The sequence below is a fragment of the Leguminivora glycinivorella genome, chromosome 5 (assembly GCF_023078275.1).
Source record: "Leguminivora glycinivorella isolate SPB_JAAS2020 chromosome 5, LegGlyc_1.1, whole genome shotgun sequence".
Classification (NCBI taxonomy): domain Eukaryota; kingdom Metazoa; phylum Arthropoda; class Insecta; order Lepidoptera; family Tortricidae; genus Leguminivora; species Leguminivora glycinivorella.
Genome location: NC_062975.1, coordinates 14448716 through 14499887, shown reverse-complemented (window position 1 = coordinate 14499887; position 51172 = coordinate 14448716). Strand labels below are relative to the sequence as shown.

The window sequence follows — 51172 nt, the reverse complement described above, 5'->3', positions numbered from 1 at the left end:
CAGGTGGTTTTCCTACTGTTTAATACGGTTTTGTAATCATCCGGCCTAACCGAAGTGACAATTGTTGACGCTTTGTGGCGATCGAAAGGCAGTTTGACTCTGTCGCGCTAATAAAGAAGAGAGGGAGAGCTAGCTACGATACGCTTACGAAGCGTAATCGATTGTGATGTTGGCTAGGTATCCAGGTGAATCACCAATATATTTTGCGCACAGGCCAGGCCAGTTGCGCAAAATGGGCTGGGCGTATGTTGCAGATGACTCCTACAAAACCTCGCATTTAATGTTCTTGACACCGGCGGAATTCTGATTTGATCTCACCGTCGCAAATCTTTCGTAAGATGTTTATTACTTCATTGACAATGACAGTATTGAAAAATATTATTATTGATAAAGAAAGATAGAACTACTGTATGTAATATAAGTTTCAATTCTTAAATAATATATAATAAAACGAACTATGATGTCAGTTCGCGAAACCAATCCCATAAAATCTAAGAATGCTTAATTTGATAGCTATGTATGGGAAAACCTGTAGCCTTTGAGGTGTTTGAATCATGCCAGTAGGTAGAATTCACGTTTTATGTTCGTTGCCTAACTGACATTAAGAAGAAATTACACATGGTAAAAACACTATTAGGTCAATTGTTGAGTTAGATTTTGAGTTTCATGACTCCGATGAAGAAACTTGTTAGCTTGTATGTCACACATATTGACTTGTTATTCATCTCAAGTAATCCAACAAATACAACATTCAATAAAAACTATAAATTATAATTTGTAGATACTTCCCAGATAAGTGATGTATGATCAAGTAAGTGTACAGGTAGCGCCAATAGGTAATACGAGTAGCGACTAATAATGTTCGGTCGCATAGTTTGATCAAATATTGCTGACTGTACACAAATGATTATAATTTTGGGTGAATCTGCGTAAAAGTAACGTGAGTTACGACTTCGTTCAGTGTTTATTTGAACTACAGCTGCAAATGAAAAGATCTCATATTTGGAGATTGATTATCACTTAAACTTGCATTGCGAATAAATGGAACATGCCATATAATCGTGACTCATGTTACTCTTGCCGTAGATTGACCCTTTTACAGCAGTTTATTTTTAAAATGCTGTATAAACAAATAAACTGTGATCAGCTCGGCGTGATTTGAACTTTATCAGTATACGACATGGATCGGATATGTTAGTCAGTTTCCCAAGTAACGTTTTTGTTTGAAGAATTAATGTCAGTGCTTTTAAATACAAAACTAATATTAATAACATACAGCTAATAAGTTTACCTGTACTGGTAGGATCCATCAAAGTTGACCTCCTGGCTCTGCCTGACGATCGGGATCACCTGGCTCTGTTGGTACTGTTGCTGGAACTGGGGCGCTGCGCAGGCGACGGCGAGCAGGGCGGACAGGGCGACGAACTACAGTTCACAATGTGATTAGTAAGCGGTTCGATTAAATTGTCTCACAATATTTACGTCAAACTTTTTCAGGAAAAATAACAGGAATTATTCAGTCATAAAATACATTTTTGTCTTACGTGACGCAGATTGTTATATTTTTATTTGGTTTTATTTGATTTACATAAAGTAGTACATAGTACAACTGTGACTATTTTAATCAAACAGTTATTTATATGCATTCATTTGTTCCGATCTTCCCGTGGCGTAAATATGTATGTTCCTGGAACTTAAAATGTAGTAATGGCATATTAGCAAATTATGACCCAACAATAAACTTTACTTATAATTAAAATTTGAAAAAAGACGATAATGTTGTTACAGGTAAGGAAGTGATAAATAGGTATAACAATGAAAAGTGAAAATTATGAAAGGAAAAACTTCTTTGATTGGCATAACAATAATATTGCGTGTGTGGAGATAGCTTTTGTCGTTTTTACAACTGTCGCCTAGCTTGTAACCCTGCCCTTGTTTATTCAGATGATTGCAGAAGGTTCGAATATATTCATTTTTTAAAGTTTTATGTAATGTATTTCGTAGGTATTTAGAATATTTGAATACCTATTTGTTGCCCCAGATTCATGTATGGTCAGTTACGATTGCCTATATGAGCCTATGCAGATCGTTAAATCTACACTGTATTGCAGAAAGTGACGTTTTTGACCAAACATTTAAACTATGTTGCAAACTGTTTTTACATTTGCTGCCAATAAGTACCGGCTTAAATGGAGGGTGTTACAAATTTGTTACATCCATGTACCGAACAAAATTGCTATATACTGTAGGAGTAATAGCACTTTACTGATGTTAACGTAGTTGTATATTTTATTTTAATCAGATATGCATTGATAAATATGTTGTAGGTACTGTGCTAGTATTTGAACCAAAAATAGCTGAGCATAGCATTTTTACAAGGATTAACTTTTACCTACTGACTAAATGAGTTTGAAGGCAAATTCTTGATGAATTTTGACCCTAATACGAGTAATACCTCTTATTCTCGAATTGTTTAATGTAATTCTGGTTTACGACAACCAATTTTGCAACTTTATGCGATAAAAACAAAAAAAATATGGCGTCAGTACATCTCATAGCGAAAAATCAATGTGGTGGGAAAACTACAGCAAGATAGTATTGTAGTCCGTACAATGTTACAAAGGACACGGTATCGCGGCATCGGGCATTGTTCCGCGTAGTAAGAGGACGGGCCACGGGAACGGGAAACAAGGTGAAATACATATTAAATTATGTTTAAAGACTTTAAACTGACAAAAGAACAGTTTGAAAACTTTAAAAAAAAGGTAAAGTAACATGGGCCAATTTAAGGGCTTTTCTTGCCGGGTAATATAGAACGCTGCCCGTAGTGTTTCGGTAGACGGAACATTTTTCATATTGTCCCTCAAGCAAAACCCTTTAATTGTACACAATATTACCTATTGAAATTGTATTATATTTTCCATAAAAAAATACTATCTCTTAGAAAGATATGTAGTTAAAATGTAAGCCCTAAAATTGAAATATTACCAGCACTACATACCTCATTTGTATTACTTTTGATGAAATTATTGATTATATCGATTAACTATGTTATTAAGTTGTGTATTTCTTACAGATTCGTCCCATAACTATACATAATATGTATAGTTATGGGACGACCTTATATATTATATAAGGTCCTAATTTATTAGTTGCAGATATTTTAACACATGATACTTTACATTAAAATAATTAACTTTAAATATAAATTAAGAAATCTTTTCATGTAACTTTTTTGATTTCATTGTCCTAACAAAAAAATTAATTATAATTTCGTCTAAAAAAAATCATCATGTGCATTATCACATGTCACAATAACACTGTCTGTCATGTCAACAATTGTTTGTTGTAAATGTCGTAAAGGTTCGGCGGGAAAACTGCACATGTCATTGAAGTGGCCAGTTACAGTTAAGTGGTACGTAAAAGAGGTACTAGAATCTGTTCAATGAGTTTTCATTTAATAATCACATAAACAGGGTGTTTTTACGTAGCAAATTTGTTTTTCCGTTTTCTCCAAAAAAACATCGTAAAAGCTATAATGTTTCACGGTTTAATATACTCCAGAGACCGAGTACTATCAGCTGTAATAATATCTGCATCTAATAAATTAGGACCTTATATATACTTTCTAACAATGATTGTGATTTCTGTCAGTTTTTATAATTCCATAAACGTGTCTACTTTCATTAATGTTTACTTATAGTTACATATAAGTATAATATTTGTGTATATAATTAATATTAATTGTTGACCAATAAATGTAATCATAACAAATTTATGTTTATCTGTGTGATATTTTTTTCCAAATGGAATATTAGTTTGATCTAAATATTATAATCTCGAGGAAAATTGAAATTTTATTAATCCTGATCCTTCGATATAAATTGATAAAAGCAATCAATGTTTTCAATGAATCGACTCACCGATTTCATTTTTTATACAGCTTTTTCGGTGATCCTCGGAAGATGTGTGAGGCGGGAATGATTTTTCAGATCGGCAACCTCAGCTTTTATACGAGCGGTGTAGCTCGTGAAATTGGAGTATACTGTGCGCCGGCACTACGCCTCAAACTTGGCGCCCGCCCGATGCTCCAACGTTGCTAAGGACGAAAAGGCTTAAGTCACCAACAACTACTGACACAACTTGACATTTCGGAAATAGCTGAATAATAATCTGTTGTTTATTACTATACAGCGTTTAGTAACTTTTGAGCTTCTTGATATAGGTACCGGCGGAGTGCCAGTCGAAATTTTGTTGACGTTGAAGGAACATGCGACAATTGTAAAAAAAGTGATATTTAAAGTGTTTTAAAATCGTAAATTTTGGTTTCAGTAATATAGTTACATACATTAAATGTTAAAGCTTAGAAATAGTATAAAAAACGCTGCATAAATACAATTTTCTCCGTCATGTGTAAAGAAATTCGAAACGAGTGGCGATTAATTAAAATACAACCGAAGAGAGTGTTTTATTGACATGAGTGACAAAGTCCTTCTTTGCACGAGTATCGTAGGACGTTTTTCAGTACACAAAAATGACCTTTGATGTTTCGACCTGACGAGAAATGGAGTATGTAATTTGCGAACTAGTGTGGGAAAAAACACCATAATTATGAAAATGAAAAATGCTTTATTTAGGTATCAAAGTGTCAGCTTATTACATTTACATGAGATGTATGTTATTGCTAAAAGTACTTATGAATAATGGAGTTAATGTAAGATAGCCTTGGAATAGTGTCCTGAGCCCTAAACTAGGTTAACCTGTCATATAGGGATCAGGGAATAAACCACCGCAATTATTATCAATGTTACAAAGGTTGATTGTTTCTAAACATGTTCGAATCGCTTACTTAAGTATCATATAATTATTAGGACATCGCTTCGAATTTTATATACTTTGAATATTAAACAAAATAACAAACAGCTGCAGGAAGATATATGGACAGTTACATGAAATAGTAATTAACGAGTAAATTAAACATAATAGACGTTTGTTTTTATCAGTTAAGTCAATTATGTACTGAATAAATCCAAACGAATATTATAAATGGGAAAGTGTGTGTCTCTGTTTGTTTGTCCGTATTTTACGGCAAAACGGAGCGACGAATTGACGTGATTTTTTTACGTGGAGATAGTTGAAGGGATGGAGAGTAACATAGGCTACATTTTGTCTCTTTCTAACGCGAGCGAAGCCCCGGGTAAAAGCTAGTACTTTTTTAAATTAGGTCAGACAGCGGAATAATGATTCTAGGTGGTGTATTTTGTATTATATGGCGCTAATTATTGAACTAATAAAAACTCTTCGAAAGCAAATATGTATTTAGTTATAAAGGTCTTAACATTTAGCTGAACTTTACTCGTCCTGTCACTCATAATCGATATAGTACGGATCCATTGTCTTCATTTGTAAAACATCACATAGATATAACCGTTAAAATTTTCCTTAATATTGTTATTGATATTTTCATTTTCAACTAATGATATTATTTATTAAAGACTAACATTTGGGTGTCACTTTATCAGGTATAATCAAAACTATATTGTATACCTGTTATATATACAATTGCATTTATAAACATTAATATCATTCATTACAGCAGACGTTACAGAGCCACATTATTTTTACAACATTATTACTGCGTCGATGTAGATACTCTGTAAAGTATATCAATATTGATAAAAACTAGATACTCGTAAAATGTGTGACGTTTACTGCCACCTCATTGCTGCGAATATAACATTAATTTCTTCACATATTTTAATAAAAAAAAAAACACAAAAACCGCGGCAATATAAACGCCGCAGCAGTAATAATGCCGCTACAGTTGACATTTGAATATGGTCTACCATAAAGATTGGCGCCATGTCGTCTCCTTGTCACAAACCATTCACAAACCGCCTTGTCACAACGACTATATGTACAGCTGGAGACATGGAAAACTAAGGGCTGGTTGCATCAAACCACCTGTAAATGTAGGCTCTGTTATCGAGTAAGCATATTCTAGCTCAATATATTGTAATACTTACCTGTATAAAGCAGCATAAAACAGGATAAAGTCTTAGGTATAAAATACGCTGGGAAATACGAAAACCTGTGTGCGTAGCCGAATGCACAAACGCTCACGAAACGCTCCCGATAATATCTCTTTCGTAGCTATCTATCTCTATTGCTCTTGCATATTGGCGCGACAGAGCCAGGCTACCTTTCTGCGGCGTTTCGATTTTGTTTCGCGTCGCAGAAAATAAATGCCATTCGGCTACGGGGCCTGTATTCCGGAGATGAGATGGAAAATTATATCCTGGAATATATATTTTCAGAATATGTGTCTCGATTACAAAAGTAAGTAAAATTAATATAAGTATTATAAAACTTGACATTACCACTTTTAATAAATTTAAAAGTGGAAAATGTCTGCCTTGGGTGAGACTTGAACTCACGGCCTCTGGATCGATACTCCAGCGCTCTGCCAACTGAGCCACCAAGACTTCAACCAAGCCAGCGAAATTTTCCACTACTAAGGTCAATGGGACCCGTAGCGACATCTACCGTAAGAGTGTTAAACTTCTTAAACGGCAACCGGAGTTCCAAGTCATATTGGAAATTCACCAGTTACGATGCGCTAACCATGCTAAATTTTAACTTCTGACTAGCAGAAACGTCTGCAATCGATGCCACTAGGCTTAGAATAAATTTAAAAGTGGAAAATGTCTGCCTTGGGTGAGACTTGAACTCACGGCCTCTGGATCGATACTCCAGCGCTCTGCCAACTGAGCCACCAAGACTTCAACCAAGCCAGCGAAATTTTCCACTACTAAGGTCAATGGGACCCGTAGCGACATCTACCGTAAGAGTGTTAAACTTCTTAAACGGCAACCGGAGTTCCAAGTCATATTGGAAATTCACCAGTTACGATGCGCTAACCATGCTAAATTTTAACTTCTGACTAGCAGAAACGTCTGCAATCGATGCCACTAGGCTTAGAATAAATTTAAAAGTGGAAAATGTCTGCCTTGGGTGAGGCTTGAACTCACGGCCTCTGGATCGATACTCCAGCGCTCTGCCAACTGAGCCACCAAGACTTCAACCAAGCCAGCGAAATTTTCCACTACTAAGGTCAATGGGACCCGTAGCGACATCTACCGTAAGAGTGTTAAACTTCTTAAACGGCAACCGGAGTTCCAAGTCATATTGGAAATTCACCAGTTACGTGCGTTACGCTAAAAAATCCCGTATAAGCCTTAGATAAATATTTAACGCCCTAACGTACATCGGTGGGTCTCGGCCCTGTTTCTCGAAAGGTACAGTGTGTGTGTGGATTGAGTGAGCACCTTCCGAAAATAAAAAAAAATATGCTGATCATTTAGTAAAAGTTCTAAAACAATTGTAAAACGAATCTCTGAATTTGTAAAAAGATAAATCAAAAGATACAGCCATTAACATGTGCTCACTCAGTTCTCACAAACTACCAACGAAAACAGTGAATATATTCATTTAACATATAATATTTATATACTAACATTTAGTAAAAAATAGGCCAACCTACCTCTATAAATATTAGATCACCTAGTGACGTATTAAATTTTTTACAAATAGTTTCTTATGCTCACTCAATCCACACACTTTTGAAAAGCCGAATTTTGATGAAAAACATAAGATTTAGACCGCTATTATATGTGTATAGTTTAGTAAAAGTGAAATGGGAATTTGTAAAATACAAAACGAACCACTAACGTGTCAGGTTTTTTTATAATAAATTTTTGTAAGTGCTCACTCAGTCCACACGTTTTGAGAAAGTTAAAAATGTAAATATCTTACGATTTGTAGCACCTAAGACACTCGAAAGTACTTCAACATTTAGTAAAAATTTTTACTAAATATCCACCATCTAATATTTTATATTCGTTGTCTGGTTTTAAAGATAATCAGACATAACTTTTCTCATACAAATGTATCAAGTACGGTGACCACACTATGTCGGCTCCTGATTTTCCCCACCTTCCCATTGTCATATTGAGATTAGGGAGTTTCGTTCGTTCAATTTTGATAATATTAAACTAATACCATATTAATTCTCCATCTGCAAACTGTTTTTAGGTTATGTTCTTGGCCTAGTGATGATGTGTATTGTGTAATTTTTATCGACGTCAGGATAATAACCATATCGACATGCATGCATTAAAAAGGACATGAATAATAATTGGTAAGAAGACTAGTAAGAAACCAGAACCTGGTAATCTAATCGCGCTAACAGATGAGCGTACCGGATTTGTAAGTGGGAGCGAGAAATAGTTATTCTTTTCTCGCTCCCACTTACAAATCCGGTAAACTATTATCAAAATTGAACGAAACTCCCTAATCTCAATATGACAATGGGAAGGTGGGGAAAATCAGGAGCCGACATAGTGTGGTCACCGTACTTGATACATTTGTATGAGAAAAGTTATGTCTGATTATCTTTAAAACCAGACAACGAATATAAAATATTAGATGGTGGATATTTAGTAAAATTTTTTACTAAATGTTGAAGTACTTTCGAGTGTCTTAGGTGCTACAAATCGTAAGATATTTACATTTTTAACTTTCTCAAAACGTGTGGACTGAGTGAGCACTTACAAAAATTTATTATAAAAAAACCTGACACGTTAGTGGTTCGTTTTGTATTTTACAAATTCCCATTTCACTTTTACTAAACTATACACATATAATAGCGGTCTAAATCTTATGTTTTTCATCAAAATTCGGCTTTTCAAAAGTGTGTGGATTGAGTGAGCATAAGAAACTATTTGTAAAAAATTTAATACGTCACTAGGTGATCTAATATTTATAGAGGTAGGTTGGCCTATTTTTTACTAAATGTTAGTATATAAATATTATATGTTAAATGAATATATTCACTGTTTTCGTTGGTAGTTTGTGAGAACTGAGTGAGCACATGTTAATGGCTGTATCTTTTGATTTATCTTTTTACAAATTCAGAGATTCGTTTTACAATTGTTTTAGAACTTTTACTATTTAGTAAAAGTTCTAAAACAATTGTAAAATATCATTTGATCAGCATATTTTTTTTTATTTTCGGAAGGTGCTCACTCAATCCACACACACACAAGGTACAAGCCAAGCCATGTATTACAAGTGCGCGAACTGTCAAATCGTATGGGTTGTCATGGAAACACACTTGTAATACAAGGCTTGTACCTTTCGAGAAACGGGCCCCGTCGTACAGAAACTGCGCTGAAAATGCTGCTCGATCCATGCAGTGTGGGTGTTTAAGTATATTGTTTCATTACTTGATGTTTAGTGTTCAATTATTCCTCAAGTCTTTAGATGCATAAGATAAGTATGACTAGGTATATTGACTATTTAGACTGATGCCAATATACATCGCACCTAAAAAACATGGATAGTGATACCTTTTAGAAAACCAGTTAAGTGTCATTGTTGAATGATATTCCGCTTTGTGTGGTAGGGCACAGCACAGCGGATACCATCTCGCTCGAATCTAGAGCAGAGCTAAACTAGGGAAGTACCTCCGCCTTACAGAAGACCGCAGCCAAATAGCACTAGACCCTACTCATAGTGTTGTTTTCCTGCCGGTGAGTAAGCCCGCCAGAGCTCAACGAGGGAGCAGTGTGCTGGTGATGGAAGAACCTACGGAAATAATGTATTCCGTCTATTGTCCTTTGAGTCGTCGGTAACCCGAACCCTCCTTGGCACTTGTACACTCCTTTTTGATGTGTACTTGACACAGCAAAAGGGTGTGTACAAGTTTCTAATGGGTTAGCAACGCGCATGTGACACTCCTTGAGTTGCAGGCAGGGGGTTACGGTGACCGTTTTTCCATCAGCAATGTCTGCTTGTTTGCCACCGATGTAGTATAAAAAAAATTGTATGATCAAAAATGTTTAATTTCCAAGTCAACTTGCTTTCACTTCACCAAGGCACTTTAACAACACAAGGCACTTTAACAATAACAAACATTATTCAAAACATTTTGTTTAAAAAAAAAGATAATTTTCTGCATCAATCGCAATGAAAAACTGAACTGTGATCGACTCTGGCCAATATGTGACTCCCATTCGATCACTGTTCAATTTTTCATTGCAATTAGACAGATAATTTATAACTTTTATAAGTTTCCACTGCAAGAAGGATTCATGATAAATTAATTGCTATAACACAGAATAGAATCCTCCATGTTCGAAACCTTAACAATAATACAAAACGCTTATACTGATTGCCAATCATTCATAAAGGTTGGCATGCCTCCCGGCTATGAATCTAACTGATTTCAAGTAGATAGGTACTAATTTACATACCTATGCTGCAAATATGTGTAGAAATTAAATGTTATGAATTGGACAAATTTTATAAATACGTGAATTACGGACTCCATTTTTCGAATTGACGTAGCCATCGAAGTCTTTCGCTGCTTGCCTCTATCTACATAGAGGCAAATACCTGTCTTAAGTACTTACATTACCTTGCAGTACCTAAGGTGAATTCGATGACGGTGAACTTGGAAATAAAGGGTTTTTAGTAAAAACTTTTTACCCTCGTGAGCTTATATGTGGCTGACGTGATATTCAGGCAGCTTACGTTTAACTATTTTTATAAGCTGCCTATTCAATATCACAATCGCCTGAGCTTCGTACAATAACGAGACGCTTTTGTATCTCTATCACTCTTCCGTATTATCGCGATGTCAGTGCGTGTCAGGTGCGCTTCGCTATCAACGGAGTGTAAAGGATTGTGACCTACCCTACGCGTTACGCTGGCAGGTCAAGTTTGCAGTCACTAACTATAGTTGTGCACTATAACAGTGCATTATTGGGAGTGCTGTAAACCATTAATAAATAAATATTAATAAATAAATTAAGCACTATTCGGCAGCTATTAAATTTGACACTTCCTACAGCCGATTTTTTAAAAATATTGACACAAAACGAGCAGCAGAGATACTCACTACATTATTGTCTGTCTTGTGTCAAATACCTACAACATCAATGAAAGCGGAAATATTATTAATAGGTACTATTGAAGATCAGTCCACATTATTGAACTTTAAGTTTAACCTATGAATGCCCTTCCGCATTTAAACATCTTCATCAATTGTAGTAGGTGTTCTAGTTTGTTCTTAGAATGTTAATCAGGAAGTGTTCACCAAATATGAGATACTAGCTTTTGCCCGCTGCTTCGCTCGTGTTAGAAAGAGACAAAAAGTAGCCTATGGCACTCCATCCCTTCAAATATCTCCTCTTAAAAAATCACGTTTGTCGCTCCGTTTTGCCGTGAAAGACGGACAAACAAACGGACACACACCCTTTCCCATTTATAATATTAGTATGGATATTTGGTGTACTCGTATACTTCCTACTACCTTAGGTACTACTTGTTAAGACTGTTATACTTACCATTATTATTAAATGTAATAAAATGAAGACACGTGGAATCATGAATCACTTAATATTTTTGATATGAAATTCTTGGTTCAGCTGTAAAAGTCTATGATTAAGGCTAACGTCCACTTATCTAATTGGCAGTCCAAATATCAAAAACAATATTGTTATTGTTTTGATTTTTTGATAACAAGTTTTGTTTGAAGGGTTAAAAAATGTAACCCAAAATAAATAAATAAATAAATAAATAAATATTATAGGACATTCTTACACAGATTGACTGAGGCCCACGGTAAGCTTAAGAAGGCTTGTGTTGTGGGTACTCAGACAACGATATAAATAATATGTAATCATGAATTTCCGTGCAAGCTTTCATTTCGCTCATTGAAACGTATCTAAATTTATTAATTTTTTAAATTTTGGAATATGTGACGCTTATAATTTTTTTATTGTATTAACTTAAATTGACATTCAGGTCGCGTGTAAAGGGCATAGAGGCTTTTTATCCCACCTCCGTAACAACAGTGTGTTACCACCACCCAGGCATTTATTAAAACCAATAATAATACAGTCAATTAGCAATCTTTTGCACATATCAGCGAATCATAGTTATTTAAATTAACTGAAACATTAATTTTCCGAAATCCCAACATTCAATGTAATGCGTGCACTTCTTAATTGTCATTACTCGTCATATCGCTCATGAATACTTATGAGCTGTCATTGCCCTCACTTGACGAGTGTGTGTGCTGTACATTGCTGGCAGTATTTTTTTGTTAGTTTATAAAGTCACAATTTTTAATTATTAATTAAATGAAGGGCATGGTTAAGTTAAATAACTATGTATGATTACGTTCCTTTAAGAAAAGCCCACTTATTGGTATCACACTGTATAGACGTATCCTCAAACGTGTTAAAATGATGCTGGAATATGTACGGCAACCTTAATAAATCGATAAGCCATAGACGATATTAAAATCAATGCATACAACGCACGGTAAATATCACGATGAATCAATTTGTTCAGTCCTTATTACCATAATCGTATCATTATAACTTTATAGCGTACACAAATCATTTATACTCCAATAAATGAAGAATTCCCTTTATAATAAACTATTATACATTGAGGTTTGTAGTGCGTAGTATTATTGAAGAAAAGAAAGTAAGTTTTTTTTGTTATTTTTCCTAGGTCAATAATAGTGCAGGAATAACGGAAAACAAATAAAGTAACATAATAAAAAGAATAAAATTATACATGACGGCGCATCAAGAGAATTGGCTTGATGGCGCTAGTGTCGCCTGTTTGATTTCTGAACTGAATGGTAGAACTGTCAAACTGACGTAACACCGAGCGCTGGGGTGGCGGCCATGTTGAATGAACTGACAGTTGAGATTCGGTCGTCGCCATGATGCGCTCGCGCCTCACGTGCTACGGTGGAACGTTATAATAATCATAATCGTAAATTATCTGCATCAATCGTTGTGTTAAAAGTGTGATTCGATATCAGTCTCGAATAAACGTGTGTTAAGCTATTCGGAACAACTTTTATTTCGACAAACCTGGTCTCCTAGCCCGAAAACCCACCAAGATGGAGTCTTCGAATAAAGGTGTACAAAACGATCACGACTACGTGCCTTTATCAGAAGTGGGATGCCGAGGGCCTGATATTCAGGAGGCCAATAACGTCAGCACCGTCAACAGCGACTCTCCGAGGACGGACAACGGAAGTGCAAATTTTTTTGGCAATATGGAGGCACCCTATCCCGCCTACTTACTACAACACAAAATACGTCCTCGGGCCAAGCTCAGACAAAACTGGTCAAGTTTGACCCCGACGAAGCTGACGCAGACATACAAGGTTGGTGCAATGTTACCGAAATTGTAGTGAATAGCCGTAATCTGACGGGGCCCGAGCTATTGCTTGCTCTTACGCATGCTTTAAAGGGACGTGCCGCTAAATGCCTTACCTCGCTAAAATGTAATGACTTAACATGGCCCCGTATAAAACAAATATTGCTTGCTAAGTTTAATCGGCCGATGCTAATGCAGGACTATTTTGACGATATCCTTAAGTTTCAAATAGGAAGCAAAGAATCCGCCACGGAAGCGGCAGCACGTTTATGGAACATTATCGAACGTGTCCCAAAGGTGGAAATGAACGAGGAAGTTGTCACCGGATTTGCTATTTCGGTTCTCTCGCAGAAAGACCCCTTAATTCGCAGAGAATTAAACTCGCACGTGGTCTCGACAAGGGCCCAGCTCTGCAGGATCCTGAGCGGTATATCACTGAAGAGACGCCACGATGATCATGACACTAATGAAACGGACTCAAAGAAGATTCGTTTAACTAGCTCCTCGGACACGCGTTTCTCGGGCACCTGCCACTTCTGTGGTAACCGAGGACATAAAATTGAAGACTGCCGCAAGCGACGCGATTCCATAAAATCAAAGGATACCATAAAGCTACCGGAGAAAGAAAAGAGAAGATCTGCTTCACCTGTGGAAAAGCGGGACACATCAGCACCATCTGCCCTGACGGAAAGAAGAAACCATCCAACGAGATGATTCCGCGCAAGGAAGTCCACATCTGCGAGCGGCGATCAGCCAGAGGTATCCTGTCGACATCGTCTGGTGAGCTTATTTCATTCCTTTTTGACACAGGTGCTGCCTGCTCGTTGGTCGAAAGCAGTATTAAAGATAAACTAGCCGGTACGAAGCATAACGACCCTTGCTTTCTTGTGGGAATAGGTGATAATATTAGTTGTCGCGAACAAATCATGAGCACCGTGGTAGTTCAAGATATTAACTTGCCCCTCCTATTTCATGTCGTCCCCGACCATGTGTTGCCAGAGTCAATTGTGATAGGTAGAGACGTTTTGGCACTAGGTATTCACGCCGGTATTGACAGCGATTGCCTTAGGTTCTCAGTCCGTAAAGAAGCAAATCTATGTAGTAACACGAAACTATTTGACGTAGGCGAAATCGATACAGATCTTGTAGGCGCGGAAAAAGAAGCGTTATTAGACATCTTAAAAAAATACAGTGAGTACTTTATTGAAGGCATTCCAACACGTCGCGTAAAAACAGGCCGTTTAAAAATTGAACCGATTGATCCACAAAAGACTGTCCAACGTAGACCTTATAGATTATCCGTCGCGGAGAAGGACATAGTCAAGAGCAAAGTAGACGAACTCCTAAAAGCCGGCGTTATCCGCGAAAGCTCTTCTCCTTTCGCGAGTCCCATCCTGTTAGTGAAGAAGAAGGATGGCTCTGACAGGATGTGCGTCGATTACAGGGAGCTTAACGGAAACACGCGACCGGAGCACTACCCTCTCCCGAGGATTGACGACCAAATAGACCGCCTTGCTGGTGCGCATTACTTTTCCTCACTAGACATGGCATCTGGCCATCACCAGATACTGGTAGAGCCTGAATCGGTAGAGCGAACAGCTTTCGTGACACCGGAAGGTCAATACGAGTACCTGGCCATGCCATTTGGGCTAAGAAATTCGGCGTCCGTCTACCAGCGTTGCATTAACAAAGCCTTGAAATCTCTTAAAGATACTGTAGCCCTGGCATATATGGATGACGTACTTTGTTTTTCACCAGATGTTGCTGAAGGCTTACGTCGTTTAGATGCTGTTTTAGCAGCTCTTTCAGAAGCCGGTTTCTCTTTCAACATTAGGAAATGTAAATTCATGAAGACTGAAGTCCAATATCTTGGGTACGCGATTAAAGCTGGCGAGGTAAAACCCAATCCACGAAAAATTCAAGCGCTAGTTGACGCACCAGCTCCAGCCACAGCTACGCAGGTCCGGCAATTCTTGGGGTTAGCGTCTTATTTTAGGAGATTCATTCCCGGGTTTGCAACCCTTGCTGGTCCACTCTACCCGCTCACTAAGCTAAAGGGGCCCATAACTTGGACTGAACGTCACAAACAGGTACATAGCAAGATTGTCGAAATATTAACCTCTGAGCCGGTCTTGACAATATTCAATCCAGATGTTCCGATAGAGCTGCATACGGACGCGAGCTCAGAAGGCTATGGGGGAATTTTAATCCAGAGGGAAAATAACGTACCACACGTGGTTGCTTATTTCAGTCGCCGCACCACCGAGGTGGAATCCAGGTATCATTCGTATGAACTGGAAACATTGGCAGTGGTGCGAGCAGTCGAGAACTTCCGACATTATCTTTATGGACAGCATTTCACAGTCTTCACCGACTGCAATTCCTTAAAAGCTTCGAAAGCTAAAGTTGACTTGTCTCCCCGAGTACATCGCTGGTGGGCGTACCTACAAGCTTACGACTTCGATGTCGTGTACAAAGAAGGTCGTAATATGGAGCACGCTGACTACTTGTCGCGAAACCCCCTCCCCGATTCAATGACGACCGCTAACGACATTTGCGAGTCTGCTAAGACTGCAAGCACTCGCTGCAAAGCGGTTAACTTTGTCGAGCTTCATGACAGTTGGCTTCAAGTTGAACAAAAACGTGACTCTGAAATTCAGGACCTAATAAATAAGCATACGAATAATCAGCTTCCGGAAGGCTTAGCTCATACCTACGACGTACGTGATGGGATCCTTTATAGAAAGGTAGAACGTAATAAGTCAAGTTCTTGGTTGCCTATTGTCCCGCGATCACTTATTTGGACTCTTATCAATCACGTTCACGGTGAAATTAAACATCTAGGTTACGACAAAACTCTGGATAAAATCTATGAGCAATACTGGTTTCCACAAATGGCGAAAAATGTGCGCAAATTTGTCGATTCGTGTATAGTGTGCAAGGCCTCTAAAGGTCCATCAGGAGCCCAACAAGTAAGAATGCATCCCATCCCTAAGATATCAGTACCTTGGCACACCATACACATCGACCTCACGGGCAAACTTAGCGGCAAGAGTGACCGAAAAGAATACGCGTCGGTTATTATTGATGGTTTTACGAAGTACGTCTTACTCGAATATACTCAGTCCCTAGATGCCGCCTGCGCTGTAAGAGCGTTGCGGAAAGCAGTCTCGTTATTTGGAGCACCAAAAAGAATCATAGCTGATCAAGGGCGGTGCTACATTAGTTCGATCTTTAAAGAATTCTGTAACGAACACAATATTGAACTGCACCTGATAGCGACCGGCTCATCGCGGGCTAACGGACAGGTGGAGCGTGTCATGCGTACCTTGAAAAGTCTCCTCACGATTATAGAAAACGATTCCAATAAGGTATGGCGAGAAGAACTTGACAGCGTACAGTTAGCATTAAATAGTACACGATCAAGAACAACAGGGTTTACCCCAACTGAGCTCATGTTCGGCATTAGCGCCCAATCACTAGGCCTTTCTAAAACATGTCCCGGTATGAAGTCTCCCCAACGCGCAAATTTAGATGAAATTCGAAATAAAGCTGCGAGTAACATCCAAAAAGCAGCTCAGGTTGACGCCGAACGTTTCAATCGTGGTAGGGCACGTATTAAGCCATTCTCGAAGGGAGACTACGTCTTTATAAAATGTAGTGAGCGAAATCAGACTAAGCTATCAAGAAAATTCCGCGGCCCCTTTGTTATCACTAAAGTGCTCGAAAACGACAGGTATGAATTGAGGGCTATCACTGGGGGTAATCGAGTCTACAAATATTCGCACGAAAATCTGCGCTTAGTGCCAAACGGTCTCGAGGGGTTGGTTGAAGTTGCTACTAATTTGATAAACAGTGAGGAGGCCGAGACGGCGGTTAATAGGGAACAAGCAGACCATGACGATAGCGACAGCGATACACTCTCGGCATGTAGCGACCGCACCATGACCGCCGGCTCAGATACCCTTACCGATTCAGATAATGAAGAATCACACGCGCCAAACACGGAAGGGCGCATAAATGAAAGTAAGTCAAAAAAAAACTGGATAGCGAGCCTTTACTAGAATCTTGTACATAAGTTAGAGTTAAACTTAGTTAAAATGAGAGTAGTAGTAGTAGTAGTAAATCCGGTCCCGAATATTGGTCATTGGTAGCCTTAAGCTATGCCAGCAGAAAGGCCGCATATGCCTGTGTCAACATCATGGTAATAATCGGTCGAAGAGGCTCCAGACGCCTGGTCCGCATCACGATCTCGTTCTTGAGGCTGGTCGAAAGGGCTATAGATGCCCGGTCCACGCCTCATAATGATGGTGGCTAGTCGAAGGGGCCCAGCACGCCCGGGCTACGCCGCAGGTGGTAGTAGGCTGTTCGAAGGGGCCCCGTATGCCCGGTTCACGCCGTTGGTAATGTGGTAGGCTGTTCGAAGGGGCCCAGTACGCCCGGTTCACGCCGTTGGTAATGTGGTAGGCTGTTCGAAGGGGCCCAGTATGCCCAGTTCACGCCGTCGGTAATGTGACAGGCTGATCGAAGGGGCCCAGTGCGCCCGGATCACGCCATACGTTTATGTGAGGTAAATTGTATGTGGGGTACATAGTAAGTAAAATCAGGTTGGACGAAAGGGTCAGAGCAGCGCCCGGTCCGCACCTAAGAGGTCAAGAGAGCTTAGCTTGGGTGTGAGACAATCACGAATACGTCCAAGCAAGTATGTCACATCTGAGTTTAACGTTAGCGATGTACAGGGCCACGTACTTGCCTTATCAGTCAGGAATGGTCGAACGGACAATTATTAAAATCTTATGTCTTCTTACAGATGCTCCACCGGATCAATAATCGCACGAGGGCGTGCGACGGTCAGGTTGGCCGTGACGGCGCATCAAGAGAATTGGCTTGATGGCGCTAGTGTCGCCTGTTTGATTTCTGAACTGAATGGTAGAACTGTCAAACTGACGTAACACCGAGCGCTGGGGTGGCGGCCATGTTGAATGAACTGACAGTTGAGATTCGGTCGTCGCCATGATGCGCTCGCGCCTCACGTGCTACGGTGGAACGTTATAATAATCATAATCGTAAATTATCTGCATCAATCGTTGTGTTAAAAGTGTGATTCGATATCAGTCTCGAATAAACGTGTGTTAAGCTATTCGGAACAACTTTTATTTCGACAAACCTGGTCTCCTAGCCCGAAAACCCACCAAGATGGAGTCTTCGAATAAAGGTGTACAAAACGATCACGACTACGTGCCTTTATACAGTTTAAATTAGACAAATAAAAAACTACCCTAGGTTCTGTATCGTGTTATTTTTACTTGTCATAATATGTATCTTGTGTCACTTTCGCACTTACGTACTTGTTAGAACGCGACAGATATGGTGACAAATGATAGACAGCCGTCCATATTATTTCTGCTGGTTCGGTAGGCTAGCCGAATTGTCCCGCTGGAAGGATAGCAATGCTGGGGGCCGATTTTTGAATCTCACGGCGTTCGAATTCAGAAAATTGTCACTGAAAATAGTAGGCAATTCACCGTTTTCAACCGGTATTTTAGTGACAGTGAGACTCAATAAAACCGGCCAAGAGCGTGTCGGGCCACGCTCAGTGTAGGGTTCCGTAGTTTTCAGTATTTTTCTCAAAAACTACTAAACCTATCAAGTTCAAAACAATTTTCCTAGAAAGTCTTTATAAAGTTCTACTTTTGTGATTTTTTTCATATTTTTTAAACATAATGGTTCAAAAGTTAGAGGGGGGGACGCACTTTTTTTTCCTTTAGGAGCGATTATTTCCGAAAATATTAATATTATCAAAAAACGATCTTAGTAAACACTTATTCATTTTTAAATACCTATCCAAAAATATATCACATGTTGGGGTTGGAATGAAAAAAAATATCAGCCCCCACTTTACATGTAGGGGGGGGTACCCTAATAAAACATTTTTTTCCATTTTTTATTTTTGCACTTTGTTGGCGTGATTGATATACATATTGGTACCAAATTTCAGCTTTCTAGTGCTAACGGTTACTGAGATTATCCGCGGACGGACGGACGGACGGACGGACGGACGGACAGACAGACATGGCGAAACTATAAGGGTTCCTAGTTGACTACGGAACCCTAAAAATCGGCCCCCTAATCCGACAAGTAGAAATTTCATGACGACGTGAAGATTGGACGGACAACCCTCTGGTCACCTCTATACGTTGCCCTTGAGTAGAAATTTCTTGTCTGGGTTTCATTGATGTCTTTTACTCTTAGGTATGTACGAGTACTTACAGCGAAACAAAAATATTCGTGGAGTCCCTTGGCGCGGAAGAAGTGAAACTTCGTAACATAATTAGCAGACGGAGCTCGCTTATATTGATCAACTCATCACTCTGCTCACTGGACTACAAATTCCATGAATGCACTATTTGTCCTTCAACTATGAATTTTATAATATCAGCAAAATCACACAATACTCTTGTTACATTTTTTTTCTTTGCATATTCGGCCTTTAATTTGTTTTGTTTGTTTTGCACCGCTATTGTTTTGTTTATTCTTAATATGAGATAAAGGTAATGTCCATGGAATCATTATTAATGATGGGACTGTTAACAAGAACATGGAAAACGATGACAAGAGATTAATGGTTTAAACAATGACTGTGTGGGTGTATGGGAATAATAAAAATAAAATTACAAACGATTTGTACAAAAAAAAGCGTTTTTAAGATAAAATACTAGCTAAAACAAAGTGTTAAATAAACAGGGTGTCGAAACAGGGAGATAACTCAAAATATTTATAGATATGTATATTTTGAACTCTTAAACTTACGTTTAGTCTCCTGTCTTAATCTTTTGAGTTCAGGTTTATGAGATCTCTCAATCAGAGCAATGATATAAATAACTCGTTTTTTTAAACAATCTAAAATATCGCGTATTGTTATGAACTCGTTCGTTTTTAGTCAGAAAACTATAAGGAATGAATGAGTGAATGAGGCTGCTTCTAGTTTTCTTGTAATCAAATAACTTAATGTAAATTTGTAAAATGATGTTAAAACGAGATATTTTGATCATAAAGAATCTTAAGATATACCTGTCAGTGCCATGTTTTAATGTTGATGATATAATAAGCATGGTCATGGCAAAACTGACAGTGACAAAGCCAGTTGGTTTCATTTTTAATATTTGGCACATTGTACCATTATACAAACACCAGACATACCTGTATTCCACTCGTACAAATTGTTTTGTTTCACATTGTAATTATCAACAAAAATATACCTAATATTTATATGATCTATAGCTTGATATCCTCCAAGTATTTTCTATCTTATACGAAATCTTATCCAGTTTATACGCTCTATTTGTGTCGTTTTCCAGCAAAATGTCTCAATTTGCCGCTTTCAATAAGGACGCTTTGAGGGTATTCGTATTAAATAAGGTACTGGCGCCTAAGATGGGCCGATTCTTAACCCCTCGTATGCTTAGACGTGCGTGGTAATTTTAATCTATTGTTTTAAATGTCAAGGTCACACTATTTCAATGATCAAATTTGACAGGCCGCATACAAGGGGTTAAGCTTTCCCACTTTCAAAATATCATAGTTTGGAAGTGTGAATGAGCTTAAATTATGTGTTCATATTCGTTAACACCATATACAAAACTGCAAGTTTATATTCAAAATGAAAAAAATAATAATAACGATCTCGTTCTTATGGTAAGCGATAAAGTGGAACCTTTGACTAGACTTCAGCACAAATTTTAGGAAGTACGAGTGGAGATTATTTGACACATTGTGTTTTGACATCGGTTTGTTATGTTTAATTTTTAACCGACGTCTTTACTTTGATAAAATAAATGTACATAAATTCCACCCTTACATTTTGGACGTAACTTGTTACAGTGCCCTAGCACAACACTCATTTTGTATAAGCATACCTAACTAATACAATCGTATAAGTACACTAATTAAATATAAATGTTCGTCTATGAGATTTAATTTAAATGCTAGTTCAGAATCTCCTGAAAGGCGCCGCTTGGTACTGAGGCTGCAGGTTGGTGGATGCGGGCGTTGGCGGTAGGGTCTTGAGGTACTCCAGGGCCTTTTGTATGGCTGGCGGAATTGGCGGTGGGGTCGGGAGGTGCTCGCCCTGAAAAATAATGAAAGGAACTTATAAAATTGTGGTAAACGGAAATATTTACCAGGAATTATTTAATTGTTGTCTAGCAGTGGTGAGTTGGTGATGTCTTGTGGATATGACTACCGAAGGAGGAAAAGACTGGTATGTATCCACAAAAAAATAAAAAGGTATACCTAATATACCCAACTAGCCAACGTCACAATCGCTAGCGGTTCGTAAGTGTTTCGTAGCTAGTTCTATCGCTCTTCTATAATGGCGCGACAGAGCCAAACTGCGATTCGAGTGCCACGTAAGCAGCGTCAACGATTGTCACTTAGTCTAGGCGGCGGTGTTTATTTTTTTCCAAATATTAGCACTATTAAATATCAGTAAATGAATTTATTTTAACACTTATTAATGTTACTGATTTACATAAGTAGTCCAAAATTGGGACGGTCTGACAAACGTCTGTAAATATCACGCGTTTGTGATAAATTGTAATTTTCAAGGCTGGAGTACCCATTAAATTTGGCATTTAGAGATATTGGTCGGTTATACTTCAAAATTATTTAGGGAGGACAGTAATAAGTATACACAATAAAACAAGAAAGTCTAGACTACTTAAATACTCTGTAAATATTTAACAGCATGTAGCATGCAGCATGTGTGCAGGTCTACTCTACTCGTATTTTCGCAGCCGTATACGTAGTACGATTTTAATAAACATTATAATTTCATCGAAGTTTGTCGTTTAAAATAATATTTGCACCGGCACAGCAGTTAAAATCGTTGCCAATTTATGTCGGACTGACTTTTCACTGGCCGGGTAGGTATATTCTTAACTAAATTATGCAAATTTTGTAGCACGTAAGAGTTCATCAAAGGTTAGATTACACTTAACATAATTAAAATCACAAATTCTTCCAAGCTTCTTCATATCCACATGTAATGCAATAGCTGACAGACTAACCCTACCCACTTGATGAGCTGGTTACAAAACAAATTTAAAATAAGTACGCCATTATTGTCACCATCTGCCACTGATTTATGGCAGATACAATTTAAATGAACTCCGATTTACATAACGCACAGTTTGCCAATAGGTTACGATAGTGATAATGGGTATCGACTGACGAATGGGTTTACGCAGTTTTTGGCAATAGGTGTGTTCTTGATAATATTCTGATGGACTATGTTTAGGTATACAACCGTGGAAAAATATAACTTTACACAACACACCTGACCAGAAACGGTCCATGTTGTCTATCATTGTTTTCAGTATATGTTAATTAAAATATGGATACGTTAAAAATATGATTGTTTTGAAAGTCTTGGCGGAAGACAGAAGTTACATGAAATTTCAATGTGCACAACGACTTTGAACTTATTGTATATTTGCAAAGTATGTTTAGTATGTTCATTTTCACACGTACATTGTTATGAAAATTGTATACCAAATCTTATAAATATGAGTAGTGTGCTCTTTAGGGATAGAAGTGAGGCCAAATAGATCAATGAAAAAGGCTGTATCCGCTTGTACACTAATAAGTTTATCTTTTAGCCACGATATCATGGCCTTTGTGTGCCTTTGCTGCGTGTTCAAAATTAAGCTGTCTTTTATCAGAATTTTGTAAGCACAATCTCATATTGTGAAGTCACTTGTCAAATATAATTTATATAATAATTACGATACTGTGAGCCACAACCACTATCTTATTTAAATTTTGACGTGACATTTTGTGAAATGGCTCAAACGTCAAACTGATGTCTATTACGCGATTACCCGCAACTTTGATAAAACACTAAACTGTATACGCAAGATTAAAATATAGGATATAGATGGAATAAAATAAAAATGGGAAGTTTCAGCTGCTAAAATAAAATAATATTATTTTTTAGGTATTTAATAGAAAATTTCCAGTGATAAGCTGTAAACTTTCAGAAACGGCCGCAGGTCATGGGTCGGTGTTTGATATTTCGCGGCGACATTTGCCCGCGCGTTTTACCAATTTGCACACCCGCGCTCTTCGGATTTTCTACGTTCTTTACGTAACTATTCTACTACGTAATTATTCTGAAACCCTCTTACTCGTACGTGGAGATGGGACATAGGTACTCGTACCTACTTGCTAATTTTCAGACTGACTTTGAGCATAACTACTTTGGTATGGTTTCTTATGATCTTATGAAGCATAATGTATCAAATATCCTTGTTTTTGTTCTGTGATATTTTAAAAGTTATTGGACACTGTGAGGTTCTGTTTTTTGCTGAGGGTTTAATACCACCATTAATTAGCAATTAAAGGGTTGAAAGAAAACAAAACTGTTATGTTTATTTAACAGGTAATATAATAAAGATTGCACGGAGATTTAGCAAATTTTGCATGATATTATACTCGTATAAGGTAACAGACCTAATCATGGACAGTTTAAGATAAAATTTTGCCTATTTTTGATATTACACTGATACACGTATAAATTTTACCGCTAAGCGTGTTAAAACTTAAATGTCTTATCCTTCTTTTACATTTTAAGCATATTGCAGAATAGATACTCCGATTGGTTTCTTCATAGTTAACAAATTAAAATGAGGTGTTTTTTCTCCAATCATGGACGGCAGTTCTCCAGTAATGGATCCCCCATTATGGACAGTGAAATAAGTTTAAAATTTTACTTTTAAAGCAAACTGATACTTAATTAGTTAATTTTATATACCCCAAATAAAATTAGTTTGGGTTATTTTAACAAAGGATTGTTTCTTGTAAATTTTGGTTTCGTAAATTGTTCCTTGTCCATCATAGGAGGTAGGCAGTTTTCCGGTTCCAGTTATGGACACTCGCAAAATAACACTATTTCTTTATATCTTTGGAGTAACAAACTAGTATGTTTTATACCTTATCTCATGGTTAATGCAGTAAGTAAAACTCATTCAAGTTTACACCGAGTATTATTTTTTTATTATTTTATACATGAACTCAACTCTCTTAGCAACATTGCTAAGAATTCGTCGTGATATTTTTTTCAGTAAAGTGATGACTTTAATCTGGCCGCCAAATCCTTCAGAAATAACCGAATTAATTGAAACATCAAAATTAGGCAGTTCTATGACTCTTGTTTAGAAACCGTCAGTTTTTAGAAACTAATTTTAGATACTTATTTTTAATGATTTGTGTTTATTTTGTCCATAATGGCATCACCGTCCATTATAGGGTATTTTACATTATGTTAAATAAAAAAAAAATTGACTGAACTGAAAGAGTTGAAATTGCGAACATGATATAGATACCTGTCTTCACATTGCAGATTTTTCTTGATAACAATAAAATTTATGCCCAACATCGACAGACTGACAACAGCCGACCGACATTGGCTATTACAAGCCTAATTTGTCGTAAAGTTTTTCGTAGTCTTAATTTATAACTACGTGAAACATACAAATAATATCGTATCGTATCGTATCGTAGATATTATATAATATCCTATCATAAAAATTGGGTAATGATTCCTTGTGTATTATTTGTTAAAAAAATATATTTTTGGGATTCACAATCACATTCAACCTTTTTTTTTGTTTTCTTTAGATAGGTAATTGTTAATGTAGTTAAGAGTAAAATGTTCGCATATATACCTTTAAGTTTACATAGTATGCTTATACATATTTAAGATTACGCTCATCACCACAGATGTCATATATACCATAGATCAAGCAAACGTATCTACTTAGCGTGTCAAATGAACTCAGTGAAATCCACTGAGTTGTCCGTCTTTAATCGCAGCTTGCAGCTTTCGGGCGTCAATTTTTGTAAGTTGAAGTCAATCAAAACATAAAAAATGCCTCGTTACGTGATATTCAATTGCAACAACACAAAAATTATGAACAATCAAGAGCCTGAGACATATTTAAAATTACAGGCAAGAAACAACTTCAGTACAAAATTTGACACGCTCGGCCCCTATACAAATAGATGAACTTGTTTCTTCTATATAAATAAAGTTCTGTGCTCATCACTTTAAATTTTCATTAATAAATACACGTAAATGGGTATGACTAAGCGAAAATGCATCATCAATTACATCAGCATCAGCTGCCAACATCATATACGTTCAAAACTGCTAACATTTCTTGTATCGACTATAAAGTTATTGAAATTCGCAAAACATACAATACTTTACACAATCAGTAAGTAAAATGACCTAATCATGTTAAGAAACTCCGAACCGCAAAATCATTTATGGAAAGGTTATATTGGTATGTTATCATAAAGCAATGAGTAAATGTATCCTTGTACAAATGTACATCTACGATTCATATGCTAATCGGAAATCGTGAAACAAGTGTGGAAAGTATGGAGTTTCCAGCATTATTTTGCTGAATTACGTAACTAAGAGAGTATATAATTTATAATAGGTAATTTTAAGTATTAATGTGTTTATTTTGTATCTTTTTTTTTACAATTACATAACATCAATTTACTACAATTATGCCCACTAACAACTGACAAGATTAGATATATTACCCAAAAACGTCCGAGAAGCCAAATTCAGATAAAAGTCGGATCTGACTAGGTCAATGACACTTATTGTCTTTAATTTTAGATTTAGGATGATTTCAGTCTCAAGGTCGAACAAAACTTTTATGTTACTGCTTGCTTTACATGAAAAAGCGATTCCGATGAGGATTTATTTCGATACGCCTATTAAGCTTAATTAAATTTCAATGGGGCATGGTGCAGCTGTAAAGTACGACTTACACTCGACGAGTAGTAAGGAACACTAGTTGTTAAATATTTCTCTATAGTAGGTCGCGATTCCGCCTTTGAGGACATTTCCCCTTATAAGAAAGACACTAAGTGAACAAAATTTTATTCTATTTTCTATATTTCTGGCAATGGCAAGCCAATTGACCTAAAGTCTGGCCAGAAATATATGTGCACCATGTTGCGGAATTTCATTAGAACTATTTTCTTCATACTATACTGAACTGTCACCACATACATCAGAATAACAGCGCCATCTTGACAATAGTCATATATTTCTGGTCAGGCTTTACATGACATTTTACTAGAATACTTGCGCTAGTTCGCTGCTCTGAAATATCCCCCAAATTAATATCCAAATTCTTCCAAAAATACTATGGTGACAATTGTTAATCCAGTCGGCAGCAATGCGGCTCAAAAATAAAATGCAGTTGGACCTTCTAAGACAGCCATTTTCTTCTAACCGTAGCACGGTCTAACTTCGCCTCTTAAGTAATGTTTTTCAACAAGTAACCTTCACGCAGTATGCAGTTTAACATTAAAACATTTTTGCGCTTCGTCATGTGTAAATCGTACTTAACGAGTCACAAACTAGTCAGTCCAGTATCTGATTCTGCGAACATCTCTGGTCAATGTGCTAAAAGCGGTAAAATATATAGACATGTAACATATTGTTACTGACTTGTACAGCGCTGTGATGGCCCCAGGAGAAAATGTGTCAAGGATGCCTCCGCGAGCGATGCACCGCGAACTTTAACAGGTGTTGAGAACACGTAATTTAATTTTAGGTATCATTACACAATTACAGGTGGAGCGGCATCTGATTATAGTAAGCTTAGTCTTTACTGCGTGAAATACTTTGCATTGTTTTTAAATTATCAGTTTCAGCAATAAGTTCTCAAGTTTAAAAAGATTTCATGCTAATACAATATACAATTTTTGTGAATTCGGTAGGGTTCATAGTTGTTGTTAAAAAAATGATAGTAGTATAAATAATTAGTGTTTCATTGCCAATGTGAAAGATACAAAAATAAAAATAAATACTCGTATAAACACGAAAATGTTCTGGATGCGTTCAGGTAGGTAGCGTGATAGTTATGGCCTATCACGTCGTCGGTCCATCCTCGCACTTCTTCTTCTTTTCCTGAGCCTATTTCCCATGTCTCTTAGGGTCGGCCTCTCGCACTTATAGCAAGTGTGAAAAGGACGCAATGACGCGATTTCCATGTCACTCTAATATTATGAACATAAAAACGTCCTCAGGCACTGGAGGCCTTGGTCACTTTTTCTTTCATATGTGTAATTTATTTCGATTTTAACATAAAAACGTGTTCAGATATTTATGTTCGTGTAACTGTGTAGATGTAACTGGACGTTATGTGCCATTAACTAAACTGTAGCTATGTAAAGCACCCTAGCTCCGTAGCCGAATGGCATTTATGCGACGCGAAACGCCACCGAAACGCCCCAGAAATGTAGTTTGGCTCTGTCGCGCCAATACACAAGAGCGATACGGATAGAAAGCCACGAAAGAGATATTATCTTGAACGTTTCATGAGCGTTTGTGCAATCGGCTACGCACACTGAGCCTAATCAGGATTGTGTTGTGAGTACTAAATAATTAATTTTATTCGTTAAATTCAGGTACCTATTACCTATCAGCGCTACAACCAATTACTAACGTTTGAAAATGACTATAGGTAGCTTTTTTCAGTAATTATAATTCATTTTCTCAATACTAGCAATGAAATGAATAAGGAACAACATGTAATTTACAAATTGAAATTTGAGGCATTAATTTATTTTATAGACGCAGATTAGGTATTCGGTTAGCCTATAAACTGAACAAATCATTCACATTTAATATTTTAGTTTACGCAATGAGCATTTAAAACTCACTAACAAGAAGTAATCATTATGAATTCTTAAATGGTGCCTTAGCTTACTCGTCGAATGTAAATAAATACCTATTTATAGTAAATTAGTCAGTCTATAAAATTTGATTTGCGTAGGCAAAGTAAGACAAAAAATATACCTAGCAACATTTATAATATAACTATTGGAATAGGTATCCCACGCCAGGGACACACCCAGTGATGTCACTTGTCTGGTCAAGCAAAATGCACAAGCCGCGTTATACCGATGGGTTATAAATTTAAAACTATAATATTTTTCCGATTTTGTGTCAGACGAACGTATGATATTAGTCTTGTATGTGCGTTGTCACGTTCTATGCATTTTCACACCGTTGGTTGGGTTTGTCAGTTTCATTTACCTTATCCTTAATCATGAGAACACGGATTACCTACTAGCATATTACCTTTTTTTTCCATAGCTGTACTATTTTTGTGTTATGGTAATAAACGAATTTTTTTTAGCGTCTTGCTTAATTTATCGAATTCAAAAGATTTTATATCTCACCGCTTAAATTATTCGCTTCCACCAAGAACGATTTCATACTGGACTGACAAAGCCCATACAAAAAAGCTGAAATGTACGGGCCTTTTAGGTTTAAAACTAGATGGCGATGTTCGCAGCCTAGAAATGGCCAAAATCATATTTTCCCCAAATATTTTTGCGTGTTTTCTTTATTTTAAAATCATAATATCACGTAATACACATTTTGAAAAAAAATAATTTGTAGGCAGCATCAGTGTAGTTATAATAGTATTTAATAGGTGGCGCTAAAAAATCGAGGTACTATTCTTAGGGCCGGTTACATCAAACCGTCTGTCGCCGTTAAAGCGTTAGTTAAATTTTTATTCTATGGGAAGTTCCATAGACATCATCTGCTGCGTGACGATGATGTTTCTGTCAAATGTGGTCGATGCAACTGGCCCTTAGTATGAAGTATGTAAATCCTATATAAATAATCCTTGATTCCACTAAAAAAAACATTGCAATTTTTTTCAGAATTTTCCGTCAAATGTACCTACACATTTTTGGGGTAGTGGCACATTGAAAATTAAGATTCCTCATACAAAATGTACACCCCAATTAACTACATCAGTTAATTATTATTCACAGTGGATGAATTGGTTTGGTTCATTGGTGCTTACCGATGATGAATTGCGATGTTGTCTGGTAAGCACTTTACGCATGCAGGTAATTTTCTACCTATGTTGCACGATGTGCATGTATATTTTTTTTGTTTCGGGACTCATGCGTAAATTCAGGATTACTTGAATATATGATTAGACAAAACTTTAAGAGTAAACAGTTGAACTTTAAATTGCCAAACATGGCTTCGTACTAAAGATCAGTTAAGAAGCTACGTTACCTGTGGCTGGAACCCGTTCTCGTCCGCGATGTATGTGAGCGATATAAGCTGTCCCTCGGGAGACTTGTAGCTGAACTTCCCTTCGGCCACCTGCACTTCCTCCGGCTCTCCCTTGCCGAAATTCTTCACGTAACCAGACTCTTCCGCGGTGATCTCGTTGCCTGTCTCGTAGCTAGAAAAAAAAATATTTTTGTGGATACGAGTCGTGTTAACTACTCTAGCAATTAGAAATAAAAATGATTAATTTGAATTATGAAGTGCACGAATGTGTAGACTAGATAATGACCAAACTAGATTTTATAATTTAGTAAAGAATTTGCGCAAAACGCTTTTTAAATTATTAATTTAAATCAAACAGCAGCAGCAGGAACGCGAGTGAAAAATCACGTGTTTGCAAACAAATTACTTTTCAATAGTGAGTAGGTTGACGTCAAAAATATTTCACGCTTCGCTTACTCTGAACTCCAGAGTCTAGAGGAGAGGAGCAGTCAAGGTTGTACCTACTTGTAGGCAATACGGAGAGGCGTGCGCGGAAGAAGAAAATAAGACCCTACCGATTTTTTTTATACATACGCCCATTTATAAGTCCCGTCGACGTTGGGCCCGTCCGTCTCGAACCGGATGATGGGAATGGACTCGCCGGCCGGTGCCTGCTTCGGCTGCTGAGCCTCCGCGGCGAGCACCGTCAACGTCAGGAGTAGCATGGAGATCTGAACACAAGAGTTATTTAAATTTCCAAAATCCATTAATATTATCAAAAAATATTTATTAAACACAAGCATTGACAGATTAGATAAGATTAGATATATTTATTTCACAACATACGATTACGGGTAGGTATATAAACTGTATAGAGTACTTCCGTCAAAGTCATACTGACTTTATGCATTACACTACAAGTGCAGAAAAGAAGGTATTCGAGAGATAGATTTGCATTCTTAAGTTCCGATCTGAAAATAAATGTACTACTACTGCCAACTACTTTGCGAACTAGTGCGGAAAAAAAACACCATTTAATGAAATCCTTTTGCAAAACTACTAAAATTATGTTCTTGGTTAAATATATATTTTTATCATAATTTGTTCGTAAAATTTATTTTGGAACCATGTAAGTAGATGTTTTCGCTTTTATTATATTTCTTAATGTAAGTACATAATCTTCACTGCTAAGTTATTTATAAGTAAAGTAAGTAGTACCTACTGCCTATTAAGCCTGTGTGCAATTATTGTGCACATAGAACCTAAGATAGGTATCTTAACTATCGAGTACCTATTGAGTTACAAATGGAGAGTCACCGAGCGCTTTGTGTGAAGATGAGCGCCAAGATAATATGCCTGATAGGCATTCTGCGAGCAAAAACCTGTTTTCACGTAGGTGTTGCGTTTGCGCAAGGATTTTGTATAGGCCCTAGGATAGTCAGGCACGAAACCACGGAATAAATACTAGGACTAACGAACACAAAATAGAAACTCTACGAAACCGCAGTTTGACAACGGTTCAGGGTCGAATCGTTATCCCTTTTGACTGTTTAGGGTTGTCAAAAATAACAATTATCTGACACAAGATTCATAAGATATTTGAAATGAAACAATATTGGGCATGAAAGCAAACAAATATTGTAATGTCTAACTATGTCAAGAAAAGAATAAAAGTTGATGGATTTAAAAATTCCGTTGCACTAATCGAGTATTGATTCTTTAATGTTCAGTATATATGAATGTACACTAATAATGCGTCGTATATTTCAATGGTTGTGAATATAAACGATTTTTTATTGAATTATTTTAACCGATTACGAGTAAGTCCCGATTTAAAAATAATTATGTGTAATAATCGTGAAAGTTTAAATCAGTGTTTATTTATTTAAAAAATATTTTAAGCGGGTTACTCACGTATTAAGTCGATATAGCGTTCGACATGTTTCGATCCAATTTCGAGGACCTTTCTCAAGAGTAGCGACCCCGCCTTTACATGTCGAGTGTTTATTTATTCTTTCCTTATATTGGCTATCATTCTTACATAGAATTGTATTAATATCATTAGCCAAATATCTACACTTCTAAAAGTTATAATCTGCACTTATTATTTTCCTTATAGGTTATATATTGAAATTGAGTCATCCGCATTCTGCAGATCATAGACACCACCTAGACATCATGAATAGTGCCTTAACAAGTTAACAAGCATATTCATTCCGACACATCTTTTGTACAATGCAATGACGAAATCTTCCATGCTCGCGATTTCCGCGCCGTGCACCAGGAAATGCATAGGCCGGAAGATGAACTTTACCGTTTGGCTTTCTTCACGATGTTGGCAAATTTAAAGGAGTGTCGAAACCGCGGTTTACTCACACAAGTTATGGGTATAGGAAATAAGTACTAGCTAACTCGATTTCTTAGATGTAAAGTCACACACAAAAAAAAAACACGTATAACTAATTAATTATCGGACTTTCTTATTTTATAAGCATACGTGGGCAACAAGAAAACAAACCATTAATCTGTTGGATCAGAAATCGTTACTTTTTATTTCAATTTTTTAATAGGAGATTTTCTACATATTTTTTTCGAAAATGTCCAATATGGTAGCAATTGGTATACATTGATTAAGTGTCGGCAGGGTCGTAAGTATATTTAATTTTTATTATAATTATTTTATACACACAAAACGCTGATAAAACTGCAGGTTTCTTTGTAAATCTTTGTATAAATAAAAGCGTGGGGACTACAATCCAAGACTTGAAAAATGAAAATGAAAATGAAAATTGTTTTTTTGGTTACAACATTTTATACAATTTACAATAAGTTTTGCTAAGAATCTCCTAATAAGTATGATAAATACTTGTGACAGAAGACTCCCCTACTAACTACAAGGTTTTCTAAAACTCATTTAACCGAACATAATCTTAGAAACAAGTATCAAATACAATTATAATTTGACGACCGGTCTGGCGCAGTCGGTGGTGACCCTGCCTGCTACGCCGCGGTCCCGGGTTCGAATCCCGGTAAGGGCAATTATTTGTGTGATGAGCACAGATATTTGTTCCTGAGTCATGGATGTTTTCTATGTATATAAGTATTTATATATATTATATATATCGTTGTCTAAGTACCCACAACACAAGCCTTCTTGAGCTTACCGTGGGCCTCAGTCAATCTGTGTAAGAATGTCCTATAATATTTATTTTAATTATGTATGAACTTAAGCTGAAGTAAAGTTAACATACTGTATCATAAAATTATAACTTACATGGGAGGAAGTTAATGAACAGCAAGGGCTGACATAAAATGTTCTGAAGCATTTTGTGATTATTATAACCAGTTTTCAAGTATATGTAGATTAGAATAAACACAAATTATGCTCCTGGGTTTAAAATGTAAAAATTTCGAAATGCAACAAAAGTCGAAATCACATTTGCAACAAGCTTTACGGCGATGTGTCAATTTTGTCAAGTTTTACGATAATGTCTCGGATGAGACGAAGGGTCACGTAAACGCGTCATATCTCTCATGAAACGTGACGGGAGTGAATGTCGGAATGGCACAGAATGAAGAGGTATGGGACAAGCAAGGTACCGCCGTTTGACAAGGATTTTTCTTATTTTGCATTTATGTTTAGTAACCAAATATTTATACAACCTCAAAGGCCCTCGTCTTCACGTTTTTGGTATTGATGCAATCTTTGTTTAGAGGTATTATTTTCTCTTTTTACACTCCCTGGGTCCGTAGCCGAATGGCACAAACGCTCACGAAACGAAACGCTAGTAGAAACCTACCTACGCACATAACGTGTATGAAAAAAACGCTTTATTAAGGGACCATATTCTTAAATCCGCAGGCCAAATGTTTATTAGAGAAATTTTATCCCGAATAGTAATACTATCAAATAGAGAGTGTTTTATTTTAGAAAATCTTTGAATCCAGTTTTGTTTTTTTTTTTAGAAATAGTTCTAATTTTTTAAGTAAAAAGAGCCAGCTTAAGGATTTAAGGAAGTTTTCGTGTAGGGTTTGATTTATCTTTCCACCCTGTATAGTTGTAATCTACAAAGCCCTTTCATTTGATATCCCACATGGTATGATTAAACGCTCCGCTCGCTTGCGATTTCAGTCATGCGTTCGACGCCCAAATGGAAATTTAAGGACTCCAGATTTAGACCTATTTGATAAGGCGAATCTCATAATCAAGATCACCAGATAAGACCTATAAATTCTGAAGTTATGTAGTGAAAATTAGGTACTAGAAATACAGAAATAAGGCGGTTGGTGTGGGGGTTGATGGGGGCAATAAGCCTTCTTTTAGGGGAAACTCAGATTGTGGTTTTGAGGGTTCACAAGTCCTGGTTAGCGGTGAGGCAGTAGTTTAAAGATCGGAGCTTTAAGGAATTTTAGATGAGTGTGAAGATATTAAGGCGGTTTATTTCTTATTTTTTAGATAGTATATTTAGCGTAATTTCTCTAATGGGTATAGGAATTATTATATTTTTTTATATTTTTTTATCTATTTAGCTTTATCTTCTTGTTCAACCTAGCGTTTTCCCGGCCTAGTAATATTATAACATTTATAACTGTTCTATTTTTAGGAGAAAATTTACTTAATAAATTCAATTAAAGTTTTACAACAGTCTTTACTCATATTTTACAATAACAGTTACAGACGAACTAGGTTAAATCTGCAGTGAATTTGATATCATCATATCACAGAGCGGAGGTGTTGTCAAAAATCTAAGATGTTTGAGTCTGGAAATAGAACTTTTGGAGAAGGTGATGAAATAGTCAATCCTGCCCCCTGAAATAATAAATGTTGTATTTAATCCTACCCCCTGACTACATACCTAAGTTATTTAAGAGGTTATCAAAGTTCATACATAAATGTAATGGTTGCAAAATTTATTTTTTGTGGCAGTTAAGTACCCGGCAGGTTTTGGCATAAATCATGTTTCAAACGAAGCTGCGCTTCCGGCTTTGGTGGAAACTCTTTAAACTCCAGTGTAGAATATTTTTTTTTTAATTACATGTGTATAGTTTTTATTGTCTGCGCAACTTATATCTACGTATTGTTCACACGCTGAAATATGTATGTAGTCCATCGATGTTATTCAATCGGTAATTCGTCAATAAAAGTGTCGGTTTCAGCCGACAATAGCCCCGCGGTAATATTAATTACGGATTTTTGAAGTTTACAATATTTAAAAATTTTAGAAAAACATATTTTCTAAAAAACCGTGAGAAAACTTGATGTAAAATTGATAAACACTTTATAATTCAATTAATAAGTGTCGCTAACTGACTGATCATTTATTACTTGAAGTAAAAGGTAATAAAATATAGATAGCTACATTTTAGGAGACGCCTATTTATTCCAATTTTAACAAAAGGCTTTTCTAATTCTTTCCCGTATCCCTCCGAATCGTCAACGGATGTCAACGAAAATGACGTCACTCACCATTGTAATGCAGTCTGGATGCACTCACGGGCAGCATCAGTATGTGGCGGGTGACACCGCATAGGGTTTATATACCGCCGGTTTACCTATGAACTTCGGGCGACCCGCGCCGATCCAGGTGACTTATGCCGCACATTTTACTGAGGAGTAACCACACGTTTTAAACATGTTACTCGACAGCGTATTTAAACGTCACGGAAGTCGATTTTCATTCAATGTATGTAGAAACTGAACAGTAGGTATCTCCAAACGGGTACTTAATAGAATCAAAAATTACTATATTTTGTGACGTCCACGCAATCGAGTAACTTACGAGTAGTACACACTGATGGTAGCCACTCTACACTGTGCAGTGTACAGTAAACAATCGTAGCCGCTTTTGTCCTCTTCAATAGGAAATAGTGCCTATATTTTCTAATTGTTCACTCGGCTTGAATTTTTCCCGAATACCGGATTTACCTAGTCATAAATAGTGACAATAACATTTGTATGCACATTTGAATGCAAGATTAGTAATTCTGCTTAGTCTCAATTTTAATTAAAGAAATGCACTTCCAAGTTCCATTCCACGGCACACTGTTTACAGCGCCCTTTAGCGTAGTAATTTAATTTCATAGAAACTTTATCTACCATGAAAAATACAACTATAAACACAAAAAATGATGCAGCTGTATTCGTGGCCAGTTGATGAAGCGTTTATTGCTTGTTTGACAATAATCCATGCGCATGCAATAGAACGAGTAATGTCTTCGATTTGATGCCTATTATAAAAGTGTTTGACCAAATTCTGCTGAATATAAAAAATACAACAAAATAAAAATAAAAAATACGTATGAAAAAAATTACATACAATACACGGTGTAACATGACGAAACCGAAAGATTTTAACTATGCGGGCAAAATAAAGATAAAATGTTATATGACGTCAAGCAAATTTCGTGTATTAATATAATTATTTTTGTGTATTTTTTTTTTAGTTTTTTTGGATGTATTTTCACATAAAAAGTAAATGTTATTCGTAAAACTGGCACTTAGGATAAAAATTTACTTACTAGTTACTTTTTGATATCTTTCAACGAGGATAGTTAGATTGTGTCCGTTAACGGCATCATCACCATCAAACCAGCGTTTTTTCTAAGAAATAATAAGTAATTGTTATTTTTTAAATGCTTATAACTCTGAAAGTAGGCGAAATCCAGAAAAGTTTATATGACATTTTATTCTTCTAATATGATGAGGATTACTCTGTTAAAATTATTCGGTGTCCTCATGTTACACCGTGTATATTTGCAAATAGAAACATTTTTGATAGTATTCACCAATTGTCTGCTCAGGCTTAAAGAGTGTGAGTCAGTGGCACCTTAAAATAATTCTGTATTAAAGTTACCAGAGTTATTAGTGTAATTGCAACCTAACCTTTTTTGCAGTCATGAGGACAAGGAAATGTCATAATGGGTGGATTTCAACATACTCGAAATTTGCCTAATTTTGGTGGATTTTTTTAGTTTTGTAATTTTTGTTGAAATTATGTACTGATGTTACATAACTAATTATTAGCAATGTTATGTATCAATGACCTTTCATTATAATAAGTAGTTTTAGAGAAATTACGATTTCAATGACATGGTCGCCACCAAAATTGGTCTACCCACAAAAATAAAAAATAAAATCAAAAATAAAGTTTTTTATTCATTTTTCTATTATTTTCTACTTGAAATAATAAACTTTTAACATGTCATAAATACTTTTCAAATAGAAACAAAAACGTTACTGCCCTCAATTTGTTCACCACCAAAATTTATGCAATTTTGGTGGAAAAAGTATTACGACCCACCAAAATTAGATATTTTTGTATGGGGCGGACCAATCCAGGAAGGTATGACACTTGTATCATGTCTAAATGCAGGAACGAACCTGAATGGTCATGTTATGACACGTTTGTTCGTCTTGCTGCGTCTCGTTTAACTATTAAAATGATTTCAATACTTACCACCAAAATTGGTTCTTTCCCCCGGACAACTTCTGGTGCTCAGTTATAAGTGTCAAATTGTATAATAATATTGACTTATGTCATCTGAAAATATACTTAATGTAATAAAGAATGAAGTTATGGCAAGTTATCTTTATAGCTGCGGATTTACTGGATTTACCATAGCAATAATCCGCTAAAAACAGGCTCTGGACGCTACACCAAAATTAGAATTTCGATGGAAAATTATTTTTAAATAAATATACATAACACTTGTAACAATTTTCAATGTTGCCGAAGGTAGTATTTTAGGATTGGTTTTCATGAAAAAAATAAAAACCCGGAAACAATTAGCCCACACAATGAATTTCAGCTCCGCCACAAAAAAATCACGCTGAGTAATTCACCCTAATGTCAGTTCCGTTAAAGCCTAGTTTGCGAAAATTCGTAAAAATAAATAAAAAGTGTATGTGCTTTATATATTTATTTGTGAAGGCAGTAAGACACGTCAGTGGTGTACCTCTATATCTACATAATATAGGCAGTGTGACAATTGGTGTTTATAGCAAGTAACAGTGTAGCAAAAATAGGTAAGTATATGTGCATGAAAATTTGTATCGCTGTAAAACACCAAGAAAAGAAAGAAATGGTCTTCATCCTGCATTCATTGCCTTTGATTCTGGGTCTAAGGCCCTAGAGGGCCCTTCTTAGTTATGAAATTAAAGGTATCGATGTTTTGCTTATTTGCGTTTAGTCTAATGAAGATATAAGAATGATAAGAATTTAGTAAAACTAAGAAACTTCAGGCCAATTTTCAAAAGATGTAATTCAGTCGTCGTGCGTATTGCCCGTCAAACTCAAACGAAATGCATATGAATGTAAATAAGAATTAACCTGATTCACGGTTATTTTCATTAGACTTAATTTATATTGACAGTGATTACCTTTTTAATTTTTGTCGAGCTCCCGATATTTCGACGCAGTTGCATGCATCATGATCACGGAGTTTTCCTAAAGAATTAGCCTGTTAATCCCGTAAATTATTTAATTGTTGCGATTTGGTCTGTATCATTGGAACAAGTCCTACGTCTTCTCATAGAAACATAGCCGTAAAATACATAGTCATTAAAATAAATAAAAAAATTCAAATGATATGAATAACTGAAATCGTCTCCCCAGGATCGGTATTGTACCAAATTAGAGGGCAGTGAGTATATTAATCAGCTGACGTTTAGTTCAGTGACACTCAAGTAACTTATATCAATTATACGCCTCGATCAAACCATCAATAAAATTACTATGTTCACTATTCAATAGGTTCTCATGAATATACTCAATTCAATACTCATTAATAGTAAATGCACTAATACAGGATTCCTTATAATTTAACTTATAAATAATACCATTTGTGGATACACAGCGCTTCAAATTATTCGCAATGGAAATCTCCGAGTGGGTTCTTAAGAAGCAAACCATACCTAAATATTACACACTATCTATTTGAGCATCAAAAAAATAAAGAAAAAACGGCGTAAGTAATATGTATAAAACGTTGATATTTTACATAGGGTTACATGTTTTAATTTTGTGATAAAATATAATTTGCCTAAAAATAATTAAATCTCAAAACAATTTGTGACTTCAATTTCCATCCATGAGTCAAAAAATTTAAGACATAGAACCGTTAAAGGTAAATTTAAACATATTTGCAATTATTTTCTATAGAGCCGACGATTTAATCTAATCATAAATTAACTGTCGATGTTATTTGAAATACTTTTTTTCATAAAATTCAAGGTCCTTAGGGGCCGTCAGCCTCTTAACAATTGTTGGAACTTTTAGTACCGATGACGTCAAACCTCAGATATGGTAGTTTTAAATCACTTTTTCATAAATATTTATCAGCTATCAATAACAAAAAACAGAGTTCACTGTAAATTAAAATATAAAATACAAAATTGATAAAATAAATACCCCTACCTCACTTAGAAAGTTTTATTGCGTCTTTCGTTGCACTCTGCTCCATCCTAACAATACGTCGTAATCGTACTTCGCTCTTCCGTGTTGGCGCGATAGAGAGAGCTAGCTACTATAACGGTATTATCGTAAGCGAATGTTTCGTTGGCGAGGTACCCACATCTAATCATCCAATGAAAACACTGACAGTAATATCTAAATCAACTTTATTTCACCTTCGCTCAACGAGGCGCATTAGGCGCGGTGACGCTTGTGTTATCACTCAAGATTATAATATGTACAAAATATTTTTGATGGTAGTTTCTGAACTCCACAAAATAAATGTGTAATATTAATATCAATCTATAAAAGTTAATTGCGAATTGGATATTAGCTCTCTAGGTATTGTTTGTAGGAATGTATATATATAATTTACTAGCTTTTGCCCGCGGCTTCTCTCCACTTAAAAAATCACGTCAATTCAACGCTCCGTTTTGCTGTGAAAGACGGACAAACAAAGTGACACACACACTTTCCCATTTATAATATTAGTATGGACTAGTATGGATTAGTATGGATTATTAGTACATATACAGTATACGAAGTAAGTGATTAAGTAAATGCAGTGAATGTGTACAAATGACGTGCAAATTTAATACAATATATATGCTATAGTAAATCATGCTTAATTTACTGTTGCATCAACCGGTCCACACTAGGGCAGAGTTGCACAAAACCGTCGAAGACTCTCCGTGGTTATTTAGAAAGATTATTCAGCAAGACTAGAACTTCGAACCATTACTAACATCTAGATACACCTAGTCAAAGTCATAATCGCTTATTATCTATATTTCAACATTTTTTTTTAAATTAATTATTGAATTTGTTTGAGAGTATTTTCTATTTTTAAAATGTAATATTGTATTGTACCCTAATTATGATAATTTAACTCTAACTTTCACATGTAAAATTTTTAATTTTATGAATATGAATATTACGCTTTGTAAGTTATTGGTAAGTAGATAGTTCTCCCTATCGCTCTTCTGTATGGTGCGACAAAGCCAGACTGCGTTTCTATCGCAACGTAGCGTCAGTCAACCATTTGTGACTTCAGCTGGGCCGGTTGGCGTGACTGTTACCTATCTTTCGCAGGTCATATTATACTGGACACTAGTATAAAGCCGAGTATACACTATTGGGTAATTGTAAAGGCAGGGGTTAGGTTGTGAAACACATTAGCGGCCAACGCTGACCCCCGCGAATCCTGTTCAGCATGACATTTGATGCAACTAATAAAATGTCCTCGCCAATATTTAAATAAGAAAATTAATTTTAATGTAAGGAGTACATTTAAGGTATACTTGTGTGAATACACTTATTGGTGATTTAATTGTAAATCATTGTTTATTTTATTTTGAATGAATTTAGTAGCCAGTTAATTTCTGTCCTTTATCCTGAGTAGCAGTAGAACGACCAATATAAACATGGGTCGGAACGATCAATATAAATATACTCAAATGCCACATACTACATACCTATAGTGTTTATAGATACCTAGATTTAAATTGTATCCCTTTGTGTATTTATTATCTATCTTTATCACATATGGTACTTATTCCGTATACATTTCTATAGAAAATGCTTGGCGGTAAAACCATAACCTATGTCCTTTGTTTTTAAATTTAATAACTAAAAACTTATACTTTTATTGTCGATGTGAGGCAGAGACGTCTGACAAATATTTAAAATAATGTTATAGCTTCAAACACAGTTTCAATATTTTTAACTTATGTGATAAAAATTACTTTTTTTAAGGCTCGGCGGATTAACCGGCCACACGCGGTGAGTACGGAAAGACTGTCTAGTGCTCGTTGTCGCGTGATTTCATATAGAAATAAGTATCAAAATCATGTTCATTGTTAGATTCTGTAATAACAGTGAGTAATGTAATAGATATTAAAACAAATAACGTTGATATTTTCAACATATCAGCATTTTTCTATTTATAAGACAAGACCGTCATATGTCCTGTAAATGAGGTTGATAACCTTCTTTTTTCAGGTCCAGACAAAAGCAAAGCCGAAACTTTTAATTAAAATTAACCTACAACACCCGTTTAAACTCGACTTATTTCCCATAAAGCCTAAACAAGGTGTCTTACTCTTAGAGGTATATGCGTCTTTCCGACTAGGCACAATTTCGAAGTTACATATTTCAGGACATAAAACGATAAATTGAACGCGTTTTAAGAGCATTAATTGTACTAGACAGGAAGAACGATTATTAAATTAACACGTTACATACATAATGCACAAATATTCCGACTGCTTCTATTTTATTTTAATTTTTTGCGTAACCTTGTTGAACTCGATGGTCGAGTTCGAAACACGAATCAAGTTTTTTGTTTACTAGTGTTCGTCCTAGGGATATCTATTGAAGACCAATGGATTAAGAATTAAAAACTTGTATACCTTCGGAGGTGTAAGAAGTGATAGATAAAAAAAGTTATATTCAGTAGACGGTCTTTCTGGGTAGACGGTCTTCCCGAGACTGATCTTACACTCTATAAAAAATTTGTTTGCTCCTATCAATATTTTGATCGTCGTAGTCAAGCATCTTGATTCCATACGAGCCTGATAAGATCTTAGACAAATGGAATAAGGTAATTTTGTTGCTCTTACTTTTGCAACGTAACTGAGACAATTAGATCTTGTTCAATAATTACATGAAAAATAATTAGGCGAACTAAATTACCTTAGTAAGTTCAACTAAGCACTCTGATAATTATTATCATGATACGTAACTGTATCAACTAACGCAAACCAGTTAGTTCAACTATGACGTTGCTCAATATTAACATGGAGAATGATTGTATTAATTATTTGACCTAAATAAATTCAACTAAGAACATGATTACATCTACTTACGAACCTTGTGAGTCTGAACTAAGATATTGGTCAATTTGAATATTAATTGTTTAATCAATTCAACTAAGACATCTGTCAATATTAACATGAAGCATTACTGTATTAACTATTTAATCCGAATAAGTTCAACTAAGAACATGATTACATCTACTTACGCACCTTGTGAGACTGAACTAAGATATTTTTCTATTTGAACATGAATTGTTTAATCGATTCAACCAAGATGTAGGTCAATATTAACATGAGGCATTACTGTAGTAACCATTAAAACCAAATAAGTTCAATTAAGGACATGATTACATCGATATACACACTTTGTGAGAGTGAACTATGATATTGTTCAATTTGAATCTTTGTTTTGTTATACATTTCAACTGAGAAGCTTGTTCAGTACTATCATTCATGTTCAATTGTACTATGACATACTTTGTCTCATTTACTAAGACAACAACCCCTTATTGATAATTGTCATAAAACACCACGGGACTGAATTAGACAATAGTTATTTGTTATACAAGGGGGCAAAGTTGTATTTTAACGCCGAGTGTGGAGTTGAAAAACGAGCAAGTGAAAGGATTCTATAGTTGAACCACGAGCGAAGCGAGTGGTTCGAGAATAGAATCCTGAACTTGCGAGTTTTTTACCACACGAGAAGTAAAATACATTTGCACCCGAGTGTAACACAAAACTTTTCCCCTCACTATAGCGAGGAAACTACAACGCAAAAAATGCGTTTATCACTGCTTCCAGTAGTTCCACAGGTGGTAAATCATCTTTATTACTAGATTCACCTACTTTTATACATTTTAAAGCAGTAAATTTGACTTTATTCAAGGTCAAATTACTTTACCCACTAGTGGATAAAATGCGTTTTTACCCGCTGGTATTAAAGGACAAAACACGTGTTTCCGAGCTAGTGAGGGGAAAATTATGTTTTATACCTATTTACAAATACATACGTTAACTTGACAGATAACATAAAACGATTCATATCTAATTCAGGCTGGTGATGCGTTTATGAATAACGCCATAAATAAAACAAAAGTTATAAAAAAATGACATTTATTCATAATATACTTGGCACCTACTACTACTACCTACTTAGAATAAATAGTTTTTTTCTTGCGGCGGTTATCACATCACAGCTAACCTAACAACTTACAAGTTCAATGGAGGAAGAAATCGAAATTTTAAAAACATGGGAGTTGGAGAACTTAAGACGCTACAGGAGCGAAAATGCTAAAATGGAAAGGAGCCCCCCTTTCAATTTGGGAATTCAAATTTAATATACAAGTGTTATTAACTAGATTTATCGAAAAAAAAATGTCCATTAAGAACTCAGTTAAAAAATATTGCGAAAAAATCTTTAAAATCGAGGTTCCGCTCTCGACTGTTTCCCCCTTCAAAATTAAGTCAATCGTAACTAAATTTGAGAATCTGAATAACAATGAAATAATCAGTGTCGGACCGTTCAGTTTTTGTGGCTAATTGTTACCAATTTTGAATACCACACCTTTTTTACGCCATAATCAATAACACCGTTTTTGAAAATTTTCGATGGGCTCTAGCGTCTTTAAAAATAAGAATCTCAAAAAATCAAAACGGTCCGACACAGATAAAAATTATTATAATCTGTCTTGAAAAAAATCATTGCTGTATCTTGAAAAACCAGGGAGGAAATAGTCGAGAGCGTTTGTATGGAGAATAGATCACTCCTGTATCATCTTAATACCAGAGTTCACCAGTAAGTACAATGTATTATATTTTCATTGTATTATATATTTTGTAGCACGTATCTACTGCGTTCATAATGGACTGTCTTTCATAGATTATCGATCTGCTGACAACAACTAGAAATGATTCGATTTTTTCAAGAGACTCACCCATAACAATTATGTATGGCTGGCATGACAATCCTATTTTTTGAAGTGTGGCTATGCGAAGTTCGATGGTCTGGCTAATTTCTACACTAGAGCGGATATGCTTTATGAAACCTTCCCTTACTTCCATTTTACTGGGCTTCCAATTTTGACTTGCACCGGAACCTCGCTTCTTCTTTTGGCGGACTGCCGCAGTGTTCAGCAAAAATGGAATGGTGAGAAATCCGGCTATATTCGTTGTTTCCTCATAGGGCGCTATAAAAATGGGACTAGTTAGTAAAATATTATTACAAACGATATAATATAAGGAAAGATCAATGCGGGTAAGTGAACAGTGGGGCAACTGAAACGAGCCACGAAGGTTAAACAAACTTTGCCACCGAGTGAAATACAAAATTTTACACTACACCGACACAAACAAAATATTAACTGTAAAACATCTAACTAAATCAAATCTATCAAGCTTGAGACATCCAGTTAAAATTTGTATGAAATTTCTTTGCACTCTTGTGGACAAAATGCAGTTTTGCTATCTGTTTTTGAAGACTAAAGAGAGCCTTTGCCAGTCGGTGTGGTGAAACTAACTATTTTAACATAGACAACATCTGCTTTATCAATTTTATCATATACTTACAATTGGTAAGTGCAGTAAGTTCGACTTTTTGTATTTCAGCTGTTCCTGAAGATTTATTTTCATTGATGGAAAATTTATAAACAAATTGTCCTAGTAAATTTCATGTGCTTTTGAAGTCGTTAAGCCGCTGGAATGATAAAACAAACAATTAAAAACAAAAAGTAAAAAGAAACGAATGCAGTATTCAGTTATACATATAATAATTATTTTAAAGTTACATAGTAAAAAGTGACTTAGCTAGTTAATGTTATTATATTTACCAAAGAATATCCTTGTGGTTTTTTGAGAGCAGAATATTTTCAAAATAGTGATGCAGAGTCCAATGACTTTTCCACAATCTGAAAAATATTTAGAAACTTTACTTTTCATTTGCCTCTTTAATTAATATAATTATAATACAATTAATTACAGTCATAACCTATACACTCACAGTATAATGTATCATAATAATAAATTAATTAATTAATGTAATAGGACATTCTTACACAGATTGACTGGGTCCCACAGTAAGCTCAAGAAGGCTTGTGATGTGGGTACTCAGACAACGATATAATTAATAAACAAATAATTATATAAATAAAAAACATCCATGACTCAGGATTCTCAGGAACATACCTGTGCTCATCACACAAATAAATGTCCTTACCGGGATTCGAACCCAGAACTGCGGCTTAGTAGGGACGGTCACTTAGTCACTACTCGCTAGGCCAGCCCGGTATCTTGCCTAACAATGCAGTTATATTAAAAATATTATTGTGATAAGATGAGTATGTTACTTCAAAAATGGTTGGAATAAAATCTCTCTCTGGTATGTTGGTCTGCCTATGCAGTATTCATTTATTGAATTGTAATTCTTATAATGTTTTTTACAATAAAATACAGAACCTCCTCCTTCTAGGTAAAGAAGTCTGTTAGAAACTGCTTACCCTGGAATTATAACTGGGCTCTGCTTTCTTCTCAGCAATTGCAGATGGCACATTTTCCTTTTCCGAGGACAAGTTTTCCTTTTCTGAAGTTTCTATAACTATTAGGTCTGTGTTTATGTTAAACTCAGAAAAATCCATCAGGGTCTGGAAATGAATGATACAATTAATATCACATACCATACTACAAAATTATGAACAGCGTGGAAAAATATTTGGCCCTAGAGGAACCGTATTACATCTTTTTTTAACTCAAAGTTAATATTTTTCAATATTGCTACAATATCTATAATTGGGGGCCATTATGCTAGCAGACAAGATTTAAAATTGAAACAACTCTTAAGGGCAAAAGGTAATTATTTCTCTGTTAATTAATCTATTACAAAGGACTCCACTGAGCCTTGCCTTATATTATGAAATTACTCTCTAATTTACTAAGTTTACAGAGCCGAGGGCTAGCTACACTTGAACATGAGACTAAGGTTTTAAATTATTTAAGGGAACAAACGTGGATCAGCGAACTCTTGAGTTAAAACTACGGGTAGAAACGGTGTACGGCGGATATTAAAATAAAAGGTATAGTAACACGGAGGGTGCCAGAACCATAATTATGCCGGTTCGATGATGTAGATAAGAGTGATTGGAAAGGTCTAACCTCAAACGTGCTACGTCAGCCGCCTCAGACCACCACGTCAGCCGCCTCAGAGATGGTGTCGTGTGGATGACGGCAGCGTCAGCTTGCCGCCTGTAGGTTACCGGAACACAGCGGGGAATGCTGGCGACCGGCGCGAGGATTAGGCGACGCGGCGTGAACCCTGAAATGTGTATACCAGTCTTTAAGTAAAATTCCAAAGACGGCGTCCGTGAGACTTGGATCGCCCGTAGGACAGGGGAATTGCCCCGGAATTCGAATTCCGAACGTCAACGCGTTCTGTGAAACGACCTACTGCTAATTTGGAATTACACATAACCTAAGTGACAATTTGACAAGGTTTTTAAAGAATGTACAATTTACCGTTGGTGGACAAAAGGCGAGCGGAGAGCAGTTTTGCACTTATTTCAACACCCGGGCACGCTGGGCGTCGCCTATTACCATCGGAACATGGTTTTATTAGCGTCCGATTCCGGGGCTGGAAAATATGCAACGCTTTGTTAGAAACTATCCAACTATAAGAAAATACACAACAGAATCACTATCAAAACTCACTCAAACGGGCGATTGCGCCCGATTTTGACTCGGGATAAAGATCCCCTCGCAATTCTCTCCCTGGCAAAAATAATTCCGGTCTCTCTCATTTTGACGGAACTATAGTTACCATACCAAGTCTAAATCGGCTCGCGCCGCGAACAGCACATGCTGGACGTTCAACGAAAATTGAGCCAACTTAAATGTGTATTTTATAGACAAGAAATTTAAATGTGTATTATTACGAGATTGCATCCATTATCGGCCGGGGCCGCAGCCCAGCAAGCTATTGGCCTCGTGTCATTAGCAACTTGACTAAATAATGAAAAAAATACATTGTACTTACTGGTGAATTTTCGTATTAAGTTCTCCAACTCCCATGTTTTTAAAGATTCGATCACTTACTCCATTGAACTTGTAAGTTGTTCGATCTGTGATGTGATAGATAACCGCAAAAAAATTAACACAAGACGCGTTGACAAATCACTTCGGCGTCAGTGTTGCCAACTCCGATTTTGAAAAACGCTAGGCTAATGTATAGAAGATGTCTAAAATACGTTAACATTTTTTTTTAAATGAGTCTACCTCGAATTAAAGGCATAAAGGTACTTAAAATAAATGATTAAAAATAATTCATAAATGATTAAAAATAATTCAGTACCTATCTAAAATTGAAATGCCGTCAAATGATACCTAATGTGCAGTAAAATTCACCTTTGTTATTTGGTTACGAGTCTGTTGTTTTTTAGCAATATATTTGATGGAATTTTTATTTTAACTAATAGATAGTAATCAATAGTAAAGTAATCAATAGTAAATTACGATACAAGTGCGAAAAATGGGAAATTTGAAACGAGTTGTGATTAAAACACGAACGAAGAGAGTTTTTTAAATCGACAGGAGTAGTGAATTACCTATAATACTTATTCTATTCGTACATGTATCGTACAACGTTTTACAATACATACCATAATTATGTAATAGTACATTACGATACAAGTGCGAAAAGGTGGAAGTTCGAAACGAGTGGCAATAAATTAAAACACAACAGAAGGGAGTGTTCTAAATCAACGCGAGTTACGAATTTCCTTTTCGCACGTGTATGGTACGACGTTTTTCAGTACAGATGGTCCTCCGAAGTTTCGACCTGACAAGAAATGAATCACTTTTCACACTAGTGCGTAAAAAACGCAACATCTGTACTGAAAACTATATTATAAGTCAATAAAAATATATATTAGCCCCAGTGTCAATATATTGTAAGTAATATATTATATGTTGCCCGTGTGGTGACGGGTTAAGAATTTCACAACCCCCTTTCTTCCCGTGGGTGTCGTAGAAGGCGACTGTGGGATACCTATGGGTTAAATTGTGGCGTAGGCGAGAGGCTGGCAACCTGTCACAGCAATGTCACAGTTTCGTTTTCTTTCAATCCCTTATTTGCCAAGAGTGGCACTGAAACGAGTAGATTCATGTGCTACCCCTTCATGGGATACAGGCGTGATTGTATGTATGTATGTATGTATATTATAAGTCATAATTTATTGATTATTTCTCCTCATTTCCTCGCAAATTAGGACAAATTAAATAAATATACTAAAGCAATCTGAGCCTTGGAATGCTTGAATTTTCTGCCTTAACATGTACCTATATAATTATATGCTTAAAATCCTTGCACTTTAAGATGAAGCCTCACGCGCCACGCCGAGTCACGTGATCACGCGTATATATATAGCGTAACCGAAATTGCTCTAGTGTGGCTTCACCCTTTAGGGCTTCTAGATAGAACTTGCTACAGGCTCTGCGCTGCTTTATCCGGCACTGCGTCTGAGCTGAGCCAATTATAGCATTTTTTCTGGGAAGGGGTGGATCCGTTCCTGACTTGGATACTCATGAAGAATACAAAACTGAACCCATATCGAGTCCGGCTATGCTAACGCTGCAGCGTTTTTGATAACAGTGTGCAAGCGTTATTGCGATTATTAAATAACTTTAACGATTCTGACAACACTTTCATAGTGGGCTATCAAATATGAAAAGCATGGTTAGCTTAATAGGATCAGCATGGCAATCCGTAAATAACTCACCCTTCCATTTATTTTGAAAATTGTTATATTACATCGACGTCCGCCACACACGAAAATTCATAATAAAATTGAATACCATATGGCGATGACAAATATGGTTGCTTTCAAGTTGATGCCTTAGACCAAATATGTAAAAATATGTGCCCAATGCTAAATAAAAATTTTCGATGAAAGAGCCGTGAAAATATCCCAGATCTGGTATATTTTATTCCGAGTTGGCAACACTCGCACGCGCTGCGGGAGGGGCGCGGGCGGAAGGCGGATGTACAAACGCTTACCCCTACTATTCACTTGATTGATCAGATTACCAATTATTTAATTTGTTTATTATGATAATAGATTTAACAATTCATTCTTAGTAGAACTCAATTCATTTCGTAATTGATACAACAATTTGATCATAATGGGATTGAGAAATGTATCTTCGTTGTTTCAAAATTTTATATGTCTAGAACTATTGACATACTTATCTGTCTTAAAGAATTAGTTGAGGATTGAAGCAACCTAGATTTAGTTTATGTCAAATACCAAGTCTTATTTGAATCAACAAAGACAAAATAATCAAATTAAGCATGAAAATGCTTAAAACCATTAACATACTTATTTGTTTTAATGAATTAGTTCAGGATTGAATGTACCTACACGTTTAGTTGTTTCAAATACCTAATCTTATTTGAACCAACAGACAAAATAATCAAATCAACTATGAAAATGTTTAAAACCATTAACATACTTATCTGTTTTAATGAATTCGATCAGGATTGAATCTACCTATGTTTAGTTGTTTCAAATACCTAATCTTATTTGAATCAACAAAGATAAAATAATCAAATTTACTATAAAAATGTTCAGAACTATTAACATACTTATCTGTTTTAATGAACTAGTTCAGGATTGAATCAACCTATGTTACATAGTTTTGCCTAACAAGTTAATAATTGATTCAAGGTGTTCATTGGTTAGGAATAACAAAACACCTAAGTTATTAGTTCAATCATACATTCCTTTATTGTTTTAGTAATCAGCTTTATTTGAATTGTATAAGATCGTAATTGTAGTGATTAACTTAACGTCAACTAAGAGAAAACTGCTCTTAGTTGGCCTTCATTTTTTAGAGTGTACCTACTCCTTTGTTCGGCAACTTTTGAACAATATTAACTTCCAATGTACGAGCCATCACTGTTGTAATTGGCCTTATACCTGTTACTCTTGTTGTTCAGTCTGTTTTCAGATATTATTTCAAATATTATTATTTACTTGTTATTTCAAACCAATTATTCTGTGTGTAATATACGAGGTGCGGTCCAAAAGTCTCCGGCCTAGACGTGTGCGCCGATCAAAAAATGATCGGCGGCGGCGTTTGTCAAAAAATCGGCGGCGGCGGCGTATTTTCGGCGTGAATTCGGCGTGACCTTGATTTCATGTTTTTTATATAAAAATCATTTATTTGTTTTTATTCTTCAAAATTTTATCAATACAGGTGTACTACGTATACTTTTATATAAAATATGAATGAAATATAACACATATAAGTGAACACGGGATAGGAAAAACACTTGCTGGCACAAAACCTTTTTTGATCAATGTTGGCTTCCATCAAAGGATGCCTTCTCTAAGTGATCATGAATCTACAACCATCTCTTTCTTTATGATGAGCTTAGTGATGAAATTAAAGAAGAACTTTGTGCCAAACGCGTTCGTCGGCTATAGCTATATCAAACTCATTTGGAAATGCCTTTGCTTATTTGGCCACCCTTTGACTTGCCCGCCGGTGCTCAAAGATGTGCCATGTAAACTAATAAACTGGAAATCGTATTGTTGGTTACTTTATCTTCAATTCGTTGTCTTTTTGGTACAGGAGTAGGAGTAGTATAAAACGGACTTGAATTGATGAATGCTAACCTTCCGAGCAGGCCAAGGTGCAAGACGTGGGTTTCGTCATAAAACCAAACTAAAATGGAGTTGGGAGTAGGGCCCATGTTGCTAGGCAAAGCGATGGCAGGTGGACTAATATTTTAACATAATGGTGTCGGGCTACAAATGTAGGAAGCGCTTGACATCCGTTGGCTCGCTGGGTGGACGACATCCGGAAAATTGCGGGTCATAACTGGATAAGAGTAGGTCAGGACCGGGACAAGTAGCGTACTAGAAAAGAGGCCTATGCTCAGCAGTGGGTGAAAAAAGGCTGACATGATGATGATGATAACGGACGCGGACTTGTTTGTAGATCGGGTCACGCCAAAGCTGATTTTTAAGAGGTTTAGTCTACGCCATAACTTCAGCAAAATTCCAATGATACCGTCGTTATCTGTGTCGAGGAAAAAAAAGAGCTTGTCACGCTGAATTATGCTGGAAACGAACGTCCGGCATATAGGTCTTGGCATTTTGAGTTGGACGCAGACAGATTATTAGAAAATGCGGTTCTGTTTTTTGCGTCTTGGAACCACTGAATAATTTTCCATGTGCTATACGATACGTGCAGGACATGTTTGCACCTGATCGGTGGGCTAAAGTAGCAACTGAATGGTTAGCGCAGCTTCGTCGGGGCAAAGGCAGACCAAAAATAGATATATCACTCGGACGGCGGGAGCAGGCATCAAACCGTGATGAGTGGACGAAGGAAGAGGAGGCATTTACCCAGCAATGGGACACATAGGCTACTTAAAAAACCTATTAGGCTACTTAAAAAAACACGGTTCTATCAAATGAAGTTTGACACTTGCCAGTGATTGGAACCACAGAGAATGGAATGAAAAGCTTCATTTCCTGCAGAACCAG

The 51172-nt window shown here is 36.2% G+C and overlaps 2 protein-coding genes and 1 long non-coding RNA gene across 3 annotated transcripts in view; all 3 read right to left on the bottom strand.

The window, feature by feature from the left end:
- LOC125226740 (endocuticle structural glycoprotein SgAbd-2-like) overlaps positions 1 to 4055 on the bottom strand; it is an 8054-nt gene extending 3999 nt beyond the window's left edge. Inside the window, exons 1-2 of the mRNA XM_048130824.1 lie at positions 3924 to 4055; positions 1292 to 1425 (exon numbers count right to left, since the gene is read on the bottom strand). Coding sequence (XP_047986781.1) covers positions 1292 to 1425; positions 3924 to 3932 — 143 coding nt within the window. The 5' untranslated portion in view covers positions 3933 to 4055. The remainder of the gene's footprint in view (positions 1 to 1291; positions 1426 to 3923) is intronic.
- Positions 4056 to 19931: 15876 nt separating this feature from the next.
- On the bottom strand, positions 19932 to 34863 carry LOC125226739 (endocuticle structural glycoprotein ABD-4-like). The gene is made up of 4 exons (XM_048130823.1): positions 34833 to 34863; positions 29960 to 30096; positions 29387 to 29558; positions 19932 to 21379 (listed from the first exon to the last, which is right to left on the bottom strand). The coding sequence occupies exons 1-4, from the start codon at positions 34833 to 34835 to the stop codon at positions 21242 to 21244; spliced, it is 450 nt and encodes a 149-aa protein (XP_047986780.1). The 5' UTR covers positions 34836 to 34863; the 3' UTR covers positions 19932 to 21241.
- Positions 34864 to 45805: 10942 nt separating this feature from the next.
- Positions 45806 to 47307, bottom strand: LOC125226177. The gene is made up of 3 exons (XR_007177053.1): positions 46654 to 47307; positions 46137 to 46251; positions 45806 to 45936 (listed from the first exon to the last, which is right to left on the bottom strand). It is a non-coding gene; the product is annotated as an uncharacterized LOC125226177 (long non-coding RNA).
- Between the last annotated feature and the right edge of the window lie 3865 nt (positions 47308 to 51172).

What these genes read in the sequence shown, in the direction of transcription:
- LOC125226739 (XM_048130823.1), bottom strand. An exon ending in GACGGGACTTATAAATGGGC is followed by an intron (nt 29,559 to 29,959) that starts GTATGTATAAAA and finishes TTTTTTTTCTAG; the next exon opens with CTACGAGACAGGCAACGAGA. An exon ending in AGAACGGGTTCCAGCCACAG is followed by an intron (nt 21,380 to 29,386) that starts GTAACGTAGCTT and finishes ATTATTTTTCAG; the next exon opens with GGCGAGCACCTCCCGACCCC.